The sequence below is a fragment of the Lycium barbarum genome, chromosome 12 (assembly GCF_019175385.1).
Source record: "Lycium barbarum isolate Lr01 chromosome 12, ASM1917538v2, whole genome shotgun sequence".
Lineage (NCBI taxonomy): Eukaryota > Viridiplantae > Streptophyta > Magnoliopsida > Solanales > Solanaceae > Lycium > Lycium barbarum.
The window spans coordinates 62,662,208-62,734,296 of record NC_083348.1 but is presented as its reverse complement, the minus strand read 5'-3'; the positions used below and the strand labels follow the sequence as shown (position 1 = coordinate 62,734,296).

Sequence of the window (72,089 nt, the reverse complement as noted above, 5' to 3'; positions counted from 1 at the left end):
TAGGTGTAATTTGAGCGTATCAGAAGGCCGGTACAAAGTAATCGGCATTGCCGGTAAGGGCTTGTACAAGCTGGAGGACAGAGACGGTAAGCAAGTTACAATTAATTCGAATGTTAGTTTCCTCAAAAGATATTATGCTTAGCGGGAAACTGTGGCCGGTGGCGCTACACTCTTTTTCACTTCGCCCGATTTTTGTCCCAATTGGGTTTCTCTGGCAAGGTTTTTAATGAGGTTGCGCTACTTGTCAATATAAGGTTTCCCTGGAGGCATCGTACAATGTTTGGAACCTCATTCTTTGCTTCCAAACATTGGGGTGCTATACACACACACACACACACACGCGCGCGCACACACACACACACATACACACACACACACACACACACACACACATATATATATATATATATATATATATATATGTATGTATATACATACGCCTCTCGGCTATCAAAATAATATATACACATGATAGCATCTTGTGAGACCATCTAACCCACACTATGCATCTAGGAGCCTCTACTGGAGTACTGAACATAAGGACGGGACAAGACACCATCATGCCCAAAACAATATATATACATGGCTATATACACGAAAGGATAATCATAAGCACCTCCGGAACGAAGGAGTGCTTTCAATCAGCTGACATCAACTACGGATCTGGGTCGAGCTCGCCTCCCTGTCTACCTGTGGGTACGAACACAGCGTCCAAAGAAAACGGACGTCAGTACGAATATTGTACTGAGTATGAGAGGCATAAACAATGAAATAAGACAACGATATAAAAGAAATATCAATATGAAACATTTGTATCTGGCTGCCAATTATAAAAGGGATAATGTATACTGTCTTACTCATACTCATCATCATATCATACATGCATAAATGTATAAGTATAAGCTGCCCGTCCATGTAGGAACGGTGTAATAATAGGTAACTTACGTCCAGGTCTCCCGCGTCCGGGGTATAAGCTACCCACTATAGTGGTGTGTATATCTGCCCGACCATACAGGTACGGTGTAATATCATCATCATATGCTCATCATAATATTCTTATCATAGTACATGCATAAAGCTCAAGAATAACTCTACTCTATCGAGGTGACGTAAGGTCGTGATCCCCCGATTTCGTTATGGAACAATCATTGACATCCTGCCTCACCTTGAAGGAATTAGCATATAAGATGAGTGTAAGAAATAAATGGCATCATGAACATTATGGGATCATCACCTCATACATATTAGAATCTCTATTCTTTACTCATTACCTTGTGTAGCTAATTATGGACATAGACTCGTATTTTCCGGAACTTAAGGGATTTGCGAATAAGAAAAAGAGTCATGCTATAAGATTCATGTCATAGAAAGAAAAGGACTAGCCTCACATACCTTTTCCGTTTAATTTTCTTAGCGTTTGCTTGTTTTCCTTCAATGTCACGTCTCTACCTTCAAGAGGGAATTCACACTATCGTTAGTTAATCGATTATAAGAACGTTCTACTATTTCTAGGGAAAATTGGGAAGCATTTCCTTTGATTCTACTACTTTTCCCATGTTTCATTCCAACTACCAAACATTCACAACAACACTCACAATATCGCATCAATAATCGTCATTTAGCTACATTTACCATATTCCACCATTTTTCTCCAATTTCTCCACATTTATGGGTTTTAGCTCATCATCACATTTTCTCATACATCACACCTATTTCATGGTCTACACGTCATTTATAACATATTTATACTCCCAACTTATCAACATTCATAATTCAATCCGACTACCATTCAACTATGACACTATTCACATTTTATGACCTATTTACTACACTCTTCTATAATCCCAGTGTTTCAACGTATAAATACTTCAATCATCATGAGAAAGTCATAAAACTTACCTTATATGTGGTAGGAATGAGCCTTGAGTAGCAATACTCTTCGATACCAAAAACCCTACTTCACTTCCTTTGCAATTTCTTGGTGTAGATGAACTTTGATGAGTTTCATACTCTTGATTTCATGGATTTGGTGTTGTTGATCTTGATTATCTTGTGGATGAATATTAGAGAGTATTCTAGATGTTTCTTGAAGTGTGGAGTGAAAATGAAATAAATGGAACGAAATAGGGTCCCTTATACTTAACTTAAAATCTGATTTTTATGAACAGTAGTCGAGGTGCACAGTGGTCGTAAACACAGTTTACGGGCCGTATTCTGGTTTACGGTCCGTCTTTCACGACCGTATTTAAGCATAATAGAACCAGAAAGGTTTGCTGGAGGTCATGGTGGTTTACAGTCACAGTTTACGGGTCGTATTTCGATTTACGGTCTGTATTCTGAGTCGTATTTAACCATTTATACATTTGACAGAAAGTTGAAGTTTTGGAATGTTGAAAGACGATAGCAGTTTACGGTCCGTAAACCACTTTACGGGCCGTATTCTATTTTACGACCAACTGGGCCGAAGTGTAAATCTGCAACTTTCGCATTTTTAAAACTCATAAGTAGTCATCCCCTTCTTAGTAAAACATCATACACTCATAAATTTTTAAAACTCATAAGTAGTCATCCCCTTCTTAGTAAAACATCGTACACTCATACTCTTCGTTGGTCTATTCATTGTACGTTCACGGAGAAATTTCTGAGGTGTAACATTCTTCCCCCCTTTTGGAACATTCGTCCTCGAATGTTAAGTCAGCGAGGATTCTAGAAAAAATTTGCCAGAGTTTCCTTTATAATATGGCACTCATCCTGTCACAACAACCCATAATATCACATCACTGCCTCATAGGGCCCCAACACAATAAAATTCTGAGAAATGATGGGAGTAGGGGTGTTCAGATACTTTAATTATTACACTTCATTTAATGCATGCATACCTTATGTTGGTGGCGTTTCACTTTGAATTTCTCCCGGGTGTTGGAATAAATACGGGTATTTGAATTTCATCGTTTCTTCCGCTTCCCAAGTCATTTCTTCCCTGTTGTTATTTCGCCACAGCATTTTGACTGAAGCTACTTCTTTATTTCGAAGTCTTCGCATTTGCCTGTCTAGAATGGCCAGAGGAACTTCTTTGTAGGTTAGCTTTTCTGTCACTTGAACGTCGTCAATTGGAAAAATATTTGTAGGATCTCCAACACACTTGCGGAGCATCGAAACATGGAAGACTGGATAAACTGATTCAAGTTCCGAAGGCAAGTCCAATTCATAAGCTACACGACCCAGCTTACGGATAATTTTATAGGGTCCAACGTACCTTGGGCTTAACTTCCCTTTCTTGCAAAATCTTATCACCCCTTTCATTGGCGATACTTTCAGAAATACCCAATCATTAACCTGGAATTCCAAGTCTCGTCGGCGGTTGTCCGCATAAGACTTTTGGCGACTTTGAGCAGTTAACAATCGGTCTCGGATCACCTTGACTTTTTCGACCGCTTGTTGAATCAATTCGGGGCCTATTAATTGTGCTTCTCCTGTTCCAAAACACCCAATTGGAGACCTGCACTTCCTTCCATACAAAGCTTCATACGGAGCCATTTGAATACCGGAATGATAGTTATTGTTGTATGCAAATTCAATAAGGGGTAGATGCTCGTCCCAACTACCATCAAAATCCATCACACAAGCTCGTAACATATCCTCCAAGGTCTGAATAGTACGCTCGGCTTGTCCATCGGTCTGCGGATGGAACATCGTGCTGAGTTTCACTTGGGTACCTAAACCTTCTTGGAAGGACTTCCAGAACTTAGCTGTAAATTGTGCTCCCCTATCTGTAATAATGGATAATGGAATACCATGAAGTCTCACAATCTCCTTCAGATACAACCTTGCATAATCTTCTGCTGAATATGTGGTCCTGACTGGGAGAAAATGAGCTGCTTTTGTTAGTCTGTCCACAATCACCCATATAGAATCGTACTTGCCTCGGGAACGAGGTAAACCCACAATAAAATCTATATTAATCACTTCCCATTTCCATCGCTTGTAATAAGCCCCCTAGCTTCTGATGTTCGGCTTTTACTTGTTGGCAATTTGGACATTGTGCTACAAATTCTGCTATGTCCCTCTTCATGCCATCCCACCAATATATTAATTTGAGATCATGATACATTTTGGTCGCACCTGGATGAACGGAATACCGAGAACAATGTGCTTCTTCTAGAATTCGTCGGCGCAATTCTGCCACATTCGGCACACATAGTCTGCCTCGGTACCTAAGGATTCCATCAATAGAAACTTCAAATGGAGACTTCTCCTTTTCAAGAGATAGGTCTCTGTAATGGCACAATTGGAAGTCTTCATATTGTCGCTCCTTCACTTCTACATTCAAAGATAAAACTGCAGGATCGTTAATGCTGACCCTCGCACTACCTGAATCAACTACACGTCCTCCAAGATTAGCTAATTGATGGAGCTCACGAATCATTTCTTTCCTTTCTGAAGGAACTTCACATAGACTACCCATGGATCTGCGGCTAAGCACGTCGGCTACTACATTCGCTTTTCCGGGGTGGTACAAAATGTTCACATCATAATCTTTCAACAATTCTAACCACCGCCTCTGCCGCAGGTTCAGCTCCTTCTGCTTGAAAATATGTTGGAGACTCTTGTGATCTGTATAGATATCGATGTGCACACCATACAAATAATATCTCCATATCTTCAATGCATGAATCACTGCAGCCAATTCAAGGTCATGAGTCGGATAATTCTTTTCATGTTTTCGCAGTTGTCTCGAAGCATATGCAATAACTCTACCATGCTGCATCAACACGCATCCTAATCCCACACCGGAAGCGTCACAATACACAACATAGCCATCTGACCCTTCTGGAAGTGTCAAGACCGGAGCTGAGGTCAGTCTGTCTTTCAACTCATGGAAGCTGCGTTCACAAGCATCATTCCACTGAAATTTAGCTGACTTCTGGGTTAGCTTCGTCAATGGAGCTGAAATAGATGAAAATCCCTCTACGAATATTCTATAATAGCCTGCTAAGCCCAGAAAACTACGGACTTCTGTAGGCGTCGTAGGCCTTGGCCAAGTCTTCACAGCTTCAATTTTCTGAGTGTCGACTCGAATGCCATCATTTGAAATAATGTGGCCCAGAAACATTACAGAGTTTAGCCAAAACTCGCACTTGGAAAATTTTGCATATAATTCCCGGGCTTGAAGAATTCCAAGGACAATTCACAAATGATCCGCATGTTCTGATTCTGTGCGAGAATACACCAGAATATCATCAATGAATATTATTACGAATAAGTCCAAGAGTGGCCTGAATACATTATTCATCAAATTCATGAACACTGCCGGAGCATTAGTCAACCCAAATGACATCACCCGGAACACTGCCGGAGCATTAGTCAACCCAAAAAACCCAAAACGGCGAATATCCGCTTCTCTAACTCTTACTTGATGATAACCCGACCTCAAGTCGATTTTAGAAAACCACTTGGCACCCTGCAGCTGATCAACAAGTCATCAATCCTCGGAAGAGGATATTTGTTCTTTATCGTTACCTTGTTCAGCTGTCAGTAATCAATGCACATTCGTAGGGAACCGTCCTTCTTTCTCACGAACAAGACTGGTGCTCCCCACGGTGATAAACTGGGTCTAATAAACCCCTTGTCAAGCAAGTCTTTCAGCTGTGCCTTTAGTTCTTTCAATTCTGCCGGAGCTATTCGATAAGAAGGAATAGAAATGGGCTCGGTGTCCGGCAACACATCAATGGCGAAATCAATTTCTCTTTCTGGGGGAAGACCTGGGAGTTCATCTGGAAATACATCCGGAAATTAATTCACCACCGAAACAGATTGAAATGTTAACGACTTTGCTTCTGTGTCATGCACTCGAACTAGATGATAAATATAGCCTTTCGCTATCATCTTCCTCGCCTTAAGGTAGGAAATAAACCGACCTTTTGGGGATGCCGTGTTACCCTTCCATTCAAGTACGGGCTCTCCCGAGAATTGAAATCGAACCACTTTTGTGCGGCAATCAACATTTTCATAACACGAGGCCAACCAGTACATACCCATGATTACATCGAAATCTATCATTTTCAGCTCAATCAAATTAGCTTTGGTTTGACGATCACATATCACAATGACACAATTTTTGTACACTTGCCTTGCTATCATGGGGTCACCAACCGGAGTGAGTACCTCAAAAGGTTTAATTGACTCGGGTTTCACCCCAATACAACCAGCAACATATGGAGTTATATAAGAGAATGTAGAACCGGGATCTATCAATGCATACACATCACGGGAGAATATAGACAATATACCTGTAACCATATCCGGGGCGGACTCAAGATCCTGTCATTTGGCTAAAGCATATATACGGGGCCGAGTGGCACCTGAAGTAGATGTTGCCCCTCTACCCCTACCTCGACCTGCTGACATCTGAGAAGGCTGCCCTACCGGGCGCACTGACGATGAACCACCTGCTGAACCTGTGGACTGAGTCCCAACTCTACCTCTCATCGACGGACAATCTCTCATCATGTGCCCAATCTAGCCACAGGCATAACAAGCATCCGAACCCTGACGACATCGTCCGGAATGTAATCTACCGCATTGGCTGCACTGCGGCACCGGGGGTCTCTTCTGACTATAATATTCCCTGAACTGGGAATCTGAGGCTTTCGAACTCTAACCTTGTCCTGAATGGAAGGAGCGATCAAATCTTCTACCTGCGAATCGAGGAGGTGCACTGGTCACCGACTAGCTTGAATGCCCAGAATATGTCTGCCTTGATCCCCCTCTATAATCGCTGCTGGCTCCCATAGATCTGGCCCTCTTGCCTTGCCTTCTATCGATATCACGGTCACCCCTTTGTTGTTGTCGCCCCTCCAAATTCTGAGCATGGGCCTGTATTCGGGAAATGTCCATCCCATCTTGCAGTGAAGCTGTCAAACAATCCCTGCACAAATGTGGCCCCAAACCACTCACAAATCTGTGTACACGATCTCCCATGTCGGCCACCATAGTCGGGGCATACCTGGCCAACGAATTAAATTGCATGTTATACTCCCGAGCGCTCATATTCCCTTGCCTCAAATTTAGAAATCTATCCGCTCTAGCTCGGCGGACCTCGGGTGGCAAATAGTGATGAATAAATGCATCTACGAACTCTTGCCAAACTGGAGGAGGCGCATTCTCTCCTCTTGATAACACCCAGTTGTTATACCATAAAACTGCCACATCCCGGAGTCTATAAGATGCCAACTCCACGGATTCAGTTTCAGAGGCATGGACAATCTTCAATGTCCTCAACATCTCATCTATGAAACCTTGCGAGTCCTCTTCCGTCTTTGACCCGAAAAACTCCGGATGATTCAGACTCATAAAATCACGGGCTTTGGTACTCGCAGCCCGATCACTTGTACTCGCATTCTGTCTTTGTGCTTGCGCAGCGACCAATTGTGTCAATAAATGGATGGCCTCGGTCATTTGTTGACCCGAAGCAACCGGCGGAGGAATTGGAGCTGGAGCTCCTCCTTGTTTTTCCGCATTAGGCGGGGTAGAAGAAGTATTAGACAAGGCCTCATTTTGTGATTCGCCTTCTTCTATATTCATCGGAGGCTCTCTTTCTACCCGCCTCTTTGTCGTAGTCTTGCCCTTCTGGGCAGCTGTAGCTTTTCCCTTGGGCGGCATTCTGAAATCACAACACACTATTATGGAGGATAAAATCTTATACACGGCTCTATCGCACGATCTCATAAGAAGAAAGATGGTCATTTTCCTAAATGCCCCGTAGCCTCTTGTTTATTGATGTGGCGCGCAACACACCATAAACAAGACTCTACTAGACACGGCTCGTAGACACTTCCTAGGACAAACTGCTCTGATACCACTTTTGTCACGACCCAGCTAGGGGCCGCGACGGGTACCCGGGGCTAGCCACTGAGCACCACTCGTTCTATTGCTCATTTTACTCATTTTATGCTCTTTTATCACATTTATACTCAAATCATAGGAAAATCATATTTCATATGGAAACATAAGTACGGATATATATATATATATATATATATATATATATATATATATATATATATATATATATATATATATATATATACATACGCCTCTCGGCTATCAAAATAATATATACACATGATAGCATCTTGTGAGACCATCTAACCCATACTACGCATCTACGAGCCTCTACTGGAGTACTGAACATAAGGACGGGACAAGACCCCGTCATGCCCAAAAAAAAATATATACATGGCTATATACACGAAAGGATAATCATAAGCACCTCCGGAACGGAGGAGTGCTTTCAATCAGCTGACATCTACTACGGATCTGGGTCGAGCTCGCCTCCCTGTCTACTTGTGGGCACGAACACAGCGTCCAAAGAAAACGGACGTCAGTACGAATATTGTACTGAGTATGAGAGGCATAAACAATGAAATAAGACAACGATATAAAAGAAATATCAATATGAAACATTTGTATCTGGCTGCCAATTATAAAAGGGATAATGCATACTGTCTTACTCATACTCATCATCATATCATACATGCATAAATGTATAAGTATAAGTTGCCCGTCCATGTAGGAACGGTGTAATAATAGGTAACTTGCGTCCAGGTCTCCCGCGTCCGGGGTATAAGCTACCTACTATAGTGGTGTGTATATCTGCCCGACCATATAGGTACGGTGTAATATCATCATCATATGCTCATCATAATATTCTTATCATAGTACATGCATAAAGCTCAAGAACAACTCTACTCTATCGAGGTGACGTAAGGTCGTGATCCCCCGATTTCGTTATGGAACAATCATTGACATCCTGCCTCACCTTGAAGGAATTAGCATATAAGGTGAGTGTAAGAAATAAATGGCATCATGAACATTATGGGATCATCACGTCATACATATTAGAATCTCTATTCTTTACTCATTACCTTGTGTAGCTAATTATGGACATAGACTCGTATTTTCCGGAACTTAAGGGATTCGCGGATAAGAAAGAGAGTCATGCTATAAGATTCATGCCATAGAAAGAAAAGGACTAGCCTCACATACCTTTTTCGTTTAATTTTCTTAGCGTACCTTTAAGAGGGAATTCACACTATCGTTAGTTAATCGATTATAAGAACGTTCTACTATTTCTAGGGAAAATTGGGCAGCATTTCCTTTGTTTCTACTACTTTTCCCATGTTTCATTCCAACTACGAAACATTCACAACAATACTCACAATATCGCATCAACAATCGTCATTTAGCTACATTTACCACATTCCACCATTTTTCTCCAATTTCTCCACATTTATGGGTTTTATCTCATCATCACATTTTCTCATACATCACACCTATTTCATGGTCTACACGTCATTTATAACATATTTATACTCCCAACTTATCAACATTCATAATTCAATCCGACTACCATTCAACTATGGCACTATTCACATTTTATGACCCGTTTACTACACTTTTCTATAATCCCAGTGTTTAAATGTATAAATACTTCAATCATCATGATAAAGTCATAAAACTTACCTTAGATGTGGTAGGAACGAGCCTTGAGTAGCAATACTCTTCTATACCAAAAACCCTACTTCACTTCCTTTGCAATTTCTTGGTGTAGATGAACTTTGATGAGTTTCACACTCTTAATTTCATGGATTTGGTGTTGTTGATCTTGATTTTCCTTTGATTCTCTTGTGGATGAATATTAGAGAGTATTCTAGATGTTTCTTGAAGTGTGGAGTAAAAATGAAATAAATGGAATGAAAAAGGGTCCCTTATACTTAACTTAAAATCTGATTTTTATGAACAGTAGTTGAGGTGCACAGTGGCCGTAAACCCAGTTTACGGGCCGTATTCTGGTTTACAATCCGTCTTTCACTACCGTATTTAAGCATAACAGAACCAGAAAGGTTTGTTGGAGGTCATGGTGGTTTACAGTCACAGTTTACGGGCCGTATTTCAATTTATGGTCCGTATTCTGAGTCGTATTTAACCATTTAGACATTTGACAGAAAGTTAAAGTTTTGGAATGTTGAAAGACGATAGAAGTTTACGGGCCGTAAACCACTTTACGGGCCGTATTCTATTTTATGACCAACTGGGCCGAAATGCTAATCTGCAACTTTCACATTTTCAAAACTCATAAGTAGTCATCCCCTTCTTAGTAAAACATCGTACACTCATACTCTTCGTTGGTCTATTCTGTCACGCCCTGAACCATGGCCTGGACGTAACACGACACTCGGTGCCTGACTGCATATGGCCGAGCGAACCACATGGCTTGATGAACTATCATGAGGCATACATGAGTGGAAATATAACGTGAATGCATGATGAACCTTTATAAAACGTAGTAAGTCATAATACTTAATAAAAATACTTGTTTAAACATGAGTGCGGAAATAACATGAATGAGCCAAAATGGCTATACGACTCCGAATGTCTGACATGACATAACTGACTTGTCTAGTCTATGAAACCTCTATCATGAATCTGACTGGAAAACATACTTACTGGGACAAGGCCCCCAGCATACCTTAGATGCATAACTAATCATAAACAAAAGTTAACTAAATCCTGAATGAGATGGGGCTCACCAATAAACTGATACGAATGTTGTCCTACTGAGCAGATGTGTCGTCCTGTATATCAGTACCTGCATCGTGAAATGCAGGCCCCCGGGCAATAAAAAGGGGACGTCAGCACATTGAATGTACTGGTATGTAAAACAACTGAAAGAAATAACATGAGACATTGAATAACATGATAAGAACTGAAACTGAAAACCTGGACATGAACATGAGCATGAGTACATATATATATATATATATATATATATATATATATATATATATATATATATATATATCATAAGTAAAACATGATAAGTAGGGAGAGCAATAACTTATAACCGATCCATGGTCTGGTGCTTGCGTCCCGCCAGCAGAACACTCAGTCCTTGCCAGGGAACATGAGATTTGATAAAATATGAAAGGATCCGGTCATTATGAGAGATCGTCCGGGACATGGGTGGAGCGATCCTCATCCTACGGTGGCTACGTAGTTTCAGGCTATCTGAAGCCCTCCTCGGTAATTAATGCAACTCCCAAAATATGAACATGTAAAATAGTGGCACTTGCTGCCCATGGTATATCATGAATCATAACTTGCTTGTACATGATAACTTGCTTATATAGTTTCATAAGATAACTTGTCATAGTCTTGCAAAACATGTTTTTGGTTCATGAGTAATAACAATAGTTCGTAATCATATATATATACTTGACTTGAAACATGTTTGTAACTTGCTGGATGAAATCATAAAGTTTCATATGAACATAATGAGAACACATGAGGAAAAATTCATGATTCATGGATTAAGTTAGGGTTCCTAATAACCGTAATGGAAGATTAGGAATACAACAACGAATATAGATACAAAATTCATGTACATAAATACGGGCTACCAATATGTTGGGTTTAATGCCCTAAGATTTGAACTTCATGAATATCAAGGAAATGAAGCATGGGGAAGAACATAGAGATTCCCACATGTGGATGGAAGTTCTACATACCTTAATTGCTCCAAAACTTGAATTAAAGACTTGAATTTTGGAGAAGATTTCCTAAATCTTGAGATGGGTTTTCTTGAAAACCCTAGATTAGGAATGATGATTTCTTGTTTATATTACAAGAATATATGTTAGAATTGAGTTGGAATAATTAGAATGGACTTACCTTGGTGTTCTTGATGTTGGAGGAGAGTAGGAGGTCGTTCTAGGGTTTGGGGGAATGAAAAATAATGACTTGAACTGATATGGATGGATATATACTGCCCTGTGAAATTGTAGTTTATGTTCTGAACAGTGCTGGCCGTATTTTCAGTTTACGGGTCGTAAATTGAGTTTACGGGTCGTATTTTGCAATACGGACTGCACTGCGTCTCTTCAGAAAAATGGCCATAACTCTTTGCACGGATGTCCGTTTGACCCCCATAATATACCGTTGGAAAGGTATTTAAAATCTCTACAACTTTAATCAAGGAAGTTTTCCCAAACTCCAAATAAGTTTTGAAATACGGGCCGTAAAGTGAAATACGATCTGTATTTAACCATATGACCTCAAAATGTCAAATTCCAGAATGTTCAGAAATTCTTGGTTTCAGTTTACGATCACTGTTCATGGGCGTAAATTGAAATACGACCACTGTTCATGGGCGTAAACCACCATATCACAACTGAACAGGAAAATTTCAATTCCCACATTCTTTATCTGATTTTCTAAGTCTAGGATCGTGGTCAAAACTTTCGTTAAAGGTACGGGGTGTTACATATTCATTGTACGTTCACGGAGAAATTTCCGAGGTGTAACAACTTTAGGGATTCGAATTCACGGCATCTTATCCAGAGCGTTTCGACTTCTCGACTTAATTGGCGATTCTCAGCAATTTTGGGGTCCGGCACCTGCAGTTTCCCTGCCTCAGTTATGGCGGAGGAGGTGGAGGTATGGCAAGTGAGGATTTGATTGGCAAGCTGATACAACATCTTTTTCAGACCATCAGGCCCTGGTTTAGCGGCTGAAGCCTCACTGGCTTTGTTGGTGTTGTAATGCAACAATGGAGGGTCGAGGCCTGCATGATCCGAAGGGTTCTTTGGGCCTCTTTGTCCTAAGGGAGCGTCCGTTCCTGTCATCCCTGGTGTCGGAAGGTCCTCTTCTTCTCCCTCAACATTGATCACGCCTTGGCTGTCCTGTACCTCTCTGCAAACTTCAATAAAGCGACGGAGAGTTCGCACACGGGAGCCTATTCCTTCAGCCAGGGTTTCGATAATCATCAAAGGGCTTCGGACTCTATGTTTTCATCTTTCGGTGTGGTGAGTAGCGGCAGTCATAATGTTGGAAGGAGTCGTGGCGCTGGAAGGGATCTTCCGAGTTGAAGATCTTCGGGCAAAAATCCCTATTTACAGTTAAAAGGTTCCGTCAGGAAAAGCAAAGGAATGTGAGGAAGTGGATTCAAGCTAGATTTAAAGTCTTACGTGATTTTTCCCTCTCCACCATGTAGCAGTCAAACTTTTACAAGTCCTGGTTATTCCCGCGGTGACTCTCAGTAAATCCAGCACCCAATCAAACATACCCGGCATGAAATCTAGGCCCACGGGGGCAACTGTAAGGTTTGAAAAGGTTACGCGGAGGCGAGTAAAGTTTTGATTAATCAAAAGAAGAAAAAAAACAAGAGAGGCAGGATTTACGAACTACGAGTGTAATTCCATGTTTCTGGAAAAGGGCTCTGGAGAAGGATGGTGGAGAAGATCTGTTTGTATCATAATGAACCGATCATACCAACCTCAGTCGAAGTAGTCCTCGACACTGGTAATCAAACTGCAAGAGCCCCGGGGGTATAAGTGGATCATTCCGCCCCGAAAAAGGCGTGGGGAGTAAAGCTGCATCAGATAGTCAACAGAAAAGGCTAGCCCAGCACGGTCGGTGAGGTTTTGAATATAGTAGACAGTTCTCCCCAGTTGGGGAGCAAGTTGGCCCAAGCAGACTTGGTACCTGCGGCAGAAGGCCTCGATCAAATCTGGTACCGGCAATTCGAATCTGATTGTGAAGGGATAAGTATGCACCATGGAAAATCCTTCGACTACTTGAGTCATCCTACCCTCAGGGCCAACGATAAGGGTTACGATGTCGGGCCCCAGTTGCAATCGTCATAGACTTGGGGTAGATCATCGGTAGTGATCAGGGACTTAATTTCTCCAACCGATTCATGGCAAGTATCTATGAGAAAGTCTCCCCTATACACGCAGTCAATAGGAAAAGTTTATGTGGCAAGGAATCCTAGGTCAATTTCTAAGGTGATGTCAGGAATAATTTCGATTAGGGAATTGCCAATAGAACGAGAGGAAGAAAGAGTTGAATATGCAGGGCTTTGTAATGATAAAGTGAATAGGCAGGGCTTTGTAATGATAAAGCCATGGATGAAGTTGGTTTTTTTTGCGAAGAAAGGTTTGAGGTTTTAATAAAAGAAGCCTGAACTTCGCATAAGGAAAGAAATAATTTACTTGAATGATGGGAAAGATTCTGAAGTTTTATAAGGAAGGAAGATCTTTCAAATTCCGTGAATCGAGGCATCAGCAGGGGATGTGAAACGCCAATCATCGCCGACCTCATTGATTTGTGGCGTTTGACATTTCGAGTGAAACATTGTGGTGTTCCAAGTTCCTGCGTAATCGGAACAGGTCCAATACTCTTCCACTTCCCGAGAAAACCTGTTCGAATCCCAAGAAGTGGGGGGACTATCTGTATTGGGCAAAATACGGAGGACACAGCTGAACCAATACGGTTGTGACACGTGGAATAAGGGATAAAACACTAAATGAGCCCTCATTGTTATTACCGGTTGCGGAATCGTGGTACCGGAGGAAGCGAAAGGTCCGGTGTGGCGCTACACGTTCTCCGGACCAGGGGCGCAACATTCGTCCTTTATAAGGCAGCTTAAGCGTTACAGATTCAATATTATTACATTTTATTAGCCCTGTTCATTACCCATTATTGTCACTCATTAAAAGCTCATTATGAGCAGGGGGTGATATATGGAAAATGTGTCCCCTACTCTAAGTATAAATAGAGATAGTCATTTCATTGTAAAGGAGATAAGATTCAAGCTAATATACTCAGTTCTCACTAGTATACTCTGTGCTATTTCTATTTTTAATTACTTATTTATCAAGTTCCGGAGCCACGACCTACCTTGACAAAAGAACCTCAGCCCGGAATTAGCATCGGCAACTCAGGCTATTTCTTACTCTTCATTGTGTTTACGCATATTTACATTATTCAACATCTTAGTCATACTGGTTGCTTTGATCCACGTGTCCTTGATCACGTATATAAATTCAACTGAACCGTTTTACCGGTAAATAATTTTGTCGTGGATTTCCATCTTATCAGCGATTGTAGTAACATGATGTATACTGTCTTGCAACTCCTCCGTTTTAAGCTGGGCGCCTCCTTTGAAGGACATTCCACTCAAAAAAATGACAAAAAGGGATAGCCTATTTTTTCAGCCCAACAAAAATTTTGGACCCATTTAGTGATATTAGGCTGGCCCAGATCCATAAGCCCATCAAATTTTGGTTTTTCTTTTTTCAGGACTAGCAAAAGTTTACAAATCATGTAAAACTTGAGCAGGAGATGACATCATTAATAAAGCCTGACATTCATCTGATTCTCCGCCACTCTCAGAATTATCATTATTATTGTTGCTCAAAATTGTTACCAATTTCCAACCTTACTATTATATCGGCCTTGAGATTCAATTCGATCCCTTCTCTTCATTACATTTCTAGGATTCCTATGGCTGATTCTACTTCTAGGTCTGCAATAACATTGTTTACCTTTCTTTTTATATAAGCATTTGCTATACGTGCACAATTATATATATATCAGACCCCGACTTGTGGGACTACACTGGGCAATGTCGTATTTCTTTTTTAATAATTTGTAGCTAAATTGCTCGTAGCCAACAGAACCATAGCTAATTCTTGTTTTCTTAGTAGTTACTATGATGCTTAGTAGTTAGAATTGCATTGTCATATATGCTGTTGATTTTCGTGCTCAGAACACATAGAGGTATATCCGATGTATAAGCAATTGATTTGATGCAAGTCAGAATATATGTGTATATTGGAAACTAACAGATAAATATGTAGTATAAATATGTTTTAAGGGGTGCAATAGCCGCCTTGATATTTAGATCCTCGTTTTTATTTTTCCTATCATTATCTGCCGTAACTTGTGGTGTGAAGATTCTTTTACGTGTGTTAAACAGGGTTGTGCTGCAGTCTGAGTGTGGTGGAGATGGCAAATCTGAAAATGTGAGTCCTAATTTGACTGAGATTATTGTAGTACGTCATGGCGAGACAGAATGGAATGCCGATGGTAGAATTCAGGTAACTTCCTGCCTCGTATTAGGTTCTTTTTTTTTTTTTTTTTTTGTTGAAGTATCGACAGAACTTTATATTTTGAATTGTTGGAGTATTTCTAATCTAGGAAGCTCCTTTCTAATTAGTTTGCTATCTAGTCTCATTGTGGTAGAAAATTTAGTCCTTTATGAAATCATCATAGCAGATAGAATATGTTTAGTCTCTCATTGTGAAAGAAACTTGGTAATATTTTGTACTCATTATTGCTCGTATTTAGTCCATTGTCTATATTTGGAAACACATTGAGGAATCTGACTATTGAAGTTATAGTTCAACAGAAAATGCATACAAGAAGCATGTGAATGTATGCAAGTAAAAAAGCATTTCAAAAATTTGAAAAGGTATATATGTAGTCCCTTAATTGTAAATAAAAAGAAATCAACATGCACCTCTATGGTTCTATGTATTGTTTTGCTCATAACTAGTCTTTCATCTATAATCTTACAACCACAGCAAGGTAGTTTGACCTCTGTACCTCATTCTCAATTTGCAATAGTTTTCTGGTAACGAATGTAAATATTACCATTAACAAACAAAAATAAATACACCAAAATTGTACCTAATCTCGTACCACCGCCTTATAGGAAGGTTATTAAGAGTGTTAGGCCTCCAACAGAGCTCTAGTTACACTAATTTCTCTGCATCAATCTACTACACTCTGAGCCTTCCTGGACAATTTAACTAAGTCTAGTCGATCTACAAATTCCTTCTTAATCTGTGTCACCACTCTTTCTGTATTTACAGTGAGGCCTTTAAACAAAAGTTAATAAAACAGATTAGTATTAGCCATCACCAGAGAATGGTAAGGATTTGCATCAGAGATGCGGCGAGGGCTTTTGGACACCTGGTTGGTTATTAAGTTGAGCTATATGACCCGCAAGGGTGGCTCAGTTGGTTGAGCATGAGACTTCCATAGTGGAGGTCTTAGCTTCGAAACCCCCTACGACAACAGGGGATAACAGGGGATTTGCCTTCTGGGCCGAGCTTGTCGCATGGGGCGTGCCTAGTGCGGGTTATCTCTTTGTGTAGTTTGAGGGCTGTTAGACAGGAGCGGAGTTTACCCTGTGCGCACCCGAAGGGTAGCGGTTGCGGGTTCACTTGTCATCAAAAAACTACAAGTTGAGCTTTGTGTAACTTATATTCTTTTTCTTTTCTTTTTTTAATTTTCTTTTCGAACCGTTAAAATACTGGTGTCATCCTTATTTACATCCATGTGATTATAGATCTTTGGAGAGTGAGCTCCTATTATTAAATCACCTCGAAGTTGGTTGGAAAATTATAGATGAAATACTATGAAGTTGCTCTTGTTAATAAACATAACGGACTTAATGTGTAATTTCTCTTTTCATAAATATGACCAAGTTTTACAATTTCAAAAAAGAAAATGTGACCTGGTTTTAACGTTTTCGAAATTTCTTTTTTCTAATTTTGAGCTGCCTCGTTTACCTCTCCCCTAACTCATATGGTAGACTTAATTACCTAATTCACTGGGGATGATAGCAGGTTATTTAAGAACCTCACTGAGATTGGTGCATTGCACATGAAGGATCCGATCTGAACAAAGAGGATATATTAGTTCCCTTTTACATAAGACCATAATCAAGCAATTTGCTCTTAATAAGAAGACTCTTATTTAATTTGGGATTACACTAACCACTCAATTTCGATGTGTCATTTCAAAGACCTTTCCGGCATTTACATCCTTTAAGTAACAATTCAAACATGTTACATTACCAGTATAAAATACCAGCAATCACCTTTATCATTGCATTTAGTTTTTAATTTTCTTTAAATGGCAGAGTGCTTAATTGTCTATTCATTTGATCACTAGAGTATCCACAGGCATAAGGTCTTGTAATGCACCTTGCTTATTTATATGAAAGTGAAAGAAAAGTACATTTACCTTTTAACTTGACCTAAGTATAGCGATTTTACTTTTATGATTCAGGTTTCTTTGTATAGCCTGGTGAAAATTGTAAACCTAGAGTATTGTGTTAAGTACTAATATCTGTTTACAAATTTAGGTGCAGAACGTTTCCTCTATTACTGAAGAATTAAAAAGCTTGTACTATATTTTGGAGTTTCCGTAACAAAATTTTAAAAAGAAATAAATATATATATTTGGCAATGTACAGGATATGCACGTTCCGATGTCCGAAATTCCACTGACAACATCCCCCAGAAACACATAAGCCCAACTTGCCTCAGAAATAGTTTGGAAAAGATGGAAGACTGGAGGTCATTCAGAAAGGGCTGTGACAGGGAAACTGTTCATAGTAGGGTATATCCACATATCTTGGCCAAATAGCTGTTTAGCCAGGTGCACAAAGCATCCGGTGTTAGCAGGGTCCGGACAAGGACCGCACCCTGATGTTGACAGCCTACCCTAATGCAAGCATTAGGGGCTGCTTCCACAGCTCGAAGCCATGACCTATAGGTCACACGGAGACAACTTTACCTTTGCTCCAAGGCTCCCCTTCAATTTGAAAATTTGTGTCAGTGAATTTAGTGGGAAGACGTCAACGGTGTAATGCTCATTAAGATTGTAGATGATAAAGTGCAACTTTATAAAGCATAAACGGCATATTGCAAAACCAGAGGTTTTTTTTTTTTTTTTTTTGATAAGGTAAAGCTTTATTAAATAAGCAGTATCAAAATGATACTGCGAAAGTACAAAGAAAATGTATGCTAGGTTACATTAGAAACCTAAGCAGTCTAGCATGTCATCTTAATTCATCACAACATTTCCGTCTTTCCAATAGTACATGTTATGCATACAACTATATTTCACAGACTGCAACTGCTCCTTTTTGCCTTCGAAAAACCTCTTATTCCTTTCTATCCATATAGTCCAAGCTATGCTGAGAGGAATGGCACTCCATATCTTCTTTAGGGATGCATCTGGACATGCAAAACCAGAGGAAATATGGGTAGAAATTTTTTAAAAACAAATCTAAGGTGGTTGAAAGTCCTTGTTGGGTGGGCTTTGTCTAATGGTAAGAACGCAACTTGTGATGTGTGGGTTAGGACTTAGGCGGACGTCATGGGTTCAAACCCTATCAAAAACAGAAGTTTTTAGTGAAGAAGGGTGGGTTGGACCCATTATCCGCAGAGTTTCTAACCGTTCGCCAAGGGGCCTGGGAGATTTCTCGGTTAAGAAAAAAAATCTTTGATGTTTGGGTGCAATATGTTGCATAATCTTCTCTATTGGAGAAATTGTATTCACTTAGAACTTCTTGTAAATCGTAAGCATTTGGATGCGATAACTGATGCTTGTTTCATTTATTAACCAGGGGCATTTAGATGTCGAATTGAACGACATCGGGAGACAGCAAGCTATGGCGGTAAGTATATGTAGGATAATATTTTGTTTGTAAATTCTGTATTTCACTTAAATGCTTTGAACTTTTGGCATTGATGTACACTACCACTCCAAATAATTTTTTGACATGGGCACTTCTGCATTTTATTTTAAAATATATGAATTTAAAAGAGAAGAAAGATGTATGGCTCAGCTCTTGGCTCAAGTACCAAGTTGGTTCTGTCCTTTTCTCTGTCTATCCGTTTCATTGACAATCTTTCCCTCCATTACTGGTTATAGGTATCTTTTCTCACATCTTTATAAGTCAATAATGAGTAATTTGCTTATATTAACATATTTTATTGTGAAAAGATTCAAGTCCTCAGATACCACTTGTTAAGGGAGATAATCTGTACCTTTCCCTGTTTCATTTTCTTTGTTTTTATTGTTGGGCTGGGGGGTTGGGGGTGGTTAAAGTTTCCCAGCCTAAAAACTTTAAGGGGGCTATATGAACTCAGTGTTGTCAAAGACGCGCTTAACCCCTGAAGCGAGGCTCAAAACATGTTGAGCGCTTCGCCTCACTTTATGTGCGCTTCTTGTCATCATCGAGGCTCTAAGACATACTTTTCCTTGCCAATGAGCCTCTTTTGAAGAGATGACACTAGATAACTGATATTTCAGTTTATCATAATGCTTTTACAATTTCTTTGTCCATATATTTGTTGTTCATGCTTATTATTATTAGTCTTGGACTAAATATACATATATTTGTATTTTTGCGCCATTGCGCCTTTTTTCATTAAAGCCCACACTTATTTGCGCTTTGCGCTTAAAGGCCCAGCTGACCTTAGAGTTTTTTTGCGCTTTTCGCTCTTGATAACACTGTATGAACTTCAATCTTTCTTTTCTTTCATTTTCGTTTTTTTTCATTTTCTATTTCTGGGTTTTGGTACAACACCTGAAGTTAATTTATTCTAGGTGGCAGCCCGGCTCTCCAAGGAGACAAGGATCTCTGCCATATATTCATCGGACTTGAAACGGGCCCATGAGACAGCAGAGACAATAGCAAGGAGTTGTGGGGATCTAGAGGTATGAATTCAGTATGGATTTATATTGTCAGAATTCAAGCAGATTACAGTCATAATTTCAAATTCACTGTATTATTCACGTCATGTCTGAATATGTAAAGAGATATTTGGTCGTTACTCAATTGGATAATGTGATAAATGAGAAGCTTCTGGAGGTTTTTCTATTTATTAGTTAGTAGATGGAAGAAAGTTTTCAGCATTGTTTCATGATACCTATTTTATTTTTACAACTTGTTTCTTTTATCATTTGTTTTCAAACTATTTTTTTTCCTGAATACTCTTGTTTTTTCAGAAATTAATCTGCTCTATCAGTTCTGTTTCCACTGTTTAAAGACTCATTCTGGAATTGCTTCTGCTTTTATCTTTCGCCCTTCTCTAATTCTCTGAGTATGTAGCTTTACATTTCCTGTGAACGCTTCACACAAGCAAGCTATTGTTGCTTCACTTCTTTTTTCTTCTTGTTAATGTGATTGTTATAAGCGTGAAGAGAGCATAGTGATTGCATATTATGTTGTTGTCATCCATTAGTTTTGTGTAAGAGCAAAATTGTATAACATAGCTCTTAATAAGAATGCAAAAGTTCAGTTCTGGAAACAGCTCTTCCGTAGTTCCATAGATGGGTAGTCAGTCAGAATGTTACAGGCAATAATACAAGGTATTATATGCTTAAGAGGCTTAAAAGGGTTAGGGCTCTGTGTAACTGATATTCAAGATCTATGGTATTAATCTACCTTCTATCCCGTCAAGCTTAGATTCGCGAGGCAATATAAGCTCATTAACAATGTTAAGTAGCTCATGCCCGTCCAATGTGGAACAGATGCAGTTGTGTGAGTTTGGCAAGGATATGAGGGAGGGAGTGGGAGCTGAGGGTTTGATATCTGAGATTATATGTAATATTAGTAAAGCTGACTAGCCAACACATTGGACTAAATTTAATTACTTTTATGTTTTGGTTTTTGCTTAATATAGGTCATTAAAGATCCAGACCTTCGAGAGAGACATCTAGGAGATCTTCAAGGTATTTCTCTCCGTGAAGCAGCCAAAAGCCAACCGATGGCTTATAAGGCTTTTCTCTCTGACCGAAATGATCAAGAAATTCCAGTAAGTGCTCCTCTTCTCCTACACAAACCCAAGAAGACAGGAAAAAAGAAGTAGAAGAGCGCTCCCTGTGTTGTTACTGCCATGATCAGCGTTATCCTAATTTATTTGAATAAACTAAAGTTTTCTTCAATCTGCTTCTTTTATTTCTTCTTTCTGCCAAGTCAATCTGGCTTCGTCACATAAGCATGCCATAAGTGTGAGCTCTAAATTGGCAAATTAACCTAAAATCCACAATCAAGGAAGTTTAACTGCCAGAGGTAGAATCAAATTAGAATCAGGACTCCGAGTACATAGGATCAAGTACCCACTCCAAGACAAGAAAAAGAGGGGAAGGAACAGAGACTGCATGATCTTGTCTGTTTTATGAAGGGTTTGCATGTATTCAATTTCCCGCCACTTACTTGCAGGGTGGCGGAGAAAGTTTAGATCAACTTTATCAACGCTGCACTTCTTGTGTACAGAGGATTGCCAAGAAGCACAGAGGTATGTTTTAACTATTGGATTCATAAAAGAGTGCTATATCATAAAGATAACTTTGTGCATATGAAATTTGTTTATTCACGATGTAGGAGAACGAGTGGTTGTGGTAGCTCATGGGGGTGCAATCAGAGCACTTCACAGTCGGGCATCCCCACATAGGAGGTCTAAAAGTAAGATCTGGAATACATCCGTTGGTATACTTCACTTGTCTGATAAGGATGAATGGACCGTTAAACTCTGGGCCAATGTAAGTCATCTCAATAAGACAGAATTTCTGGACTCAGGTTTTGGCGGGGACAAAACTTCCGGTTAATTTTGCATGCCTCACTCAACATTTGGGTTGCAGGCAAAGAAGTAGTTTACATTGTTTGCCATAAATGGAAGTATATAATTATTTCTGTAACCATGTTTGATTGCTTTAGTAACTTGTTAATGGCCAACAAGGTTATTAGACAGTGGATACCCATTCTTCCTTTTCTTTTGTTGTATTCAAGTCCATTTCTTCTTTTAATAGCTTGAGGCAATATCTTGGAAATCTAGGTCATTGTGATCCGTTTATGGGACTCAATAAATTCACTTCTCTTTTCTTATCTCGATCCATGTGGGATCGATAGTTCTTCCTCACTTTACTCCATATAATTCAAACCTTACAACCTACTCTTTGGCGGTGGAGGCAACTAACAATAACTTTGTTCTCTTTTTTTCTGCTCCCTATTGTTGTTGGTTATTGCTCGATTCTGTTAATTACTAGCATTTTTTTGGCCATGCCTTGCGATTTAAGAAATAATAAGTACGGCTGTCAGATGGGACAGTTGCAGCTCCTTGATAAACATAAAGTCTAGAATGGGGATAAGATGATGAGACTCAGAAGATAGTTTGACATTATGCAGAAGGCTAGATTCCTTCTGACTTGCAATTAGGACATTGGCATATTTGCATCATTGACAGTGTCTTCGGCGGAATGATTCTGCATGAATTTTGTATTAGTCAATGCTTGTAAGACGACAAAAAGTTTTTGTCGTTGAATCATTCGAATGTAGTAAATACTTGCAACATAAGTTATTTATGTATATTATCAGTATACAGTGGTATTTGGACAATTAGACATTTGTGTCAAACTGTGAATAGGAATTAATTAGACCAAGTATTATGACAGAACAAACTTCGAAATATTTAGTCAGTAAATGGGTAATCAAATACCATTGGTACCAACTAACGCTCTTTTATGGACGATCAACGTACGTGGTAGAGTCGTAAGAAATTCCTGTTTCTGTATAATTTGTAAGTCCCAAGCAATCATTTGTAGATAATAGTATGAGAAAACTTGCCCAATGTTGTCACAATTAAAGGTAAGAAGTCCAAAATGAAAAAGTTCATTACTTCTGGTCCCAATCCTCCCACCAAAAGGATTAAAGTAAAGATTTGACAGCTTAAAGTCTTAAAGGCAGCTTAGTTGTGCCAAATATATTGGAAAATGACCCCAGTGGTGCTGGGTCACCTGCACCACAACATCTGGACATAGTGTGTATACATGTATACTCGTTGATTTAAAATCTTAAATTCGTGTTAATAAATCATTTCCTTCTTGGAGAAATATATATATTTTACGATCTTTCGTCTGAATGTATAACACTTTGTTTGGATGGTTGTTACATATCATTTCATAATGTATCGTATTATATTATATTATATTGTGTTGTATTGTATTGTACTATTGTTTTGATGAATACGTTTGGATAAATTATATCAAAACAAACATTATAATTAACTAACAACACAATACAATACAATAGATAACAACCATCCAAACAAGCTGTAAAGGATGGAGAACTCTTACTTGGAGATAAAATCCCGCTCTCCAATTTTCAGCTATCGTTTTGTCTTCTTTAGTTATCTTTACTTCTCATAATTCCGTGGGTTTCTTTTTTTTTTTTCTGCCAATGCATGCATACTTTTTGCCAGAAAATGAATTTCTTAAATTAAGTCCACTATCGAAAAGATAAAGAGCTTGTTAAGGTAAAGAAAAAGAAGTGAAGAAAACAATCAAAGCATTGAAAAATGGACCAAAGGGATAAAGTAGGGTAGAAGAACTCCATGGACCACATTGTCATGGCTACAATTTGCTCATAGCGAAGAAATATTGGGAGGGACAATGAAACCAATAGGACGGTTGTGGCTATTAGTTTATCCCTACCAAATACCCCACCTTATAACACCATCATTTTTTCGAGGGTCTCATCACTATTCTTAGTGGTCGTTTGGTTTGAGGTCAAAATAGTCCCGGGATTACAATCCCGGGACTAATTTATACCATCTGTTGGTATTATTTTATACCATCTGAAAGATGGTATAAAATAATCCCAGTATAAGTGGGTTAAGAAGGTATAAGTTGAGTTATTCCAGCACTAATTTTTATACCACGTTTGGTACAAGGTATAAAATAATCCCGGGATAAATCTATACCTTATACCAAACGTGGTATAAAAATTAGTACCGGCATAACTCATGTTATACCTTAAACCAAACGACCCCTGTAACTCTAATATTATATATTATTTATGTCAAGCAAGCAAAATACATCTCTCTAATATTATAAATTATTTATGTCAAGCAAGCAAAATACATCTTCATCTTCCTACAAGATTAGGTGCGCTTTAAGAGATGGATGCATCTCATCGACTGCCATCTACTTAATTTATATATAGAGTAAAACAACTTTTAAATTTATATAATTTTACTAAATTTACACCTATTATCTCAAGATGTTAATCCAATGGTAATTCGCGCACATTTATTTCAAGTATCGGATTCACTTTAAGATAAGAGCCATGAATTAGCAATATGTGTCATTTGTTGCTTAACATAAGAAAATACTTTCTAGAAAAATAAAAGAATTATTTTTCTGGCTATGGATTTATGGAACCTCACTTGCTAGTTTGAAATTGATAATTTGATTTTATGGAAATTGCACACTGGAATAGATCTTAAAGAGATATCACGTTCTTATGAATTTATCTTGAATTGAAATCTTTTGACTCAATTTTATTCCAATTTTGTCAAAGGAGCAACCTATTTTTCACCTTGAATTGTGATTTTTGCACTTCGTTAATAATTGTTTTTTAGTAGGAGGAAGAATCATGAATCCATTTTTTTTTTTTTAAAGTAGGACTAGGAAGAAGGCGGAAGTCAGCACCAATTCCGACAATGACAATACCCAAAAATGATGTTTTAGAGTACACAAGTGGTACTCGAAAGACGATGATTATAATACTCAATCAGATCCAAATACTTGGCCGGCAGCAACATATATAGTGGCAGACAATCACTACTAAAAAAAAACTGTATTTTCCGACCTAAAAAAATCGACCTCAGTTGAGGTCGGAAAATAACCGACTTCATGAGGTCGGTAAAGTCGTAATATTAATTTTTTGATATTTTTAAAAATAAACCGACCTCATGAGGTCGGTAATATTGTGCCAAAATTTCAAAAAATAAAATACCGACCTCACGAGGTCGGTTTATTAAAAATAAATTTTCAATTATTTTAAATATACCGACCTCATGAGGTCGGTATTCTTTTAAATTAAAAATAAAATTAAAAAATAATATACATACCAACCTCATGAGGTCAGTATAATTACTCAAGTAAAATAAAATACAGACTCTTAATTAATCGATCTTTCCCCTTTCTCCCTCTCTTCCTCTCACTTTCTCTCTCCCCATCTCTCTCTAACCCTAATAATTAACGAGCTGCCAGTCACGGTCGTCATCTGCCATTGACGGTCGCCGCCATCTGCCATTGATGGCCTTTTCCCTTTCTCTCTCTTTTGATCTCACGTTTTCTCTCCCTCTCTCTCTCTCTCTAACCCTAAAAACGACGCCTGCTAGTCACCGTCGGCCCCTGCCAGTCACCGTCGCCGCCGTATACTGTTGCCGTCGCCGGCCTATGTGACAATTTCAGGTATGCTTTCTTTGTTCTCTTCTTCAAAATTGCATGTAAGATTTTGAACGACTATTCTTCTTCCTTGTTTCTTAGTTCTTTTGGTTACCCAGATCCTTATTCTTGTCTTGTTGGAATACAATTGAGTTGTTGCGAAATACCAGATAAATTATTTGTAATCGACTACAAGGGTAGTTATTATAGTGAAAAGTGATTAAAATATTACATTGTCTTTTAAAGGGGTAGACAGAGAATCTCAGGAAATTGGGATGTGAAAGAGTCATATTGGGGTAAAGGGGTAGACATAGAATCTCAGGAAATTGTTAAAAGACTACAAAAGCCTTGAAAATTAGTGCAGAACTGAAGATTTAACTAAGAATAATACCTATCTAGTTGTATTAAACCATGAAATAGAACTCTACCCTGTATTCTAAAGCAGAGTTTAACCTTATTGTGTCATCGGATTATTGCGACCTCTCAATTAATGGACACGATATTGTCTGCCTTGAAGGGGAATGTCCAGAGGATGCATTGATGCATTCCGAGATGAAAATTGTGATTGAAGATTGCCCTTTGCAGCAGACATCCTTCTCATATGGTCTAATCAGGTTAGTTGTTGAATTAAATTATGTTTTGAGCTCTTTGGAAATTACTTTATTAAATTTGTATATATAATTTAGAAGATATTCAAAGATAGGTTCAATCCACTAATTATTTAGTTTTCTATAAACGTATACTAAGCTACCTTGATTGCGTGCAAGATGTTAATAGTCCAAAGAATAGCTCTTTGCTTAGCAAAATATCGGTGTATAAGTTTTCCTCTGATATTATTGTCACGACCCAGCCCCGTGGGCCGCGACTGGTGCCCTACTTGGACACCCAGACAGACAAACATATCAAATCATAACACACTTATCCAAATCGAATCACATACAGATGGCGCATACGGTACAAATATCGCACGCTGCCTCAAATTATATCAAACTATCTCAGACACATTTCAGCACAACCAGATGCATATACATATATCAAAAGCCGACAAGGCTACCAAATGGCACAATGGCCCCAAAACATATACAAAATGCACGCCGACAAGGCTGCCATAGCGAATAGGATCATACAAACACATCTGAACAGAAGTAGGCACACACACCCACAAATACGTCTACAGACCTCTAAACAGACCAACCGAAACATATGGCGGGACAGGGCCCCACCGTACCCCTGAACAAATATATACATATGCAACGAACGAGTATATATACCAAATGTAGGCTCCGGAATAAGAAGAGCACTCCAAACAGCAGAAGAGGGTGTCCTAAACTGGTGGATCACCAAATTGTGCGTCTGGACCTGCGGGCATGAAACGCAGCCCCCCGAAGAAAGGGGGTCAGTACGAAATATGTACTGAGTATGCAAAGCAGAAGATACAGAAAATAAATCTGAGGCATAAATGAAATAGAAGTACAGAAAATAAGTAAAAGCCCAACATATCAAAATGTTTACTTTCAAAATATAAGTCATGCATAAGGTACAGAAGAATATGGTCGCCCGCCCGTCGATGGCGCCATAACACAGCATAACACCAGAAGGTTTCAAATCTCCGTATCCCCGTCACATATCACAACACAGCATAACTCCATACACAGCATAACACCAAATATAAGTGGAACCCGACCCTCTTATCGAGTAGCTCGGTGAACCATAAACACAGCATAACACCGGAGTATATCAAAGTGCGCACGACAACAGAACCGGCCCGGGAACCGGCGAAAGATATAACAGAACGCACGAGCAGAGTCATGAGTAACCATATGCATAAAATCATTATCATAGACTCAAATATAAGTAAATGACCATACTTGAAATTTGAAATGATAATCATACCAAATTCTTTCAAAAGTCGTCCGAATTACATAAAGGAAAGTCGCGGGACCCACGGACGGGTATTGACCCGAGTCGGGCCCGCCTATGGAAAATATACTCATTATATGCCATATAAACTTCTACAAAAATATTGAAGCAATCCGAGCCTTTCTGTGAAAGATATGGCGTTCACAAATTACGAAATTCTTTAAAGTGAAACCTTTTTATGCAAAGTTTGGAAAGCGATTATTTCAAAAACATAATGGTTCATATTTCATCAAATCATACATAAGAGTGCCAAGGAATATTTATAAGGCTCATAACATGCTCGGATTTCGAATCTTAGAATTTTCCTCAAGGCTTATAATCTAGCCTATTGAAAACTAAGGCATGCCAAAAGAAAGAAGGGTTGCGCTTTACATACCTCGTACGCACTCCAAGCTAGCCAATCTAAAGCTAATCCCAATCTACGCCTCGGGCTCCCCAAGGTCTACAAATATGCCAACGAATATCCAATATTAACCATAGGCACTTAAGCAATTCATTTCAAACTAACACTAAATTCTACAGAAAATTCGACAGCATTTCCCCTGTAAATAGGCCAACCCGAGAATTTAACTCGTCCAAAATCAACAACAACAACAACTACCAACCTAGCAACATCGATAACCAATTCGAAAGGCAATATAGCAATAGTAACTCTCTTTTTCATCATTCACAACTTTCCAAATATCCAAATCAATGGCTTACTTTCAAGCCAACATCAACGCTTATACATTCAAATACTAACCCAAACCCATACTAACAACATTCAAGAACATTCTAAATAGTTTACATAATTTTTCCAACAATCCAATAATTGGCTCCAATGTGGCCGAAAACAGCCCCTAGAAACCGAGAGCAGCCCCCATCCACATTTCGCAATTTCAATTCATGATTCGTATCAATAATCCACCATATAACGATATCATTTTCACAAATATACGAATTACATCAAACGCACAATAAGTCTCAAATCAGCCCACACAATTTCAACAAGAACAACAACATATCAAAACAGCCCCCAACTATAACATAACGATGCTCGAAATTCTAACGAACACTTACAATACACCAAGCAGCCCATATGCACTTCTTATACCTTATTTCATGCAATCTTTTCAGCAAATTTCAGGGAAATACAACAGCAGCCACACGACATCACATCATCTATTCATATGCAACTAAACCACATTATTATCTCTATAATCCTTACAACAACCCACAACAATTTTAACTCCAACTCTAACCTTTAAATTCCTTCATTCTCATCACATAATCTATGATTACAACAACCAAAATATTAATTCAAATCAGTCCATCAATTTCAATTAAAACAGCCCCTAATCCATAAATCTCAACAAAACAACAAACGAGTTTATAATGTTGTTTTCTCCGTTCTAATTCGTTAAAACTCTAAATAAACACTTTAATAACATAAAAGGAATCTTATAAATACCTTAGCAGCAGCTCAACCACGAAAATTTCATTCCCCAAGACCAATATTTAGCTCAAATTGAAGGCAGCACAACGTACAACGCTTTTCTCTTCATGAGCTTCGGGATTCGGGGCTCAGATTTTGATCAAAATGGCTTCCTTAGCCTAGGAGCTCTCTCTCTCTCTCTCTCTCTCTCTCTCTCTCTCTCTCTCTCTAATGTTTTTGGAGGATATTAGCTGAAAATGATCAGCCCTCAAATGAATTTGCTATATATATTAACGTTAATGGGCCTCATGGGCCGAAACATTAGTGTTTGGGTTGGGTCCAAACTTGCTGCCCTGCCAGCCCAAATTGCATCGTCCATATTTCCGTATCAAAATATCATTTTGACAAGAGGTTTGTTGCGTTGGAAACTAGACTCGATGAAATTAATTTTAGGCTTTTGAAACACCTTAAAACTCCTCATATACTAGGAGATATGCCTCCAACAATATGGGCTAAAAATCTGGTCCGAGATTTTTCTGAAGTTGTTCGGATTCATTTCGTTCAGATTCGTTTAACTTCTAATCCTCTTCCGACCCTCATGTAACCTCTTATACATACATATACATACTCATATACATACATAACAATCCATACATATCTCGAAGGGTCCGGAGAATCACAATAACCTTAAACGTAACTGGAGAACTTACGAAGCTTCGACGAAACTCCAATCGCAAAAATATATTCATATCTTTTATCTATCTTCTATATCATTACTAATAATCTCAAATACTTTAAAAGGGCACTCACATTACCTCATATACGCTCATAACGCGATTTCAAATCCTTTAGGTTACGATGTCACCTCGGGATACTTAAGGCAACCATATATATATAACGATATTCTTACTAACTCGATTAACTTTCCTTGAACTTTCTTAACTCATTCTTTCTTGTCTTAATTAAAATAGCACAGACTCTTATGGGGTGTAACAATTATGCTTGTTTTTATTAGTAGGCTTTTGTACGTTATATTCGCGAGTTGATTTACAGTTGGGGATAATAATGCAGAAGATACCATAAATCTCAAGCTAATTGTATCATCATTGGACTGCAGGTGACTCAAAAAAAGTTTATACATTGGTCCTTCGGAACATATGAGTGATGTTAGCAACTCGAATCAGTAGCCTGCAGAAGGTACTTTTCTGCCTGTTTAATTGAGCTTTCAATGTAATTTGTCCTTGAAATACTAAGGCTATTGGGGTTTGTTAATTTTAATTTTGGTGCAGATGATTCAAGTAACAAGAAACACATAGTTTTCTACCGCTAAATTTTATTTGTATATGCATCGAGTCATGTGTGTTTCCAGAAGTATTTTATGGTGGATGATTCAAGAATTTGTTTGCATTTTGTTAAATGATTATTCTGAGTTTGAGAATTAATTTGATTATATTTTGAAATTAAATCATATTACATTAATGAATCCCTGATCATATAATGTGGAGAAAAATTTAGATAGGTAGATGAAAAGACTAACTAGAGATTTGAGGTGGCTTTCCATTAAAACGATAACAGACACGTAAATTTTATTTGAGCTGCTGTAGACACGTAAGCTATATCTAAGCATTGCAAAAGGTCAAACTTGCCATTGGATTTGACTTAAAAGCCAGGAAGCAGCCATGTCGAGAATGAGATGTTTGAGTGATTTTCGGTGGATAGCGGTCAATGTGATTGTGAATGGAATATGGAAATTGAAGAATTAAGATAAAGGTATGATTGATCTCGAATCGGAAGGAGTAAGGTATATCTTCTGAAAGGAAAGGATTTGTATTCGAAGCAATGAGATTACTTGAGTCAGGTATAAATTATGGTGACGTTATCTTGCATCATTTGGAAGGATTGTAGTTATTAAGTATGCTTGAGCTCTTTATCTTTATATGTCATCTAAGCTTATTGTAGTTGTAGCCCCATTGCATTTGAATGCAATGGCTATATATTTGAATTCTTAAAACCAGATGAAGAAAGGGGTGTTCTCTTTTTTTTTGTTGTTGTTGAAATACATGGGTATTCTCTTCTTTTTTATTTGTTGCACGTCGTATTTTCTGTCAGCCATGAATTAGTATATCTTCTAAAGGGAATTATACTATATTTCCATCGCTTTTTTATCACCTCTTTTACTTCAATGAAGCGACTTTAACTTGACTAGCATTTTTTTGGTTGCGGAGCCTCCCAAATAATGTTGAAAAGAAGGAAATGGATTTTTAGCAAACTAAAAGGTGAAGATTCATGTTGCACTCTTGCAGGCACGATTAATTATAATATATTTTTTCAGCTTGAGCTTTGTGTTATTATTTCATTACGTATCTAGGTGCATATTAATTAACATATCACATTCTAAGAAATTATTTTGCTCTCTTCAGGAAAGCCTCTGAAGACCAGATGTGTAGATAAAGCCAAAGAAACACTAATTGGTTACCTTCCTTCTGCATCAGAGAGAAGCTTTGAGGAATACTATATGAATAGGAATACTATATGAATACATATGCTCCCGATGGCAGAATATATAACACTAAATTAAAGACATACTGATGGGCAGAGAAGGACTGAGGACCAAAGTCTATTACTACTGGGAGGAGGTCACATATATTAAATGTATCAGCAAAAGTAATGTACATCTGAGGATAGTTGTGCTTTTTCCTGGATATTTTTTTTGATGTCAACGTTCAATGTGTTTGAATGGCACAGAGTGTAAAAATTGATCTCTCTTTGGCACAGTAATACATATTTTGGTGTTTCAGAAATCACAGCTATTTTCTTATGTAATTTATTGATGTCTATGGCAATTTTATTTGGTAAAACTAAAATGTAACAATATATTTCATGAATCAATATGACGGGCAGGCCCGTGCGCAGCACGGGTATCACTCATCTAGTTTATTTAAAGAATTCACTTATATTGATCTATTCCTTATTAATAAACTCATTTACTTTTCATTGCAGGAAAAATGTGTCTGGCGCCCGGAACATGAGACGCAGCTAGCTCAAAACTTCAAGAAGAAAGCTCAGCGCTTACTATGTTTGAATGTTAATGTTGTGGTGGATTTGTGGATTGTGTAAGTGTTTTGTGGATGTTTGCGAGCGGTGAAGTAGTCTAATGTTGTAGACTAACTTAGTCTAATGTTCTAGACTAATTTAGTGTAGATCTACTAGTTTAATGTTTTGTGGATGTTTGCAAAGGTTGTGAAGTAGTTTAATGTTGTGTAGATGTTTGCGAATGTTGAAGTAGCTTAATGTCTCTTCGGAATGTTTGAATGACGTTTTGATTCAACTTTGAAGTAGTTTCGAATTGAATTTGACGTATTGTTGGTTGTAATATATGTAGTTGTTGAAGTAGCTTAATGTTTTATGTTTTTTAGTAGTTTGGTGAATTGTTGGCAGTTATTTGAGCTGGTTTTAGTTGAATATAAAAAAAAAATTCATCTTGACAGGGGCAGCTGGAAGAGCAGCTGGATCCTACCAATTCTTTTGCAGAATACCGACCTCATGAGGTTGGTTTTCTGCAAAGTATTCCCAGAAATTGCAAATTACCGACCTCATGAGGTCGGTTTTCTACAAAATTATCTAGAAATTGCAAATTACCGACCTCATGAGGTCGGTTTTATGCAAAATATATCATATATTCATATAAATTACCGACCTCAGGAGGTCGGTAAACTCATATCATTATATTATTAATATAATTTACCGACCTAATGAGGTCGGTATTTTATTTAATTAATACCCGGCTAAAAAAACTTTACCGATCTCATGAGGTCGGTAATAATTCCGACCCACTATTTTCCGACCTGATTTTGAGGTCGGTTTTGAGGTCGTTTTTTGCCCAAAACCGACCTCATGAGGTCGGAAATTGCCATTTTTTTGGGTCGGAAAATCCTATTTTTTTAGTAGTGAATTCTAACTCTCAGTTCTTCCATCTATGTCATTCCAATGGACCTGCATCCTACTTGCAATCTGCATTTTTATCAGATAAATTGATAGCTCTCTACTTAACATGTACGCCCTGCCTTAGTTTAACTAAATACATAGTTTTTAAGAAAATAAATGAGACTTTTGAGTTTTATGATCGATCTTAAATTAATGATGTGTGTAATGTAACAAAATACCATGTGAATATTGACATCTTAAACATATCATGTTAAATGTAGAAGAAAAAAAAGAACTATTAAATATAGAAATTAATATTCTTTCAAACTAAAAAAAAAAAGTAAAAGTAAAACGTTAAAATTAAAACAAAGGAAGTATACACCTCCTCGGACTAAATAAGAATAACAGAAAAAATAAAATTAAAAGAGTTTAGAAGAGTATGAAAGTTAGGACGTCTTATTTTGGATCTAAATCAGGACATTAAATCTCTAATTTTATTTTTGAAATAAAATGTAAGAGGACTACATATTATATTAGTGCATTTTAATGCGAAGAAAATGATATTGAATGATCTATCTCAAGCTACACGCACTTATTCTGTCATTAATACCAAGATGTAATTATTTCTCGATGAGTGGTGGTGACAAGAAAAATCTTAATTTGTTACAATAACATGCATTTCTCAAAACTTATATTAGACGAAACTTGGTTGACGTTTTGTTTATTTGCTTTACTTTTTTGTGGGTTTGGGAGGGGTATTTTCCCTTGAAGGTGGGGACAAGCACGAGTGAGATTCTGTAGTTGAATAGTTCAGATTTGCTATACTTTTCAAAGAGCTTTAGTGTCTAGATACTTTGACAACTTTTTTTATGAATCATGAATGTATAACTTAATGTACATGCATTTCCTGTGAGATGTTTCTCTTGCTCGAGAATCTATGGAGGATTTGATGACTAATAATCAGGAATAAACAGCAATAATTCAACGAGGCAAAGTCAATCATTATCTAAAATTAACACACACATTAGCTGTTGCACCTAGCTGTTTTAAGAAAAATTGGACCCTCCATATTTTTCGGTACTTACATTACATGCAAAATATGTATGCTTAGTATTATGTATTTCAACTTTAAATTGAGACTTTAACTCCATTAAATTATTTAATTTGAAGTAAATGTTAAATGCAAGTATGTACTACTGTTTTCTTGGTAGTTCTAGGACTATTTTATTTCTTTTATCTACTTTTTCTGCTTTTAATAAATTGAGATATGACATCTAGAGATATGAAAGTCATCTGTTTCAGGCCACAATCTTATTTTATCAAGTTATAATTGTCTCTAAAATTTTCAACCGAAGGACTACGGATTATTTTTTTCAAGTGTATGTTGTTCGTATGGCTTGTTCTCATATTTTGTTCTCTGTCTTTTTCTCTCTAGGTGAAACTGCAGGACATAATTGAAGTTGAACTTACATTGTGTAGTAAAATTATAGATATATTATGGAGCCATATGAATAACCGATGATTGTTCTAAATCTTTTTTTCCTTTTCCATATATGCATCAGTATCGTATAAGCTCTATCATTAACATAATGAAATTTATAATGAATAAAAAACTAAAGGTCAACTCGACAGAGGTTTATTTAAAAGATGATGAGATGCTATTTTAAGAGGAATTGTAGAGTCCGCGACTTTTTTAGTATGGAAAAAAAAAAACTAACACAAAAAAAAAAAAAAAACGTAACTAGGTTTCACGCACAGAATCTGTGCGTGAAAGGACCAAACTGTAACTTTTTTAGTTTGCTTTCACGCACAGAATCTGTGCGTGAAAGGTTACTTTTTTTTTTTTTCCTAAACCTATCAAAATCCCGTTTTTTCCATAATTTGGGCAAAGATTAGTCATGTTTCAAAACCCCGAAATATCAATATTTTATATAGGACTTAATATCTTTTTTTGCGTACAATAATGTCGGCTCATTACATCAAGTATAACTAAAGTTTGGATCGTCATTTTAGGGGTTCTAAAGTGCCCCGATGTAAGTTTTTTTCTCTTCTGGTTCTTATTTTAGCAATGACAACAGCAATTTCAGCTAAAAAACACTTAACCTAGAGGCTAAAGAGTTCAAACCAGCTTCCATGGAGAAAAATGGAGTGCCTTCTCTTCCCCACTTAGCCATTTTTCAGCAAACTCTTCTCCTTCATTTCCTCCATTTTCACCCCTTCAACACACTTTGCTAGAAATTAATAATAGCCTTAAAAAATCAAAGCAAATTAAAAACTTACTAATTTTTTTCTATTGATGACTCCATCATAAACTAACAACACAAATTAACCGCATGAGTCAGAAATTTAAAAGAACTTAAATAACCCCTAATCTTCATCAGAATAGAAGTCCTCAATATCGTCGTCAGAAAAATATTGACGATTTCTTAAGACACATCTTTTTTCAGTAGATATTAGTTCTCTACCGGTTGATGATGCTTGTTCTTCGGCCAAATTTAGCATGTAAAATCTACAACGTCTTGCCAGCATTCTGTTGTTTTCTTTTCTAATCCTTTGTACTGCAAGCTCGCAAGTTTTGGACCTACTCGAGGCATGGTTATTGAGTACCTTGTTGGGATTGGAGCGTTGAGATTTTTTGAGTCACGAATAAGACGTTCTGATTCGGCAAGCCGATGTGACCATTCTCGGCGTAAACCACAATAATATTCTCGCGGACCTGAATATTTCACACTGCAGAAATCATCATTACGCTCTATAAGAAGGTGGGGATTTAGCTCGTCTAGTTTGAAATCACTGTTATCACTCGAAAAACTACTATGATTTGAACTCTCATCATCACTGCTATTTGGTTCTTTTGGTAGGAGTAAAGACCAAGCTGCGTTTCTACTACACGTCATTGAATACATTGTAGTCTAATAACAAAAGAAAGGGCTACTTATATAGTTGCAAACCCCCATGTACCCCTAGTTGGGAGGGGGTGGTCTTTATGACCCTACCTACTTACTTTATATAAAAAATTATTAATCTTCACCAGACATCTCACAGTCCGAATCCCACTTGGATCTAAATCTTGTGCTACCATGTACACCATATTCTACCCTAAGGTAACGTATTTGCATCCTATTGTTCTCTTCGTGAAAACGGTTAAGAGCAAAATTAAACTCTTGTGGAGTTCCATGAGGCATTGACATAGCACATTTTTTTGGGCGTTTAAGCCCTACTGACGCTAACTTTTGCTCCAGTGCTGCAGCCTCCCTAACACGCCAATCCCACTCCACTCTCATTTTATTGTTGTATTCTCGATTGAATCTGTTGTTAGGGTTATTTGGGTATAGAAAATCATCATCTAGTTCTCATGTCCTACCCATTGCTTCGAATATGCTTCCTGGGGTAAAACATGTAATACAATCAAGATTACCAAACTGGGTGTAGAATGACATGATAACTCGTTTTATTGCTTCTACTTCCTTCTTCCCCCGAGATAAACTACTCTCGCAAAGAACCTTCCTTCTATTCCTTATAGCGAGTTGCTTATTCTCTGGGTGCACAGAGGTTAGAGCTTTCTTGTGAATGCTTCTAGAAATTGTCAATCATGTTATATATAGTACTTCATTATTTGACCGTTTTAATATGACTCTCACTTGTATTGCGCACCATTTTAATGCGCAATGTAAGTGTTGATTTGACAACACACCACACATGACAATTTCAGCAATATATGACACATATAGACTTGATTTGACAATACACCACGCATTATTTGACCGACTTAATATGACTCTCACTTGTATTGTGCACTATTTTAATGCAAAATGTAAGTGTTGATTTGACAACACACCACACATGACAATTTCAGCAATCTATGACACATAAAGACTTGATTTGACAATACAATGCTGCATTATTTGACCGTTTTAATATGACTCTCACTTGTATTGCGTACCATTTTAATGCGCAATGTAAGTGTTGATTTGACAACACACCACACATGACAATTTCAGCAATCTATGACACATAAAGATTTGATTTGATAATATAATGCTGCATTATTTGACCGTTTTAATATAACTCTCACTTATATTGCGCACCATTTTAATGCGCAATGTAAGTGTTGATTTGACAACACACCACGCATGACAATTTCAGCAATTTATGACACCTATAGATTTGATTTGACAATACACCACACATTATTTGACCGATTTAATATGATTCTCACTTGTATTGCGCACCATTTTAATGTGCAATGTAAGTGTTGATTTGACAACACACCACGCATGAGAATTTCAGCAATCTATGACACATATAGACTTGATTTGGCAATACACCACGCATTATTTGACTGATTTAATATGACTCTCACTTGTATTGCGCACCATTTTAATGCGCAATGTAATTGTTGATTTGACAACAAACCACGCATGACAATTTCAGCAATCTATGACACATATAGACTTGATTTGACAATACACCACGCATTATTTGACCGATTTAATATGACTCTCACTTGTATTGCGCACCATTTTAATGCGCAATGTAAGTGTTGATTTGACAACACACCACACATGACAATTTCAGCAATCTATGACACATAAAGACTTGATTTGACAATACAATGCTGCATTATTTGACCGTTTTAATATGACTCTCACTTGTATTGCGCACCATTTTAATGCGCAATGTAAGTATTGATTTGACAACATAACACGCATGACAATTTCAGCAATCTATTTAACATGAATGTTGGACGAGTGAAAAACTCATCAATTTCACAAGTCTAAGTCTTACAAGTCATTGAAAAAAAAAATCAAAGTTCATAGAAAAAATGTCTCAAAATGCTTCAACTGTTAGGGTTTCACTATTTTGGGATGGAGATATCCTTGAGGACAATTACTCTGTTCGTTATAGTATCAAACCAAAAGCCCATGTTAAATTTCCAATAACTTTAAATTATGAAACACTAGTCAGTTACATGCATCAAAGAATGAAAACTACACCCACTGAGTTTGGAATCTCAATAACAGGCATATATCCACAAACAATATCAAACGGTGTAGTGCCTTATGGCATGCACAATATCAACGATGATGAATCTTTGAGTGGTTATTTGGGATCACCGGAAGAATATAGTGATTTAGTATCCATTAAAGTTCTTGAGATGTATGTTAAAAAGATACCTCGAGAAAAAGTCCCTCAAGTCCAGCCTATTCATGGTAACACTTATGGGGACTTTAGTTCTTATGGAGCCAATTTTGAGTGGTCAAGTGTCGCTGGAAAATCTAAGCCAGCAATTTAATCAAGCTTACAATGAAAATTGGTAAATATGCATTTTTATATTATTATTGTCTGTAGTGGCACGTGTTTGTTGTATGAATTGGTAAATAACCATTTTTCAAATCTTTATAGGAACTATTCTCAAAACTCGCCAGTGGTACCAAATATGGAAGTTGGTGAATTCTCTCAGTTCGGTGGAGTTGATCATTCTCCACACCATAACAGTGCTTATGAACACCAGTAAGTTCATCACCTTGATAATAAATAATCCGTATATATATATATATATATATATATATATATATATATATATATATATATATATGATGTTAGTATTTAAAATATGTTACTTTTCGTGTAGGAGGAGGAATGCACTTGATAATGAAGATTTTCAAATTATTATGAGTCATCATCAAGTGATGATGATGAAATAGTTAATAATGTAGAGGTAACCGATGATGAAGATGATGATGATGATGTTCAAGTTGGTATGACCAACAATATTCCTCAAAGCCAAAACCAACAAGAACCAATGCACCACCACGTACCACCACCGATGGCGGAAAACCAAACTTCTGAAAGCCCATGTCAGGGGCATTCTAACAATATTCCTTATCTTGACAGCCTGCAAGGTCTTGATGATGTATTTGTCTTCACAAGAGAAGATGATCACGGTCGCCTAAAATCCTAGATTAAACCAAAGTATCTCAACAGAGATCCATGCTACCTTGCAAAAGGAATGTTGTTCGCATCCAAAAAGGCGTTGCAACGGGCTATCAAAATTTATTGTTTTAAGGACATGAGGGAGTTTAAGGTTGATCAGTCAAACACAAAGATATGGAGGCTAGTTTGTAGACGACGGTATCAAGGATGTGAGTGGTTGCTTCGGGGAATTGTTAAGCCTGATGGTATGTGGGCTATCACAAAATTCTGCCAAAAACACACTTGTGATATGCAAGACAATCGAGCAGATCATTATAATTTAGATACAAACATGATTACTCAAGTGTTACTTAAAGACATTGCCGCAACGCCAAGGTAACATATCTTACCTAGTACATTAGATGTCTTATATCAATTAAAAGATCATTACTAAATGTTGTTTGTTTAAAGTTGTGCAGGATCCCCATCAAATATTGCATTAGAAACGTTCAAACTGCATATGCTAAAACTATAAGCAATAGAAAGGGATTTCTAGGGTGTAGACGCGCTTTTGAGATGATCTTTGGAAATTGGGATACCTCTTTTCAATCGCTGCTAAGGTATATGGCGGCTCTATAAAATTTTAATGCTGGTACTATTGTAGAGTGGCGGCTTATAGAGAGTAAAATTTTGAACTTCGTATTCTGGACATTCAAACCATGTATTGATGGGTTTGCTCACTGCCGGCCAGTGATAACCATAGACGGAACGCATGTATATGGTGCATACGAAATCAACCTCTTAATTGCAGTAGGAATGGATGCCAATGGGTCAATATTCCCTTTTGCTTTCGCAATTGCCGTTAACGAGAGCAACGACACATGGGGGGTCTTTTTGATCCATTTGAAGACTCATGTTATTAAGGATCGTATGGGCATATGTGTGCTGTCTAATCGTCATAAAGGCATATTGCACTGTATGAATAATTTGCCGGGATGGCAGCCTCTCCTTGTTTACCATCGCTATTGCTTAAGGCACTTGAAGTTTCACAATGGCACTCTAAACAAATTGATGTGAGGGGCTGCGATAGAGCATCAACAAAGAAAATGGGTTGTAAAAATAGATCTGATCAGGGAAGTTCGCATACGTTTAGTTGATGAAGCTCGAAACTGAAAAATGGACGCTTCATGCTGATGGTGGCAAACGATGGAGAATGCTCACAACAAATAGCTCAGAGTCTTTCAATGGCTTGCTGAAATCTGCTCGGGGACTACCTGTCACCGCAACGGTGAGAATGACTTTCAAGCAGGTTGTGGAGCGATTTGTGGTTAGGACAAGGCAGGCCGGAGCGATATTAGCCAAAGGCGGGACATGGATGCCAAAGCCCTACACTAAGATGGAGCATTATAGAAAAAATGTGAGCTTCACCAAATGACCGAGTATGACCCCATTCAACGTGTGTATGAATTAGGACGGTTTATTACAACGGTAAGGGGGGAAACGTGCATACCGTTTATGAGGCAACAAGAACATGAACTTGTGGTAAGTGACAAACGTACCACATGCCGTGTTTTCATGCTGTAAGGTGCTTTAAGAGAATGAAAAAAACAGTAACAAATTATGTGGCGTTAGAATACAAGGTCCACAATTACCTTAGAGCATATTCCAGCCAATTCCACCCACTTGGTAATGAAGCTTATTGGCCAAACGAGCCGTTTTCGATGGTTGCTAACAAGGATTACATCAGAAAACTGGGCATTAACTCACGGAATCGTAGACCCAATCAAATGGATGTTAATGAAAGAACTTACTCTCGCAAGTGCTCTACATGTAAGCAATATGGTCATGACAAGTGTTCGTGTAGGCAACAAGGTCTTGGTGATACAAGCATGTCTCGAAGTAATAGAGCCTCTAGAACTTGAAGATTATATTGTTACTGTAATTTAGTACTGTAAGTTAATGACCTGAAAGAAGTCACTAGCTTCTCCCGAGAGCCAGAAGTATTAAAGGAATGGCCATAGGAATGGGTTTGCTTTGAATTAGTATTGTAATTTAATGGAATGAATTATTTTTGAATAAGTATAAACCTCTCGTATTGGATGAATTATTATTAAATAAAATATTTTTATTTGTACAATTCGATTTAACTAAATAATAAAACACTTAGATCATAACCCTATAAAATATGACACTTAAACTTAAAGAAGACAAGTTTCCAAAGAAAAAAACTTACTTCGGGGCACTTTAGAACAAAACGACGATCCAAACGTTTAGTTATACTTGATGTAATGAGCCGACATTATTGTACGTAAAAAAAGATATCAAGTCATATATAAAATATTGATATTTCGAAATTTTGAAACATGACTAATCTTTGCACAAAGTATGAAAAAAATGTGATTTTTATAAGTTTAAAAAAAAAAAAAAAAAGTAGCCTTTCACGCATAAATTCTATACGTAAAACCTAGTTATGTATTTTTTTTTTGTATTAGTTTGGTTTTTTTTTTTCATTCTAAAAAAGTCGCGGACTCCTCACTCAGGAATTGTATGATGGAAAACATCATCTAATCTTCAAGAAGATATGGACATTTAAGGTGGTCAGAGTCAACCATCAAACCCTTTGAAGTTGCATTACTATATGCTTACGTACTTCTAGAAAGCTAATTATTGTCAGTGCAAGGTATAGGATCTACATAGAACATGGTACTCTATCATATCACCTAACAAAAAAGTTATTTATATATAGTTAATTAATTACAACAACAATTATTTTATCTCTCAAAATAAAATCTACATTTTTGTTTTAAAAGACAGTTTTCTTAAACCAAAAAAATCTACACAATATTTCCAAAAACAAATTCAAACATAACTCATTGTTAGAAATCTCTTGCACGAGCGAAGGAAATGCATTTTTGATAATAATGATATTATTGGACAAGTTCTAAGGGAATAACTTTTATTTATTTAAGTATTTCCTTGCTATATGACGACTAAGAAAGTTGAGAGCTAATTTCCTTAATTTTTTTTAATTAGCTAACAGGGTGTTCATGGTTTGGTTAAAAGCCGAACCAAGTCGCAAATCGAACCAGACCGATTAAATAAACCGATAGTTGTTTGGGTTAGGTCTAGTTTGATTTTTAATTTTAAAAAATCGATAATATTTTATTTGGTTTGGTTTTATTAAAAACAAATCGAAAAATAAACCGAACCAAACGGATAAAATAATATACACAATTTTATAATTATATGTACACAATATATTATTTCTTATAAATAATTTTAAATACTTTGTTTATTCTTTCATCAAAATTTTCTTTATTTCTATTAGGATAATGAACTTTATACATGAAGCCCGTTTTTTCTTAAAAGAAATCATGATCTAAATTCATTTATTCAAAGAAACAACTACGAGATTTACCTAAAAAATGTATACTTTTTATAAATTTTATTTACTTGATTAAAGCTTATATATCATGAAAATTATAGCTCCCTCAATAAAAGGGTTATAACAGGTTAATTATAAGTTGGAAAAGGTCTTTCCTAATCATACGGGAAAAAATGAAAGAGAGATACCATTAAAAATCGAAAAACCAAGTCAAACCAAACCAAACCAACAACAACCAAATCGAAAGATATGTATTATATTTGGTTTGATTTTAATAATTAAAAAATTGACTAAATTAATTTAATTTTAATTTTAATCAAAAACCGATCCAAACCGACCGATGAACACCCCTCACCTAACTTCCTTGGCGAACATTGAAATCGCAAAAGTACACTCGATTCTCATTTCTGTTTCTGATCTTTCATTGTGAGTTTAATTAAGAGCTGCTCTTTTTTTCCCCTCTTAATTGCTGCTAATCTTAGCTAAAAGATGGCATAATTAAATTAGAATATATATAAGCAAGTTCTTACGTTGAAGATGAAATATTATCTAAGTCGGATTGTGTTTGATAGACACACTTGAAGACGAGTTCAAGGATTCATCAAGAAGAACACTTAGTTAAAATATCAAAATGATAAAAAAAAAAAAAAAAAAACAAGTTTAAGAGACCGCATACGCATTACGTTTGATGCCACATAAATAGAAATAGAAATAGAAATAGAAATAGAGGAAATAGTTAATTATTGATCAGATAACTTGATTATCCAACCAGCCGGTATAAATACACTTACACATCACATCACATCACATCACATAACATGGCCCGTCTTTTTGGTTTTCAGTTTTGTCATCTTTTATAAAAGCAAATATATTCAGTTCAGCCTTATTTTAATTTCCAGCTGAAAAGCCAACGTCTCTGCAGATCTCCTCCAACTCCATACACCAAAACCAAGAAAACAAATGCCATTTTCAGCTTTGAGCTATCACTAGTATTTCCTGCTAAAGTATATTGCTGTTTTTGGGGGATTCAATGGGTGGTTGCACATCAAAACAACCCTCCCAAGAACACAACAATGAAAATGCTATTCCAGTTGAAGCTAAACCCGAAACTGAAGCCGGTAAAAAGTCTCCGTTTTTCCCATTCTACAGTCCAAGTCCAGCACATTCTTTATTCTCTAAAAAGTCATCTCCGGGGAATCCTACTCCCCGGAGATTCTTTCAACCGCCATCTCCGGCCAAACACATACGTGCTCTGCTGGCACGTCGACAAGGTTCAGTGAAACCAAATGTAATTCTTGAGGGACTTGATAAGAGTTTTGGGTTTTTGAAGAATTTTGCAAATAAGTATGAAGTTGGTGAGCAAGTTGGGAGAGGCCATTTTGGGTATACTTGTAAAGCTTACTTCAACAAAGGTGCTCAACTTAAGGGACAGGAACTTGCTGTTAAAGTCATACCAAAAGCAAAGGTTTCGAGTTTTTTTATACTTCCCTATTTAGTCCGTTTAAAAAGAATGTTTCTTTTTTTTTCTTACAACTTATAATTATAATTTTTCACGTGACATGTACATTCTATATATTTTTAGTTTAAGATCACAAAATTCAAAAGTATTTTTTACTTTCTTAAACTCCGTACCGAGTCAAAACCAAACAATCAAATTGAGTATAGTTTTCATTTTGTATGAAGTTGGGTGATTTGTTTGATCTTTGAGTTTGTGGTTAATTGAATTAGATTTGCTTACTGCTTCTTGGTTTATAGTGGTTAAATCTGCTTAGTAGGGAGTAGTCTTTGATCCACCTTTGTTAACACTCCCTCGATATGAAGTTTAATTATTACTCCCTCCGTCACAATTTAAGTATCTTACTTTTTTTTTTGGTCTGTCATAAAAAGAGTGCCCTTTTCTATATTTATTAAGTTTACAATTCAAACATCTACGTGACAAGTTTAAAATCACGAGGTTCAAACGACATTTTAATATATTACACACATCTTTAATTCAAGACCACAAGATTCAAAAATCTCTTTTTATTCTTTAAACTTTGTGTACAGTCAAATTAAGACACTTAAATTGCTACGGAGGAAGTAATTGAAAATGTTTAAAATGTTAGGTTAATAGGAAAAACATCCCCGTAAAGCAAAAGTTTGAATAATTAAATAGTGTCTAATATTTTGGAATGGTCCAAAATAGAAAAAATAGAGGGAGTATTATTTGTGTCTCTTATTTCTATTCTTCCTGATGTAAAGTTTAAATCTTTTTGAGTTTAGAAGAATGCTGAATCCAGTAACTGTGAATTAGGGATAACTTGTAAACCTTATCAAATGGATCCTTCATGTACTGTTTGTCTCGGGTTGGCTGATTATGTAAGTTCGGAGCTGATAAAGCGAGGAAAGGAGGAAGCCACATGCAGCTTGTAATATATTGGCACCATTTTTGGTGTTTCTAATTAATCTTAAAGATCCTATGAATTTTCGTAGGAAGCACATTTATCGTTTGCAGACCACTAGAGTTTTGTGACTAATGAAATGTTATTTGTTCAATTCTCCATTTGATGCACTAAAAGTAGCATTAACTGTGATCCCCCTCCCCCGGGGGGTGGGGGGAGCTTTGGTCTGGTGGTAAAAGCGCAACATGTGATGTGTGAGTTAGACGTAAGTCAGGGATTCGAACCCTGCCTCAAACAAAAGCCTGGTATGTAAGTGAAGGTAGAGGAGCAGACCCATTATCCACCAAGTTTATATGTGTTAAGAAAAGAGTAGCATTAACTGTGAACAAATAAAAATTTTACCCTGTGTTTGGGGGAATTGGACAAGTTTGGGCAGCTGAGTGGAGTAAAAGAGGAGGGGTAGAAAGTAGGCAGAAGTAAATCAAATCCCCTTAAGTTTCTGAACTTCGAAAAGTAAATGGAGAGAAGGAGCTAATCTGTTATATTTGCCTTCCAGTTGCACCAAAGTTGTGGAAGAGGTCATCACAAGGTAGTAAAGCAACCAGCTCCGACCAATCCCTTTTTCCCTTCCCTTCAACAACATTCATATCATAGAGTTTACAGGTTCATATTGCTTAACAAGTGCATTATGAATTTCTATTATGAGAGAGGCAAAAAGCTTCTTTAATAATGCTTATGATAAGTTCAAATCCCAGCAGAGGCAAAAACACACTATGGTTATTTTAAAAAATGCTTATGATTGCTCTATCTATATCATCAGGGTCAGCTGGCATTATGTAAGGTGCACCTTTTTTATGCTCCTGTAGTTGGAATCATTAGTCTTTTATTTTTGAAAGATGCATTTATCAGAATATTTTGCATGCATGTTTCTCTCACCAGTTTGGTGGAAAATAACTGCTGTTGGCCAGTACTTATCTCAAAAAAATAGAAGAAAGAAAATTGGTGTTGATTAAGCCGCATTCTCGTATTTCTGGCATTTTACTTAAGCGTTGACTAAAGTCGGGGCATCTTTGAGTTGTATTTCTTCTCAGTATTTTTCTGAATTATCTGATACTGATCTTTACTTCTCTTTCCAGATGACTACGGCGATAGCCATTGAGGACGTGAGAAGAGAGGTGAAGATATTAAGAGCTTTAACGGGACATGACAATCTAGTAAAATTTTATGATGCATACGAAGATCACGAAAATGTCTACATAGTGATGGAGTAAGCTTTAGTCACTCAACTGCTATTGCATTTGTATCTGTTGATGGCATATAGAAGTATACTTTGCATGCATTATCACTCTGGGTCAAGTGGCATCACTAGACAGTTTCTTTCTTTAATGTTTCAGTAAAATATGGGTTTGATTATCACATTTTTAGTGTGCTGTTTGACTTGCTAATTTTCTTGTTCTCTAGAGCTGATCAATCTCGTTGAATTTCAGGTTATGTGAAGGGGGTGAGCTTTTAGATAGGATACTTTCAAGGTAGTCCTGGTGTTGATATGAATAAAAAATTCTTTTATTTTTCGACCTCGTCAGTTTTGACTGTTAGCAATCTTTTTGATGAGATCAAGAGCGTGTCAATAGTATTAATAAGTAGCATCCTTCTGTGCTGCAGAGGTGGAAAATACACAGAAAATGATGCAAAAGCTGTGTTGATACAAATATTGAAAGTCGTTGCATTTTGCCATCTTCAAGGTGTGGTGCACCGGGATCTTAAACCAGAGGTGCAAAAGTATAACTTGTTTAAGAAGATTTGCTATCTGCTTTGTTTTCAGCCTTTGTATAACTCTTTCAGCTCTAACTGGACTTTTTAATGGACCAGAATTTCTTGTTCATGTCCAAGGACGAAAATGCACAACTTAAAGCCATAGACTTTGGGTTGTCCGATTTTGTGAAGCCAGGTTCGTTGACTTGCACTCCCGATATTAATGCTAATACTTTGTGCCTCTGGGAACCCCTCCTTGAAGAAAAAGAACATAAATAAAGGAGAAGAAAAAGAAAAGGAACTGGCTGTGAGTAGCTCCACAAACTTGTGATTAACGTGCAAACATATTCTTTTGCAGATGAAAGGCTAAATGATATTGTTGGAAGTGCATATTATGTAGCGCCAGAAGTTCTACACAGATCTTATAGTACAGAGGCTGATGTGTGGAGTATAGGTGTTATTGCATATATCTTGCTGTGTGGCAGCCGTCCCTTTTGGGCTCGAACAGAGTCTGGGATATTTAGGGCCGTTCTCAAAGCTGATCCAGGTTTTGACGAACAGCCTTGGCCAACATTGTCTTCTGAAGCAAAAGACTTTGTGAAACGTCTCTTGAATAAGGATCCACGTAAAAGAATGACAGCAGCACAGGCCTTGGGTGAGTTTCTTGTGTCAACAACTTAGAGAAGGGCAATTCTGTACTTTATTTTTCTGAAACTGCTGGAAGACTTGCTGTCTCAGGTCATCCTTGGATAAAGAACAGTCATGACATAGAAGTGCCTTTGGATATACTGATATTCAAACTCATGAAGACTTACATGCGTTCATCTGCTCTTCGGAAAGCTGCTCTACGGGTGGGTGTATGATGCAATAAAAAGCTCTTTTGTTCTCTATTATTATTGAGTAGCTCTGGTGTTTGCTTTCTATTTTTTATTTACTTTTACATTTGACTTTCGTGTGGCTCGAATTTTCCATCATTGGAATTTTTGCAGGCTTTGTCAAAGACTTTGACTGTAGATGAGCTGGTTCATTTGAAGCAGCAGTTTGCACTGCTGGAACCAAACAAAACTGGCACCATAAACTTGGATAACATTAAAGCGGTTTGTCTTCTGCAAAATTCAATAGGTGACTAATCATTTCTAAGATTTTGCAAAGGTTCCTGACCTTTAGGATCGTATGATTTCTCCAGGCCCTGATGAAAAATGCAACAGATGCCATGAAGGAGGCACGCATTCATGATTTTGTTGCTTCAGTATGCTCTCTGTCCATCACATTCAGAAATGTTACCTAATTGAACTTGTGATGCTAAATTTTCTTTTCCCTTGTCATGGCAGCTTAATGCACTGCAATACAGAAGGATGGATTTTGAGGAATTCTGTGCTGCTGCATTAAGTGTATATCAGCTTGAGGCTCTTGACCAATGGGAACAACATGCGCGCTGCGCATATGAAATTTTTGAGAAAGATGGCAACAGAGCAATTATGATAGAAGAATTAGCTTCAGTAATTTTGAATTTTCATGCTTATTTATTTTCTAACAATTTTAGTTTTATCTCTCTGTCCTTATCTCCTATAAAAGAATCTCTTTTTTTTTTACTTCTACTTTTGGGACGGATCGGAACATTATCCTTCTCTGCCTTTCTTTGGAATGACGGGAGCATTACTCCTTTTCCTTCTTTTTTCATTTCTTCCTTTTCATTGGGGGAGGACTGGAAGCATGCAAGTAATTAGGAAGAGAACCTAACTGGTACTTTTGAATTGCTGGTTCAGGAACTTGGTCTTGGTCCATCTGTTCCTGTTCACGCTGTTCTTCATGACTGGATCAGACACACTGATGGAAAGCTTAGTTTTCTTGGTTTTGCAAAGTTGTTGCATGGTGTGTCAAGCCGCTCAATAACGAAAATCCAATGATTCCAGCTGCTCGGTTCAGGAAAGTTCAATGAGTCCTTCAGTGCACTCATGTCCTCATTTCATTGCTGATGCATTTTTGGCAATTACATGAGTAGCACATGAGTTGGTTAAGATCAACTTCGGCCCCTCTGGAGCTTCATATACCTGCAGTGTTCTGTAATGCAGTTACTTTCAGGACCAGTATGCGGTTCATGAGGGATGAATTCCTAGAGAGAATTGTTTTATCTAGCATTGACGCTATGGCATATAGAGTAGTTTTTTTCATGTAAATCAATAGTTAGTTTCTGTTTGGTTGCAGGTGAGTGTCTCTCAGCTGGTTACTGGACACTTATACAAGATTGTTCTAACCTATTAGACTGCCCTAACCCCTACAATTGCATTTGTATGATTGTATCATGATGTTTGTAAACATACCGTTTATAGCTGAAAAAATTCCCTTACTTTCTTGCTTCTCAAACCTCAACCAAACTGGAGTGATGATCGTAGGTTGTACCTGCTAGTACTTGTTTCCTCTTTTGTTCTGTTGATGCTGGGAAAGCTATGAAGTTTTTGAATACATTACTTCCAAAGGTTAGTTTGTTTCGCACCATAGATGCTCTGAAGTTTAGTATCTTTGCTGAATAGCATTCTGATTAGATATGAGGTGTCTTTCCTGCGTTTAAACATAAACTTCATCCACGATTTCATATACGTATATCCTCGACTACTGGATTCCGCCTCAGGCAGATTAATGCGAATGCAAGTAATAGACAGTAGTATCATCACATAAACTTCTTTCTTAGATAAGTGGACCTCATAGAACTGGGTAACAAACAACAGTCCAGTGGCACAATAAAAATGTACGAGTGATGAATGAATGTTGACAAAAGAAAACAAAAAGCACTTCAAGCTCCATCACACACTCCCTTAGATTCCATGGAGCAGCAATAAAGAGTAACTCTCCACTTCAAGCTTTTTAATCCCATTGTCACAGCACCATTGTATGCCAGTCCCCAAAGGGTAATGGATCATATAATCACTGAACCGGGCAATTTGCAGTATTGTCCTGCGCTGGGGGTGGTCTTTAATTTTTGTCCCTCAAAATGGTGGTCTTTAACTTTTTCCCTTCAAGAAAGAATTTGGGCCTTAAGGCAGAATTCTGCCTCAAGGCAGAAATTTGGAAATTCTGTCCATGTGCTTTCTGCCTGTAAGGCCAAATTTTGCAACTTCTGCCTTGCGAATTTTTTTTTTTTTTTTACTGAGCTGGAGTTCGAAACCACAACCTCCTGGTATTAGGCGAAGGGAAAAGGACACTGTGTGCCCACTCAGCCAAACTAATCCCACATTTAGCCAATGTTTGGGCTTAACCCCACCAAGAGTCCGGTCGGCCCAAATTAATGCCAAAAAATGGCCGGCCGGCCCAACAGCCCAGGCGCTAAAAAAAAAGACTTTTTGTGCGACTAAGTCGCCACAAAAACGTCGCCACTAAAGGACTGCTACAGAAAAATCAGACTTTTTAGTGGCAATTAAAAAAGTCGCCACTAAAGGTTAAATATCCTAAAACATGTATAATATATGTATATTTAGTAAGAAATATCCCAAAATATGTATAATATGTGTATATTTAGTAAGTATATACAAGAATGATACATTTTTATATACATATGTTGGAATTATATATACATTTTATATACAAGAATGATACAGTTTGTTTATATACATATGCTGGAATTAATTATACACTTTATATACAAGAATGATGCAGTTTATATACATATGCTGGAATTAATTATACACTTTATATATAAGAATGATACAGTTTATATACATGTGCTGGAATTAATCATACATTTATTATACATAAATTATACGTTAATTATACATTTACTATACACATATTATACAATAATGATATGATATTTTTTTACATATACAATAGTGATACATATTATATACCACAATGATATGGTTTCTATGATACATTTTTTACACGTATGATACACTTTCTATACAAAAATGATACATATTATATAAAAAAACGATACAATTTTCTATTCTATAATACACATTATATACACAAACGATACATATTATATACAAAAATGATACACACCTTAGTGATTCATATTTTATACAGTTTCTATACATTACAGATATATACTGATCCATATTTTTATACACAAATGATACATATTATATACAAAAATCGCCTCAGAGTTTTTTGGGATATTTCTTACTAAATATACACATATTATACATGTTTTGAATGTTTAACCTTTAGTGGCGACTTTTTAATTGTCACTAAAAAGCCTGATTTTTCTTTAGTAGCCCTTTAGTTCTTTTTTAAAGCACCTGGGCTTTTAGTGGTGACTTTTTAAATCAAAGTCGCCACGAAAGACTTGTTACAAATTTTGGCTAGAGGGTGGAAATAGTTTATGGGCTAATTTTTGGATTTGGGAATAGATGGGCCAACGTGTGGGATTATTTGAGAAAATTACATCATTAGTCAAGGTATTAGACTTATGAACATAATTATCACAACTTTTAATGTTCATCAAAAATAGCAGTTTATCAATTTTTTGGCATAATTAAATACGGCAATTAACCCCACTAGGGATTCATGTCTAAATTTCATCCCACTAATAAGGGATTCACATTTATTCTCTTATTCTGATCTTTATCCATTATTTTTTCATTTCTCTTTGTTCTTTAACTAAAGTACACCCAATTATTTTTAATTCTCTCTCTTATTCAATAAACTAATACACCGTAATTACTTAAGAAATTTCACACTCCTGAATCTCAAGTCCCATTTTTACTGATTTTTTGTTGTTCCGACTCTTTGTTACTACTTTACATGGAATTACATTGAGCACCCACACATACAAAATAATACCTACAACATATAGAATATAATTTATTATACAGTGTATAATAAAATTATATGAGTATATAAAATTTTATATATTGTGTAAAATCAAATTATACGAGTTATATCTAATTTATTATAATAGGTGTAATAAAATATACTACTAATATTATTCTATGTATATTATTTTTATTATACTACATATAATAAAATTCTCAAGTCGTATCCAAAAACAAGCCATGAACACTGAAACTATTGTACTTGTGTTCAATATCCCATTCCCATCATGTTCAATCAAAGTTGTGATTTTATTTTTCATGGATATAGGAACAATGAAAGGAGACTAGAATAAGAAGAAGTGGAAAAGGTAAAAAGAAAAATGCTGGGAAATTTTTTATTCAAAATATGGAGGAACTATGAAATGGTAAAAAAGTAGTTACTAGTATATGCCTGAACAAAAAAACAGGGATTGACTTTATTCACGTGGAAATGGTTTCCTTATATATAGCAATTTGATTTATTATAAAACTCTTTACTAGTCATGTAATGTTCATTTCATTTACCTGCTAAGAGAATGTAAATATTATTATATCATTGTCTGCTTACCTTTTTTTTCCCATTATTTATGGCCCAGTGGCCGTTTGTGTCCTTTCCCCCCCAAAAAAAGCACTGAACCTTCACTCTAGTTAGACCTTTTGTGGAGCCCTCTTAAAGTCGCAAGCTAGAAGTCTTTCTTGTCTTCTTAATTACAAGGAGTAATTCTTTGTATTCAAGAAGAAAAAATTCAAAACATTATCCTTATTGTAAATTAAATTATTATTGTGAATGTCCATAACTTCTAGGTGTAATTCCCGCCATTACTTTGGTAATTAACTCTCACACCTCCATGATCACCCACACCTCCATAACCTTCCCCACAATCTTCCCATAATTTCAATTGTTAATTTCATATTCACGACACCATTTGATGTTCCTCAATGTATTCCTATAAAAGGTATTGAGAATCAAACACTTGAACACACTTAGAGGAATAAGCAAGCTCTCCTCTCTTGTATGTCTTTACATTTCTTGTTTGCTCTCATTTTATAACAATCCTTGGTTTATTCATGTCACGTTTCACTTTCCACCTCATTTTAATGTCTATAACCAACTACATCAGCATTACAGTGAGTTTGTGGCAATTGAATAATCTACGAATCATAACAGAAAAACATCAATTACTTTCTTTCTTCGCTAGATCTCTCTATTGTTGTGGTTCCTTCACCATTCAACCAAAAAAAAAAGAAGTCAAATTGTTATTAATCAATTTAGGACGTCCAACAAGTCAATTTAGAGAGCATGTCATTATTCCCAGACGCCGTGACCCCAAAAAAATATCAAAGGTGGTGTAAATCATAGTGTCATATTCTCTCTGTACTAGAACAAAAAATAATGTACGCTGTTTCATAGATGTCCAAGAATCTAGCTGGAGTCGAGAAAAATGATAAGATCCAATAGTGGAGCCTCTTGTGTCAAAGCAATAACTAACTTTATTAATGAATAATGACATGACATTACAAAAGTTTAGTACATTCAGAATAAAATCTCACGTACTAATGCATTATTGCGGATATAATTAATATTAATCAATAAGGAAAAATACCAAGAAATCAATAAATTATTCCAGATATATAGTACGTTAACCAATTAAAGCATTCTAATAAATAAAGGGGAACTTACAAAAATATTAGTAATTATACAACTATTTACAATACCTACAACTATTTTTTAATTTACAGAATCTACAAAATATACCCTATAAATGATAGAAGGAAAAACTCTTTAGATATGGTCAATTTAGTATAAATATGGTAACAAATTTATATAGGTTATATTTTTTCCTTAATTTGTCCCTACAAATCCTCCGTTCCTATCTATCATTAATAATATGATGAAGGCAATAATATTAAGTATAAGTGACATAAATAATATAGATAATTTTTTAGATATGGTCAATTTAGTATAAATATGGTAACCAATTTATACAGGTTATATTTTTTTCTTTATTTGTCCCTACAAATTCTCCTTTCTTACCTATCATTGAATTAATAATATGATGAAGACAATAATATTTAAGCATAATTGACATAAATCTTTAGATATGGTCAATTTAGTATAAATATAGTAACCAATTTATACAGGTTATATTTTTTCCTTTATTTGTCCCTATAAATTCTCCTTTCCTACCTATCATTAATAATATGATGAACGCAATAATATTAAGTATACTTGACATAAATAATATACATATACCATATATGCTAAACACGTACCTTTAAGTCCATATATGTGCATCAATATACTATATACCATATCTCCATATACCATATATCATATCCAGGTATATTTTCATGTACTTTTCTTATACCATATACCATATCTCTATGTACCATATACTATATCAGATATATTTTCATTTACCATATTCCATATCTTCATATACCATATGCCGTATCTTTTCATGTACTTTTCTTAATATTAATATATCTAAATAAATTTCTTTAAGTCACAAAAAAATAATTGCATTCATCAAGTGAAAATAATAAAAAAAATAATAAAGAGGAGGAAACGAAAGAAAAAGAATATTTTTAAAATGGTTTGAAAGAAAGAGAAAGTAAAAAGTGAATATATGTATTAATAGTAGTAACTCTTAAAATTAAGTATTACATATATTTTAGGAATGTAAGAAGTATTTTTGTAATTAAAAAGTTAAAATTTTGAATAAGTTGTATTTATGTAATTTTTATAAAGTAGTTGTAATCTTTTTAATTACCATTTTAAAAAGTTGTATTTGTGTGAGTTTTTCATAAAAAAACTTGCGGGTAGAGGTGTTCATGGTTCGGTTTGAGTCGGTTATCATTTAAAAGATGACCAAATCAATTTATTCGGTTTTTCAAATGTTAGAATCAAATCAAATCAATTAAGTTGATTTTTCATTGCTTAGGATTTTGTCGGGTTTTTCAGTTTTTTGTCGATTTTTATTTAAATATATGACAGTATATGTCTAAGCACATATTAAATTGACTATTTTCTAGCACAATACTACCAATCAATTATTCCTATTTGAGAAAAGAAAGAAATATAAACCTAATCAAGTTATATATGTACTTTCTCCAAAAATTTGTATGCATCATCTAAGAATTTATCCATTTTCAAGGAATATAAAAAAATGTTCTTACAATGAATTTATTTTTGGGCAATAAATTAAAGATCTAGTTATGATATACCAAAATATCTTGATGAATAATTAAAGGACTCAAAATAAGTTACTTGAAAAAGAAATGGATTCTTAGAATTATCAAAATAACAAATCAAACTAGAAAGTAAATACAAAAATTGGATTACTATAAAGGCAAAAACATAGATTATGAATCAAGAGTGCAAAAGATTAATATCGTAAAATTTCAAACTTTATATATATATATATATATATATATATATATTATCGGTTTGGTTCGATTATTTTGGTTATTTTTTGCTTACACTCAAAATCAAATTAAATTTTATCGATTTATAAAATGAAAAATCACAATCAAACTAAACCAAAAAGTGTCAGTTTTTTTTGTACGTTTGATTCGATTTTTTATTTGGTTTAAATTTTCGATTTTCCGTGAACAACTCTACTTGTGGGTAAGAAAGATCTGAATCTAATCATTTAGATTGCGTTAGGCGACAAAAACAATAGTATTGGCGGACCACAAAATGACTGCTAATTCTTTTCCTTTGGTCCAATATCGTAAGTCACATTTCATAAACATATCATTATGTCATTTTACTGGGGCCGGCTTCTGCCCTGTTTTTTGCCTTTAAGACAATACGTTTGCGTTAGCCATTAAGTATGATTGGAAGGAATTAAATTGCAAATGACAGAGACGTGGGAGAACAAGAGGAAACCTTCTCAATTTCTAGATCCTAATGTCCGAAAAAGTGCTTTTGTGTGTTCTTCATTAGAACACGAATCCCTCTTATTACCGTGCAACACCTGTCCCCCCTACCATATGCCTTTTCTCTAAGTGAATTCGTTAAAAAAAAAAAAAAAAAAAAAAAAACTTATTTATTTCCTCTTTCTTAATTCATGCGGCACACTTTTTTTTTTTTAATTTGTCCAAAAAAGAATATCACATTTTTATATTTAAAAACAATTTAACTTTATGAGATGATTTACAGTCACACATTTACCTAAAGCTTGTTTTGGACCAATCCTTTCTTTCTTAATCTCTATGACTAGTCAAATAGTGTCGCATAAATTGGAATGAAGGTGATATATGTTTTTCTAAAAGGTTTTAACTTACATACGTACGTGTATACTTAAGCATGTATAACGCGAGCTAATACACATAGAGGTGTTTGGATTAGCCTTTAGTGGGAATAGTGTGACTTCTCTTGTTTTATACATAAGAAATGCGTGCATAAAGGAGATCTCCTTTCCTTTTATTCATAGCGTAATACACATTGAGATGTCGATGACATTCCTTTAGATTCTCACATATTTATTTTTTATATAACGAACAAATTATTTGAATAAATAAGGGATAAGGACACAAATGGCCAACCGGGTGAAATTATTGACACCCGGTGGCCCAAGAATTTTAAAAGTCATTTTTAGCCTTTTTAAAATAAGTCCATTTTCTAGCCATGTTTCAAATAATCCCAGCATATATATATAAACTGTATCATTTCTGTATATATATCGCTACTTTATAGGTATAGAAAATGTATTATGCGTATAGAAACTGTATCATTGTTGTATAGAAGATGTATCACTACTGTATATGTATAGAAAATGTATTAAACGTATGGAAACTGTATCATGTTGTATAGAAGATGTATCACTACTTTATATGTATAGAAAAAATGTATCACACCTATAGAAACTGTATTATTGTTGTATAGAAGATGTATCACCACTGTATATGTTTAGAAAAAATGTATCATGCGTATAGAAATTGTATCATTATCATATAGAATATGAATCCCTAAAGTATATGTATAGAAAATATATCATTGTTGTATAATTTGTGTATAATAAATGTATAATCAACGTTTAATTTCTGTTTAATAAATGCATACTTACTAATTATACACGTTTTCGGATATTTCTTGAAGGCTCAATTAACGTATACTTACTAATTATACATATATTATACATGTTTTGCGATATTTTTTAAAGGTTCAATCCCTAAAGTCCTGTTCTTTTGTTAGCAAACCTTTTAGTAACGACTTTAGTCACCACAAAAAGTCTGATTTCTTTTTGTAGTGTGGGCTAGGCGGTTAGCACCCGGGAATGGTATGAGCCAAACGGCCAGCTCGGGTATTAAGCCCAAAATGGGGCCTTTTTGGGCTTTTCTTTTGGGCAGGTGGTTTCACCGTATCTTTTTCCCAATAAAGTAAGTCAAACAATAACATGATAATGTATAATTGGTGAAATTACACCGATTGTAAAAGAAAATTACACTATTAGTGTATACAAGTTAAATCCAATTTTTATTACATTGCCAAACCAAATTGAATGTCGCAATATATATTGCCACAATTAATCACTCACACTTTAATAACCAAAATGTCTATGTTTACATTTCACATTCACAACAGTCCTTTTTGTGATATATAAGCACAACAATGGTAATGATGCAGTTTACCTTACGTATCATGCCATTTTGTAGTTGACAAAAACTATAATAAAGTAAAAAAAGAAGGATATATCACACCTTTACAAGCCAGAAATACAAGTTGTTCCTTTGATCTACATGTATCTCTGATTGGAGGGATGAAGATCAATCTCTTGGGTCCATGCGGATCGATCTTGAATGTGCAAATGCCAGTAGGTCTGGGCCAGCCCATCTGGGTCCATCCACCCCTCCCCGGCGCCACCGCTGGTTTGTTGGTGCTGTTGTTCCCCAACCAACAACCTCTGTTGTGAACTTGATGATGCCATTCTGCATATTTCAATTTATACTATAGTCAAGATTTAAGTTTTAATATAGTCAGGTGACGTTAAGGTAAGTACAAGTTATTTGGTTACCTGAAAAGAAAATTAATATCTAGTACTAGTAGTAATTACAAGTAATATATAATTACATGTTTAGTGGTACAAATCTTTATATTGTCCGTATAATTAAATCATACAAACAATATTTAATTTCAGGTCGTTTACCTCCGTGTTACCAATATGTAATGTACAATCTGTACTTTATTGGGCTAATATTAGCATGCATGGAGCTTATTCATTCGCTTGGGAGGAACAAACAAGCACTTTCTGGAAGTTAAGTCTGAAATCTCAGTATTAGCTTGGGCAATCAAGACAAAACAAAGTTAACTTTCCCTCATAAAGCTAGCTAGCTAGTGATCTCAAGAATCGTCTAATTTATGAACTCCTTCAAGATTTACGTTACTGCCTCAGGAAGACTGCAAGTTTTGAATAGTACTATAGCACAATGCAATCCAAAAGGCAAAATAGAATCCAAGAAGATATCCTAACTTTGCCAGGAATGAGTTGTCATTGTTCCATAGGTAAATACAGCTATAAGATTCCTGCATCTTGTGGTAGGAGGAATGTCGAATCTTGGAGAGGCAGTTTGAGAAATTCTAGAGGAAATTAAACAATCCAAGTGGGCATATATTAAAAAAGTCGTAAAGCAAAAAGACTAACCTGGGTGTGCCTACGATACCATGGATGACGACATGCGCCACGTGTACTCCAAGAGGTTGAAACTCCTTTGCTAGACATTGAGATAAGGCTCTCATTGCAAACTTTCCACAGCCTGACATATTTTTTTTGCCTCACTTTTATATCATCAATCAAATTGAATTGTAGATTTCAAATGCAACAAAATGAGAACAGTTAAACAAAATCAAATCATCAAACCAAGAAAATTATCACGTACATATATCAGAATAACCGGCAATGCCACTAAGAGAAGCTGAACAACCAGTGAAAAAAATTGTCCCTCTTCCTCTTTCCACCATACCTGGAAGTACCTGAGATTTTTAATTCCAAAATGGCCCAAGGATCATTACTGAACTGACTGGGAGTCAACTAAAAAATTTCTAGTATATTAGATTGGGCAATGCACCAAAAATTAACTCGATTGATCCAATGACCAAATCAATAGCAATGAATATTGAGTTCAACGTCTAAATATTGATGGTGTAAAAATAATTTCTATATTATCAGATCACTTAAAATATTTACAGGTAATGTGTTCACAGTGACTCGAAAAATAAATCATGTTTCGTGCTACAACAAATTAAACTGCACTAAGTACATAGAAATTTTTATAGTTGGCATCAAAGGGAGATCTAGTAGTATGATGCGAGTTTATTTAAACCATATAGCCTAGACATCGATTTATTTGTGCAAAACCTACTAAAATTGCTGAAAATATTGAAATCCAGAACTCAAACAAGGTGATGGAGTTAGTAATTAGAACCCAAATCCTGAATCCATAGAATTAAAATCTCGAATTCGCCTCTGATTCGCATACATAGGTTAATCCATGAACATAATTAGTAATATGTGTTCTATATAAAAATTTGAGACCTGTTGAGCGCAGTGAAAGGCGCCGACGGAGGAGACAGCAAGAGATTTCTCAAAGTGTTCAACTTTAATGTCAGTGAAGTTAGTAGGGTGCCAAGATGTTGGCTGGTATGCATTGTAAACCAAAAGTTCCACAAACCCAAGTGATAGAACTCCCTCAAATGCCTCTCTTATGCTTCGAGAATCTGAACAATCTATCCTGATCGCAAACACCTGCGCTTTCTCTTCTCGAGCTATCTCATCAGCAAATCTTGATAATCTACCTGTTCCAGTAAATTGCACTATATATCACCATATTGCTTTATCGCCAAAGGTGAGCTTTCTAGTTAGCTATAGCAAGTGATAGAAACAAATCTACGATACATTTTAGTATCTTCAGAATGAGAGTGTTTTATTATATGTATAATGTTTACCCTTTTTTTTTTCTTCATATGTATATATATTATTCGAGCCCAAAACAAGAATTGAGTTGAACTCATAGAAAGGACTCTAGATCCAGAGATGTAAGAAAGAGAGGTAGATAGAGAAGAGTACTAACCTAAGTCACGGGCCAGAATAGCGACAGTATAGCCTTCATGGGCGAACTTACGAGCGATAGAACGGCCGAGTTTCGGCCCCACACCAACAATGGCAGCAATGCCTCTTGATGAGGCTGAACTCGCCATGTTCCGCATCTTCTAATTTAGCCCTCAATATCTCTCGATTCAATTTTATCGGATGTCCCAAATGTCGGTATCTATGGACATAGATAAATTCACCACAAAATCAAATGCTTCTTAATTAATCCAGTTTCTTTCTTCTTCTCTTCTTGATCGTGCAGATAGAACTCAAGAGTTACCTGGGGGATATGATTCTGAACTTTGCTGCCTCCTACAGTAACAACAAGTATAGGATTAATTTGCAAGTTTCTACATATGCAAGCGATAATCCGATGGATATTTATGTGGCGTACAACAAGCTTTACCTCTTTGGCAAGCTCGTACGTGTACTATATAAAAAAACATGGACAAAACTACTGCACAGTGCTTACTAGCTAATGATTGCGCTACTGACAAGCATGAATCGCATTAATAACTGCCCATGGCCCCCATGCTAAAAGTCAATAGTACAACAGTATCAACTGGAGAAAAACTCCTAACTTGTTATGGGATTTCATTACATCATCCTAAACTTTTTGCAGTGAAGTATTTACTTTTCTACTCCTCCTAGTCAATTTATGTGAATTTATGTTGATGGATGCGGAATTTAAAAAAGAAAAAAGTTTAAACTTGTGGTCAAATAAAAACACCAATTTAAAGGTAAAAAGGAAAAAATTAAGTTATAAACTAGAATATATAGATGTATATAAAAAAAATAAGTTCTTATTTACTTTCGTTTCGAAAGTCAAAGTGAACTATAATCTGCATTTCGTACTCTCTTTGGATAATTTATACACGCTCCGTGTAATGCAAATGCTTTAAGGAATTCAGTTTCATATGTACTGTCGAATGTCGATTAGGCCTCAATTCTAAATGGTCGCGATTTAACTATATTCCAAACCATTGATCAGTTTCGAAGTTGATAATATTTTATGACAAATTGAGTTCTTCACATCTTAAAGTTATCCATATTCGAACCTAATAAAAGTGTAAGTGTGAAACGACAGTTATTAAACCCTAAGTGGGTGTATAAGCTTGTCGAAAAGATACATCAACCTAACTGGCTAATACGAGTTTGGATAGATAATTTTATTTTTCCATTTTGGTTAAATGTAGTATAACCTTTATTTTGTTGACCTAACAATTTCATTTTATTTTTTTTGGTACCTAACAATTTCATTGCTATTACTATTATTTCCTATGATGTTTTGCTTCTCCAACTCTCAAATTTGTGCAGGGCATCTTTGCAGTAACTTAGGTCTTTTAATCTAAAATTAAATCTTGCACCATTTTTCTACTCCAATGCATGTTGTTATAATTGTTGATTTCCTAACTAAGAGTATGTCATCAGTGTAATCCTATTTTCGTGTTGCTCTTTATCTTCTTTTTACCCACCACGTTTTACTTTCATTCTTCAATTTATTAACTCTCCAGCCAATTTCTTTAACCTTGAGTTGTTATGAAATAAATTTGGAACAAAAAGATATAGACGAATATGATAAATAACTATATATTATCATGAAATAACAAGGGAAAATAATAAATGAAGGGAACTTTTTAAATACTAAAAGTATTTCAAATAATGGTTTTGTTTTTGTACTTAATAATACTTTATGGGAATTTAATATACCGATAATCTTATTTTAGCATTTAGGGTCAAACAGGCACTAAATAAATCAGGAGGAAACATACAAGTCACATATATATAGTTTACTTTTTACAAATATGATTAAAGAGTTCTATATATATAGTAGTAATGCTACTTTGCAAATACTTTTCCTATGTGTAAAGTCAAATCCAAAGTAATTTGCATATATTCCATTGGCTGACCAGTTACATTATTTCCTTGGATATATACTACACTAGTGTCATTTGGTTTGTGCTAAGCTCGGGCCCAAACCGACGTTACAAATTAAATTTGTGTATATTTCCTTACTTTTTTCAGCTCTTACTTCTTTATTTTGTAATATCAGTTTGACATTTTCTAAAGAATTCTAAAATGTTAAAGTACAAAACGGTATCTGAGAGTTAAAAGAAAATATTTTTCTAAGTTTATATATTATACTTTTTAAAATTAAAATCAAACAAATGAAAGCTCTTCTAATTTCTATTTTACTGATTTTTTTTTTTTGGAGATTAGTCTCCGATGATCCAAATTGAGCTTTTCGTAAGTTAAATTAATTTTATTAATTTCTCTGAATTGAACCCATATTAGCTAAATTATTTCTTTGCAAAAAGATATTACAATATTAAATTAATGTCAAAAATATTTAATGCTACAATATTGTTGTTTGATGAAATCAATAAAGTTAACTTATAAAATAAATATACACAATTAAAAGCATTGGTATTGCAAGATACATTTGTAGATATTCTTTCAAGTTAAACCATATAAATATATATTGAAAAGTCAACGTAATTAAATTATTCATATTTTAAGCTTTCTTTTTCCTTTCAGAAGATGCATGTATAAAAATAACGTTTGTTCCTTTCTTAATTTGATGAACCTTTTTATGGAATCAACATTGTAATAACTTTTTCATGTTGAACTTAACTATTTTATCGTAAGTTATATAAAGTATTTACTGTATTTCGTAAAATATTTTAATATTAAAAAAAAAAGTGAAAATATACTTCTTACAATTGTTTAGTATTATTACTCTTTGGAGATCAAATTGTATTTTCTTTAACTACATTTTTTTTTTCATATTTTCAGAATATATATTAAAATAATGCTTTGTAGTTCTTAATTTAATAAAGTCATTTATTAGGAAAATTTATGTTAAAAGTGTGCATATGTAAAATTAGATTAATTAAACCGCACTTCGTAATTCATTTTTTGATTGAGACGGAAGGACTATAGTTTACATTTTTGATACATTTTAAAAATATTTAACAATGATATAAGTTATTGATCATTCTTTTAATTTAAAACTTAATAGTATTCTAAGTGAAATCTTTTCTAATTACTTATGTTTGCAAGCACATACAACACAAAATTATAGGAGAAAATAAAATTTACACATAATTGAAAAATAAAAATTAAAAATAGTAAATGATAAATGAAAATAGTATCAATAAATAATATTTCAATTCAATAATTAAGCTTATATTAAGATATAAATAGAATTTTTTCACATAAAAGAAAGACTCAAATATATATGAGTGTTCTTTGTGGGGCCACTATAACCTTTTTCATGACATCATTAATTTTAGTGGCATGAAAAAAGTCAAAGTTTTTAAAATTTACCAAAATGAGTGAGAACTTACAATGTAATTAAAGCTTAAATTAGGAATAAAATAGATTAAAAAATTCATGTGAGGACTACAAAACTTTAAAATTTTATCTTATATATAGTAGTAAAATACGTTTAGTACGATAACCAGTTAAGGGCCAGGACAGATGCATGCATGCTTGTGCGTGCTTTTGGGGGCTGGATAGGACTTATTTTGTAATTGACGATCGTATAATATATACTTAAAAAAAGTTACACTATCTATACAGATGAAAGTTAAACTTGATTAATACACCCTGCCTCTTAAAACATCCTGTAGAGCCACATAACAAAGCATATGTGAAATTTTAAAAAGAACAGATTATTAATATTCTTTTCATGCTATTAACAAATATTAAAAATAAAATTAAAACATGCCGCGAAAAAAATCTTATCTTTTGTTTAACCATTAATATTCAAAAGTTACTGACTCAGTCAATTCAAATTATCATCATGCAGGACATAAATAAAATGAAAATTGTTTTCAACTTAGAGTTTCTCTATTTCATGGTTCAAAGCCATGAACTTGAGTCTTAGTAGGCGTTTGGACATGTGGTTTGAAATCATGTTTTGAAACCATGAGATGAAACCAACGTTTAGACATGCATTTCATCTCATGGTTTCAAAAAATTTAAATAAAAAATTTGACCCATAGGTTTATATTTTGTAAAAAAAGACTCATAATTAAGTTGGTAGATATCTTTAACAATTACTCCACCAATCATTTACCAACCTCATTAACTTTCACCAAACTTTATTTATGTCTACCAATCTTTATTTATGTCTACCAACCTCATTACTATTCATGTTAAATTTTCGTTTTTATTGAACTAAAATTTGATCAATTGATGTTGTATTTTTTAGAAAGCCCTTCTAGAAGCGTATTAATTTTGTTATGAACTATAACTTGCTCATTTGGTAAGATTGTAAGAATTGGGAATGTTTTGATTGTTTTCACAACTTATGGGGTTTTTATGTCTATAAGAGAAAATACAACTTAACATATCCAAATTGCATGTCCAAACATGGTTTCAAAACCATAATTTCAAACCCTGTCCAAACGGCTCCTTAGTACTGATTAAGGATCGAGCAGACCAATACATCTCACAAAGTTGCACGAACTCGCCATTTTGGGTGTTGTTCCCGTCTCGACACTGGTCGGGTATGGGAACGGCAAACGTCTGGGATACAGTCAATTACATTCGGATATTTGACCTGAGTCCGTCCACAAATTTGGGGGGGAAATTTGAGATTTTGATTTCTCAAAATTAAAAATAAGACAAATTTGAGATAAGGAAAATGACATACCTTCTAATGGAAGAGAGAAGAAATGATATAGATGGAGAGTTTGTTTCCGGCCTTGAATGGGTTTCTCTTTCTATCTTGAGTAAAGAATGAAGAGAAAGTGAAAGAGAACTTTGTTGTGGAATTACAGATATGTAAAAGCTTGAAAAGGAAGTGGAGAAGACGACTTGTTATTTTGGAGAAGTGGAGAAGACGACTCTTAATTAGGAAGAGACGTGAAACTGCTGGATGCCTAGAATTAGGTCTCTCAATTGTAATAACTAGTAAAATGACCGCTTTATTCTCCATATATGCTATGCTATTTTTGTCCCTTTTATTTTCCATTATATGCTACTTGTGACACAAAATTGAAAGACACTTAATTATGCTGTTTATAAATGTTTCTTTCCCATACAATATAGGGATAATTTCTAAATTAATTATTAGCATGTCAACTTTTTGATAATTAATTTATATTTTTAAACGCACAAAAGCACGGACGAGTTTACTGGTTATACATAATAAAATTGACCCCTTTGTAAAATGGATTATTCAGGAACGTATTTTTTCATATGCCTTTTAAATAATTTAAATTATTAATTGTTGTAACTTATAGTATTTTCACATAATTTCAAATATGTAATTTGATAATGAATTGAAATAACTTAGAAAAATGACAAAGAAGAATAATCGATCATTTTAGATAACTATAGTTAGAATGAGAGAATTTAAGAGCGCTTAATTTATATTAATTAAAATTAATTTAGGAGCAATAACTAATATTAAACTATCGAAATACTTGAAATATAATTATATAATAGTCAAATTTAATATACGTTTATTATGTAAAATAGCGAATATATACTTTTGCAAAAACAATAAATTGGGCAGATCAATTCGTGCATTTTATTTATTTCCTGCTCGGTATCCGGTATTCATATTGAAGCCCGATTAAATTCAGATACGCAGCCGTATATGGCCCGTTTGGGAGAACCGCTCCCTATGAAGTATTTTGTTTCATACTCAGGTTTTGAACTCGGGATCTCGGAAGAAGCAACCTCTGCATTATATTCTTTAGTAGTTTCGTGCATTGTTGATGTCGGTGTAATGAAATGGAATCCAATTATTGGAGAGGATTGGTATAGCATAAAGTTTACACATTAAAGGTTCAAATATCATTGACTAAAGTGAAATCTTTGATACTTGTCCAATTGCCCTTTATTCGTCTCAACTTTTCCACGTAACGCCTTAAACTAGAAAAGAAGCGTTCCTTGCGTGGCCAAAAGTAAAACAGCATCTCCTCTGTACCCACCTTTTTTCTTCTAGTTTGGTTCTAATGGATTGGATTAAAAGAACGGAAAAGGGTCAAATATACCCCTGAACTATTGAAAAAAGAGTTAAATATACCCTTCGTTATACTTTTGTTTCAAATATACCCCTGTTATTATATTTTGGGTTCAAATATACCCCTATCATTATACTTCAGGTACAAATATACCCCTCCACAGTTAAAGTTGACTCCAATCCTACGTGGCATTAATATTTTAATAAAATAAATATTATGTAGCATGCCACCTCACTTACAAACCCAATTTTACTCCTCTCCTCTCTATCTTCTTCCACCACACCTCCCCCTCTAATACTACAGACTACCGTTCTTCTTCAAGTTCTACATGGTGACTGACTTAATTTAATTTTTTGTGATAATAATGATGTTATAACGCCTAAAAAGACACCCACAAAAGACGGGGTTACTTCTATCATTCTATGACCTGTGTGAAGAAGTTCTTTGATTTTTGATCTAGAAAATATTTGGCTTTTTTACTGTGTATCTTTTCACATATTGAAACTGGAGCAAATATTTTGCTCTTTGGTTTTTGTTGTAAAAAATTTTCTGCTTTGTGTATATATAATGCTTAGCTGGTGACATTATGCCAACGTTTGATCCATTGATTCCCATATAAATTTTGAAAATTTTTAAAATTATATTGCATGCTTTTTAAAAAGAACATGTTCCATAAGTTTTAAAAATTATTAAAAAAAAATACCCAATTAATGGTGGTGGAATGGTGGGCATAAGGGTGGTAGTAATAGAGGGGAGGTGCGGTGGAAGAAGATAGAGAGGGGAGAGATAAAATTGAGTTTGTAAGTGAGGTGGCATGCCACATAACATTTATTTTATTAAAATATTAAAGTCACGTAAAATTGGGGTTAACTTTAATTGTGGAGGGATATATTTATACCCAAAATATAACGACAGGGTATATTTGAACTCAAAATATAATGAAATGTATATTTGACCCTTTCATTATAGTTGGCCCTTATCAGTTAAAAGAATGATAGAAGGGGGCTGCCACCTGGCACTTTCCTTTTCTTCAAAATAGGCAAGTTTTCTTTATCCATATATTCTTTTCTTTTTCTTTTTTTCAATTTTATTATATCCATATCGGGGATTTGGCGCGCAGTTAACATATGGCTATCACTTTTAACCCTTTAATATACAGTTAACATATGGATATTGCTTTGTTATATACCAAGATATCTTGATGATAATTAAATTAAATTAAATAATAATAAATAATTAATTAGTAAAAATTTAGTGCATGGGGCTGACCTTACTTATTTTTGAGTATATTCCTGTAACGATGAATAATTAAATACTCAAAAATCAGTAATTTGAACATGAAATAGATTCTTTGAATTAGCAAACACATAGATTACAAACCTACAATGCAAAAACTTAATATGTACGTAGAATTTAATTTGTTTTATATACACACACACACAAATATATATATATATATATATATATATATACGCACACACACTGGTCGTGATCGGCCCGTGCTGAGCCGGCCCAAACTCAAAGTAGAAACGTACTCCCTCTGTCCAAATTTGTGTGATACACTTTTCTTTTTAGTCTGTCTCAAAAAGAATTTTTAGTCTGTCTCAAAAAGAATGATACATTTCCTTATTTGACAACAATTTAACTTTAAAACTTTACCCTTTTACGTTTTACGAGATGATCTATAACCACAAAAATATTTTTGGCTTATTTTAAATCACAACATTTAAAAGTTTTCCTTTATTTCTTAAACTTCGTGCCTAATCAAATTATATAACATAAATTGGGACTGAGAGAGTAATACTTTTGATTAAAAATGAATAATTTGCATCACGTTCTTAAATTTCCACCAAATCTTTTATTTCACTTGAATTAAAAACAACTGAATGAATTCAAATCAGGGAAATAAGTTTTTCAGAAATCAGTTTCTTCTTGTTGTTAGACAAACTCCGAATTCTCCAACAGGTTTTCCAATTTTGTATTCCTGTTTTGTGAATTCAGAATTGATACAACATAAGCCATATGTAAGATACGTGCCTAAAACTCAGATCAACACAACAAAGAAGCAAACTCAATTCCTGTGTTATTTCAACTCACATGACATGTTTTTCAAAGTCAGAAAATTTCACTTTTCTTAATATGATTGATTGTGACCTTTATTGGTCGTTTGGTAGATAGTCAAAATTATCCCGGGATTATAATTTCGGGACTAATTTATCCCACTTCTTGGGATTATTTTATCCCATTTGAAAGATGGGATGAAATAATCCCGGATAAGTGGGATAAGGTGGGATATCCCACCCTTAGGATAAGGCTTTATTTTGTACCGTGTTTGGTAGGAGGTATAAATTTATATCTCCTACCAAATACGGTATAAAAATCCAGTACTGGAATATCCCAGCCTATACCATGCACCAAACGACCCCTTAGAATGATAGATTCTAGTTTCATAAGGATCTAGTATGTATAGAAACTGAGCAGGCGTTTGGACATGCGGTTTGAAACCATGAGATAAATTCAGCATTTAGACATGCATTTCATCTCATGATTTCAAACCATGGTTTAAAACTCCAAATCATCCAAAAAGGCATGATTTGGGGTTTCAAACCATGGTTTCAAAAGAGACCCATAAGTTGATAGATATTTATAACAATTACTCCCATCAACCATTTACCAACCTCATTAACATTCACCAACCTTTATTTATGTCTATCAACCTCGTTACTATTCATTTTAAATTTTCATTTTTATTTAACTAAAGTTTGATTAATTGATGTTGTATTTTTTAGAAAGACCTTCTAGTAGCATATTAATTTTGTTATGAACTATGACTTGCTCATTTGGTAAGATTGTATAAGAATTGAGAATGTTTTAATAATTTTCATAACTTGTGAGGTTTTTATGTCTATAAGAGAAGAGACAACTTAAGATATCCAAATTGCATATCCAAACATGATTTAAAACCATGATTTCAAATTATGATTTCAAACCGTAGTTTAAAATCATGTCCAAACAGCTCCTCGGGAAGTATTGGTTAAAACTTTGCTGTGACAGTCAAATGGACCACCCGTTTCTTATCTTTTACACTTTTTAATTTTCCGTCTGTCTCAATTTTTATTTTTTTTTGGTTTGCCAAAAAAAGAGAGTGCATCTTCTTATATTTAGTAAGTTTTTCAATTCCAAAATTCTACATGACAAATTCAAAGATGAACTACATACATCTTTAATTTAAGATCACAAATTCAAAAATCTCCCTTTTATTTCTTAAACTTCATATCAAGTCAAACTAATAGCCTGTTTGGCCAAGCTTATTTTTCCCCCAAAAATACTTATTTTTTTAATAATGATTATTTAAAAAAAAAAAAAAAAGTGAGCTGTTTGCTCAAGCTTTTGGGAGAAAATAAATACTTTTGGAGAGTAGTAAAAATAGTTTTTCAGAAGCTAAAAAAATTAGCTTTTGCCCAAAAGCACGTTTTTGAAAAGTATTTTTGAGAAAAATATACTTAGAAGCACTTTTTAAAAATTTGGTCAAATACTAATTGCTGCTCAAAAGTATTTTTAAAATTAATTGGCCAAAACAATCTGCTTTTAGCCAAAAATATTTTTTAAAAAGTACTTTTGAAAAAACTATTTTTTAAAATAAGCTGATTTTAGAAGCTTGGCCAAACATGCTATAACCCACTTTAGATTGTGGGAGGGAATAATACATACTGTATTTCAAGAGGAAACATTTAATCTAGATAATGAATCCACGCCAAATTGCTTTATCTGATAGCGATTGTTCTTATTATATAATCATACAATAGGTTAACATAAGTACAAAATTTAAGTTGGAGAAAAAATTTCAAGTACCTGCGAGGGCTGTTCAAAACCAAATCGTAATCGATAACCCAACCGCAAAATCGGCTTATTGGCTTATCGGTATTGGGTTACCGGATTAACGGTTGGTGAACGGATTAAAATTTTATAATTAACGGTTTATCGGTGTGGGGGCGGATTACTCAATTTCGTTATCAGATAAACCGTTAACCCGTTAAGAATTATTCTATTTATGTTTTTACTCCTAGATATATGTGAAATCACAAACTGCAAAAGTACTTTTGTTATTATATTACAAAAGGTTTTAACTATTCGTTCGACCAAACATGATTGTATAAGGAAATATAAATAGTCATTAATGCCTTCAGTTACAAGTTACCTACTTCACATTTGAAACAACGGCAGAATTACCAGTGTAAACACTGTCCAAGCAAACTGTAATATAGTCACTGCATGATATGTAACAAACATATGGGAATGTTGCAAAAGGATTGGAAGCTGTGATTTTAACTTCGTCGGCAGAAGCTGAACTATCTTTTGTGATTTTAATTTTAATTTTCTCTTAGATTTAGCCGATACACCGCCCGATAACCATCCGATAATTGTTAACCCGATACTGAACCAACCGATATCTTATCGGTTGGCTAGCGGATTAGTACATTTAAAAGCCGATAACTGATAAGCCGAACTGTTAAACATAATTATCCGTCCGATCCGCCCGATAAGCAACCCTACCTGCGACATATAAAAAAAATTATATAAGCTTGGGATTAACTGATTTTTGCATAAGTATATAATACAAACAACAGTGTCCAGAGAACCCTCTTGTGATACCCTGGAGTCATAAACACTAAGGGTCATTTGGTATAAGGTATAAGCTGGGATATCCCAGCACTAATTTTTATACCATGTTTGATAGAAGGGATAAATTTATACCTTGTACCAAACATGGTACAAAAATTAGTGCTGGAATATTCCAGCTTATACCTTCTTATCCCACTTATATTGGGATTATTTTATACCATCTTTTAGATGGTATAAAATAATCTCAATAGATGGGATAAATTAGTCCCGGAATTATAATCCCGGAATAATTTCGACTATCTACCAAACGACCCCTAAAGCATTCAGCTCTTTCCATATGAGAATGAATCAGCTTCAATCGCTTAAATTTCAGCAAATCAGATATCGTCTGCATGAGAGTAAAGGATACCCTGTCAGCATTTTTTTATTCTTATCTAGAATAGAAAGGAAAACAAATCAAAATTTTATTGTAGTAATAGTTAGTACCCGCAGAATATAGAAAATGACAGAAGAAAACACTATTATGCAGCCGCTGCAAACAAAAATAACAAGTGTCAGCGAAAATAAAACAATAAAAAGAGAGACGTATAATTGATGATATAGAAGAATAAAAATAAACAAAAACATGAAAGCAAAGAAACTTGCTCTAGCTTACAAGAAAGGAAAATATGTATACCGAGAACCTGTTGACAAGAATCTAACAGAGAAAGGAAACTTCTCTGTTGACAAGATTGTTCTTATTATATAATCATACAATAGCGTTGTAAGAAAGGAAACTTCTCTGCTGACAAGAATCTAACAGAGAAGACAGATTCACCGATGAAAGAACCTGCAAGCGTCAAAGAAACGGAGTATTACAAATACAGGAGGGATGCGCTGGAGCTTTAAAAGAGAAGACCATCATGACCTTCACCTTTAATTCAGTACTGCAAGGCCTTTGGGGTCGGTTGGTACACGGTATAAAGTGAGATATTTCAATATTAATTTTGGGATTGATTTTGTATCATATTTTGTAGAAGATTTATACCAGAATAAATTTATATTCTCTACCAAATAAAATATAAAATGAAGCTCATATTTAAAGATGAAATATCTCATCTTATCTCATTAACTTTAGAATTATTTTATCTCACCTTTTAAATGAAATAAATTAATCCCAAAATTATAATTCTGAGATTATAAATACCGGTATAATCTTATCGGCTTACCAAGGATAAATTTTTAAAAGATAAGACCAATGCCCTGTTGATGTATGACTTGTTTGTGTGGAGTATATCTTATTTTAATATGGGTAAAAGTTGAGAGCATAATAAATGTAACTGATAAAGGACTACTAAGGACAGGTGGTTTCAAATATATTTTAATATGTGAAAATTGACAAATAATTTTGATATGGGTAAAATAGTGTAAAAAAAAATCTTATCTTTATATGAAAATTGATAAATAAAAAAAAATCTATAAAGAAAATAATGGATAATTAAAAGTAAACGGGAGGAGGGAGTACTCAGACTTCTAGACCTGTGGAGACAAGGCCAACGTTCAATTTGTACAGCCCATGCTCTTACAATATTAGAATAAAAAGAAAGTCAATATTATTAACAACACGGACACGTGGGTCAATATTATTAACAATACGGACACGTGGGCTTTTAACACAGGCCCTCAAGATTCTTGCAAGGACCAAATTGCCCTCTATGAGGACGACAAAAGCTTTACGATCGTCATTAATAATTTATTACTAGTAGTAATATATATAGATAATTTCTAAACAAGTATTTATATAGTCGGTTTAGTTCCATTTTTCGGTTATTTTTTATTTAAGACCAAAATGAAATCAAATTTTGTCGATTTTAATTAAAAAATCAAAATCAAACCAAATAAAAAAAGTATTAGTTATTTTTCCGATTTAATTCACTATTTTGATTTTCCGTAAACACCTCCTACTTCATATCTCATAGGCCAAAGTCATAGATGGACCCCTGAACTTATCCTGATTTTTCATTTAGACCCCTTAATTGAA

The 72,089-nt window shown here is 35.2% G+C and overlaps 3 protein-coding genes and 2 long non-coding RNA genes across 9 annotated transcripts; 3 read left to right on the top strand and 2 right to left on the bottom strand.

Moving 5' to 3' along the window:
* Positions 1-15,163: 15,163 nt before the first annotated feature.
* Positions 15,164-22,537, top strand: LOC132623384 (phosphoglycerate mutase-like protein 4). The gene is made up of 7 exons (XM_060338131.1): positions 15,164-15,368; positions 15,824-15,944; positions 19,271-19,321; positions 20,257-20,367; positions 21,336-21,467; positions 21,875-21,950; positions 22,037-22,537. The coding sequence occupies exons 1-7, from the start codon at positions 15,187-15,189 to the stop codon at positions 22,258-22,260; spliced, it is 897 nt and encodes a 298-aa protein (XP_060194114.1). The 5' UTR covers positions 15,164-15,186; the 3' UTR covers positions 22,261-22,537.
* Positions 22,538-26,218: 3,681 nt separating this feature from the next.
* On the top strand, positions 26,219-32,608 carry LOC132622497 (uncharacterized). The gene is made up of 4 exons (XR_009575916.1): positions 26,219-26,495; positions 30,333-30,412; positions 31,636-31,879; positions 32,216-32,608. It is a non-coding gene; the product is annotated as an uncharacterized LOC132622497 (long non-coding RNA).
* A 10,640-nt stretch (positions 32,609-43,248) lies between these two features.
* On the top strand, positions 43,249-48,930 carry LOC132622876 (CDPK-related protein kinase-like). Of its 2 annotated transcripts, XM_060337546.1 has the most exons (11): positions 43,255-43,905; positions 45,958-46,088; positions 46,309-46,350; positions 46,484-46,592; positions 46,691-46,769; positions 46,932-47,228; positions 47,312-47,424; positions 47,563-47,670; positions 47,760-47,822; positions 47,905-48,072; positions 48,340-48,930. In XM_060337546.1, the coding sequence occupies exons 1-11, from the start codon at positions 43,471-43,473 to the stop codon at positions 48,478-48,480; spliced, it is 1,686 nt and encodes a 561-aa protein (XP_060193529.1). In that variant the 5' UTR covers positions 43,255-43,470; the 3' UTR covers positions 48,481-48,930. The 2 variants fall into 2 exon arrangements, with proteins under 2 accessions (XP_060193528.1, XP_060193529.1); XM_060337545.1 differs by having other exon boundaries at positions 43,249-43,905; positions 47,905-48,479.
* A 7,902-nt stretch (positions 48,931-56,832) lies between these two features.
* Positions 56,833-64,323, bottom strand: LOC132623927 (uncharacterized). Of its 3 annotated transcripts, none has more exons than XM_060338743.1 (6): positions 64,126-64,323; positions 59,443-59,774; positions 58,908-59,167; positions 58,252-58,345; positions 58,017-58,128; positions 56,833-57,303 (listed from the first exon to the last, which is right to left on the bottom strand). In XM_060338743.1, the coding sequence occupies exons 2-6, from the start codon at positions 59,576-59,578 to the stop codon at positions 57,111-57,113; spliced, it is 795 nt and encodes a 264-aa protein (XP_060194726.1). In that variant the 5' UTR covers positions 59,579-59,774; positions 64,126-64,323; the 3' UTR covers positions 56,833-57,110. The 3 variants fall into 3 exon arrangements, with proteins under 3 accessions (XP_060194726.1, XP_060194727.1, XP_060194728.1); XM_060338744.1 differs by lacking the exon at positions 64,126-64,323 and adding an exon at positions 59,869-60,127; XM_060338745.1 differs by lacking the exon at positions 64,126-64,323 and adding an exon at positions 59,935-60,127.
* Positions 64,324-69,595: 5,272 nt separating this feature from the next.
* On the bottom strand, positions 69,596-70,927 carry LOC132622207 (uncharacterized). Of its 2 annotated transcripts, none has more exons than XR_009575836.1 (3): positions 70,725-70,927; positions 70,556-70,601; positions 69,596-70,457 (listed from the first exon to the last, which is right to left on the bottom strand). It is a non-coding gene; the product is annotated as an uncharacterized LOC132622207 (long non-coding RNA). The 2 variants fall into 2 exon arrangements; XR_009575837.1 differs by having other exon boundaries at positions 70,746-70,927.
* Between the last annotated feature and the right edge of the window lie 1,162 nt (positions 70,928-72,089).

Excerpts from the sequence above, each read along its gene's own strand:
- LOC132622876 (XM_060337545.1), top strand. The coding sequence starts at position 43,471 with ATGGGTGGTTGCACATCAAAACAACCCTCCCAAGAACACAACAATGAA. Across the intron at positions 46,089-46,308 it reads AATGTCTACATAGTGATGGA|GTTATGTGAAGGGGGTGAGC; the intron begins GTAAGCTTTAGT and ends GTTGAATTTCAG. Across the intron at positions 46,593-46,690 it reads ACCGGGATCTTAAACCAGAG|AATTTCTTGTTCATGTCCAA; the intron begins GTGCAAAAGTAT and ends TTAATGGACCAG.
- LOC132623384 (XM_060338131.1), top strand. The coding sequence starts at position 15,187 with ATGACATCATTAATAAAGCCTGACATTCATCTGATTCTCCGCCACTCT. Across the intron at positions 20,368-21,335 it reads GGAGTTGTGGGGATCTAGAG|GTCATTAAAGATCCAGACCT; the intron begins GTATGAATTCAG and ends TGCTTAATATAG. Across the intron at positions 21,468-21,874 it reads GAAATGATCAAGAAATTCCA|GGTGGCGGAGAAAGTTTAGA; the intron begins GTAAGTGCTCCT and ends ACTTACTTGCAG.
- LOC132623927 (XM_060338743.1), bottom strand. The coding sequence starts at position 59,578 with ATGCGGAACATGGCGAGTTCAGCCTCATCAAGAGGCATTGCTGCCATT. Across the intron at positions 59,168-59,442 it reads TATTCTGGCCCGTGACTTAG|GTAGATTATCAAGATTTGCT; the intron begins GTTAGTACTCTT and ends TTACTGGAACAG. Across the intron at positions 58,346-58,907 it reads CCTTTCACTGCGCTCAACAG|GTACTTCCAGGTATGGTGGA; the intron begins GTCTCAAATTTT and ends TAAAAATCTCAG.